This window comes from Dendropsophus ebraccatus, chromosome 11, assembly GCF_027789765.1.
Source record: "Dendropsophus ebraccatus isolate aDenEbr1 chromosome 11, aDenEbr1.pat, whole genome shotgun sequence".
Classification (NCBI taxonomy): Eukaryota; Metazoa; Chordata; class Amphibia; order Anura; family Hylidae; genus Dendropsophus; species Dendropsophus ebraccatus.
This window is the reverse complement of record NC_091464.1, coordinates 64,010,495-64,078,849: the sequence shown is the minus strand read 5'-3', so window position 1 is coordinate 64,078,849 and position 68,355 is coordinate 64,010,495. Positions and strand designations below refer to the sequence as shown.

Genomic DNA, 68,355 nt, shown 5'->3' with positions numbered 1-68,355 from the left:
GGCGCTCTCTATATAGAAGTCAATGAGTACCATTGACTTCTATATATAGTGCGCCCCTGCTGGACACTCCATTGGAATTACAATGGATGTGTGTATGTAATGTACTGTACTTTGCGATTGAATACATTTATGGAATACTTTGGGGAGCAAGTGTCCTTGCTCCCTTAAAGTATCCCATAAATGTAATCAATAAATACATTTGCTGGGCACCGAGCAGGGAGGGCGAGACGTGCTATCTACCTCCCCCCTCCTTGCTCAGTGCTGGGAACATATACAAAGTACTACTCCCCCATTATCTGCAGATAATGGGGGAGTAGTACCAGTGCTATCTTATCGCCGCCGGCTCCACCGCCGCCGCTCACAGAAGTGCCGCCCGCTCCGCCGCCGCTCACAGAAGTGCCGCCCGCTCCGCCGCTCACAGAAGTGCCCTCTCCTCCTCCGCTCCCCCTCCTCCTCGAAACACTATGGCCCCGCTGACTCCCCGCCGCCTGCCCGTGCCGCTCCTCACACTATCCGGCCGGCCGCCGCTCTCTGAACCTGCAGGCCGGCCGCGTCAGCCCTCACCCACCCCGGCCGGGAGCACAGTGCTCCCGGTGCTTCCTGGTGTCCCAGGCCGGGGTGGGTGAGGGCTGACGCGGCCGGCCTGCAGGATCAGAGAGCGGGGGCCGGCCGGATAGTGTGAGGAGCGGCACGGGCAGGCGGCGGGGAGTCAGCGGGGCCATAGTGTTTCGAGGAGGAGGGGGAGCGGAGGAGGAGGGGGCACTACTGTGAGCGGCAGCGGTGGAGCGGGCGGCACTTCTATGAGCGGCGGTGGCGTGGGCGGCGATAAGATAGCACAGGTACTACTCCCCCATTATCTGCAGATAGAGTAGTACTTTGTATATGTTCCCAGCACCGAGCAAGGAGGGGGGAGGTAGATGGCACTCCTCTCCCTCCCTGCTCGGTGCCCAGCAAATGTATTTATTGATTACATTTATGGGATACTTTAGGGAGCCAGGACACTTGCTCCCCAAAGTATTCCATAAATGTATTCAATCGCAAAGTACAGTACATTACATTACATACACACATCCATTGTAATTCCAATGGAGTGTCCAGCAGGGGCGCACTATATATAGAAGTCAATGCTACTCATTGATTTCTATATAGAGAGCGCCCCCTGCTGGACACTCCATAGGAATTACACCCTTCGTCGTGACGTCACTGGTTCTGAGAGAATTCTAACACTTCCTGATACACTAAATTAAGGGAAATAGCAGTATATGTGCATTTCCCATAATTAATGTACATTAGAAAATTGTATAACTTTCCATAAGTAATAACATATAAAAAAAAATGTTGGCCGGACTTCTCCTTTAAGAGATTCAGAGGCTGGCAGTAGTACACACAGGGAATCCCTTCACCTTACTTGTCTGGGCAATCACAGGACAGCAGTCAACATTGAGTTGCCTTTTAGGGACAGTGTGGATCCTGCACAAAGCACTTGATAAGCCCCACCCTCACTTTGCAGTCAGCATTGGTGTCTTTTATTACTAGAGATGGACAAAGCCTTATGGTGCATTTACACAGAGAGATTTATCTGACAGATCTTTAAAGGGGTAGTGTGGTCTAAAACATTTTTTCACAAGTTATAAAGCTATACAACATTGTAATGTGTGTCATGTGAATGGCCCCCTTCCCCATGTCCCCCCCCTCCCACATTACAATGTTTTATAACTTTGTAATGTGTGTTATTTAGTGAAAAAATGTTTTAGACCACAAGAGGAGTTCAGAGGGGGGCTGCGCTGCGACCCCACTCTGAACTGCCGCAATCCCGACTGCTATCTCCAGCACGGTACCGCGGCTATAAGCGCTAGAGGGCCATGACATGCTTCATCTAACAGTGTTAAATGCAGCCCATCCCTGGTGTCTAGTGCCGGGATCCCCCGTGATGCAATCGCGGAGGGGGGTCCCTTGGTCTTACCGGGCCGGGCCTCAGCGACATAATGGCGCTGATCCCGTCTCTGTATTCTATTGCAATGGTCTGCAGCAGACCAAAGCAATAGAGCACCGATCTCATGGATCGGTGCTGTATTATACAGCTACACTGATCTCTATGAGAGCTCAGTGTAGTTGTATTAGAAGTCCCCCAGGGGGAATAACCCTAACCCCAGGGGAACTTCTAATTACTGTATGAGTGAAAGAAAAAAAGTGTTTTCATTAATAAAAAGCCCCCTCCCCTAATAAAAGTCTGAGTCACCCCCCTTTTCCCATTTTATAAATAAAAATAAATAAACAAACATGTTTGGTATCGCCACGTGCGTAATCAGACTATTAATTTATTTAATGTACAGGGGAATTTAATAACAAGTACGAATTTACCTCCCCCCGTGCCCACGGTGAGTGTCAGGACCAGCCTCAGGACCCACGCGGGGCTCCGGCGCTGTACATGTCCCAACCCGGCTGATGGACTGGCTGCTCAGCCAGTCAGTGTCTAGGGCAGGACACCGCTCCAGTGACCATGTACAGTGGGGAAAAAAAGTATTTAGTCAGTCACCATAGTGCAAGTTCTCCCACTTAAAAAGATGAGAGGCGTCTGTAATTTACATCATAGGTAGACCTCAACTATGAGAGACAAAATGAGAACACAAATCCTGAAAATCACATTGTCTAATTTTGTAAGAATTTATTTGCAAATTATGGTGGAAAATAAGTATTTGGTCACCTACAAACAATCAAGATTTCTGGCTCTCACAGACCTGTAACTTCTTCTTTAAGAGCCTCCTCTTTCCTCCACTCATTACCTGTAGTAATGGCACCTGTTTAAACTTGTTATCAGTCTAAAAAGACACCTGTGCACACCCTCAAACAGTCAGACTCCAAACTCCACTATGGTGAAGACCAAAGAGCTGTCAAAGGACACCAGAAACAAAATTGTAGCCCTGTACCAGGCTGAGAAGACTGAATCTGCAATAGGCAACCAGCTTGGAGTGAAGAAATCAACTGTGGGAGCAATAATTAGAAAATGGAAGACATACAAGACCACTGATAATCTCCCTCGATCTGGGGCTCCACGCAAAATCTCACCCCGTGGGGTCAAAATGATCACAAGAACGGTGAGAAAAAATCCCAGAACCACGTGGGGGGACCTAGTGAATGAACTGCAGAGAGCAGGGACCAATGTAACAAAGCCTACCATCAGTAACACACTACGCCGCCAGGGACTCAGATCCTGAAGTGCCACACGTGTCCCACTGTTTTAGCCAGTACATGTCCGGGCCCGTCTGAAGTTTGCTAGAGAGCATTTGGATGATCCAGAAGAGTATTGGGAGAATGTCCTATGGTCTGATGAAACCAAAGTGGAACTGTTTGGTAGAAACACAACTTGTTGTGTTTGGAGGAAAAAGAATACTGAGTTGCATCCATCAAACACCATACCTACTGTAAAGCATGGGGGTGGAAACATCATGCTTTGGGGCTGTTTCTCTGCAAAGGGGCCAGGACGACTGATCCGGGTACATGAAAGAATGAATGGGGCCATGTATCGTGAGATTTTGAGTGCAAACCTCCTTTCATCAGCAAGGGCATTGAAGATGAAACGTGGCTGGGTCTTTCAACATGACAATGATCGAAAGCACACCGCCAGGGCAACGAAGGAGTGGCTTCGCAAGAAGCATTTCAAGGTCCTAGAGTGGCCTAGCCAGTCTCCAGATCTTAACCCTATAGAAAACCTTTGGAGGGAGTTGAAAGTCCGTGTTGCCAAGCGACAGCCCCAAAACATCACTGCTCTAGAGGAGATCTGCATGGAGGAATGGGCCAACATACCAACAACAGTGTGTGCCAACCTTGTGAAAACTTACAGAAAACATTTGACCTCTGTCATTGCCAACAAAGGATATATAACAAAGTATTGAGATGAAATTTTGTTACTGACCAAATACTTATTTTCCACCATAATTTGCAAATAAATTCTTACAAAATCAGACAATGTGATTTTCTGGATTTGTTTTCTAATTTTGTCTCCCATAGTTGAGGTCTACATATGGTGTCAATTACAGGTCTCTCTCATCTTTTTAAGTGGTGGAACTTGCACTATTGGTGACTGACTAAATACTTTTTTCCCCACTGTAGCTATACAGGCCATATCATCCCACTGGGTCATGCATGTGGAAAACATGAATCATGCACTTCCTGTAGGAAATAAAATATTGTAAGTGCTGTATTCAGGTTATTTCTTTTCCTTCCATAGCTGGCCCTGAAACCTTCATATAAGTCAGTTAAGTGCTTCTTTTTAGACAGCATAAAGATGGAGGTCTATGACCATTAACCTTCCCCTGTCAGGAGCTTAACTTTTAAAGCGGTTATTCAGGAACATGAAAAACACTACTTTCTTGCAAAAAACATAAAACAGTGCCACCCCTATCCTCACGTGGTATTACAATTAGGCTTCATTCACATCAATAGAACTCATCCTTCGCATTCTACTCTGATTCTCCAATCTTCCTTCTGGAGCAGATGTCATGTCACCTCTGTAGCCAATCAGTGACCCAAGCTGCGACAGTCATGGTTTGTCTGCTCTGCAAGAATGAGCAGGGCCTGAATGGAGCATCATAGTGGGATGGGAGTTTGTTATTAATAGTTTTAGACCCTTTTAAAACATGAAAACCCCTTTAAGTATCGTTTTGGTTGTAACTACCTTTGACCCACTTTCCCTGGTAGACAGAATATACAGACGTTATATAGGATTACTACAATGCTGCCTTTTAAAGGGGATATCCAGAATTATGAAAAGCACAATTTTCTTGCAAAACAGAGCCACCCGTGTCCTCAGGTTGTGTGTGGTATTACGATTCTGCTCCGTTCACTTCAATAGAGCTGAGCAGCATAACCCAAACCGAGGACAGGAGAGGTGCTAGTCATCAATGATACAGGGCCTCCCTTACATAACTGTTTGCCGTGGCTGCGGTACTCAGCACTTCCTGTGCCCTGACATCCTTTAGAGTAGGTACTATGCTCTCAGAGCTCCAGCCATACCCCTTCTTCATCCCACAAAACTAATTGCTTTATTATACAAAATAAATTCAGACTATATAAAAAGCAGACAATTTAAGAAAGACATTTATTCCTATTTCAAGCATTTTCAAAAAAATATACACAAGATCTGGTCAGTTGTTTAAAGCTCAGTCTGTGTACAAGAATGATGTTGGTATTAGCTGTACATAGTGTACTAGATGGAAATCCAGTGTCAGCGGACACGATCAGAGCCGACAAGGCAGCACCAGGGGACAGATCTGCCACCTACACAAATATTAGAGGCCAATCTACTATGAACAGACTTCAGATGACATTTTATTTGCAGGTGTTACCTCTGCAACTAAAGTTATTCTGCATCCTAAGGGTCCATTTACACAGAAAGATTATCTGCCAAAGATTTGAAGCCAAAGTCAGGAATGGATTTGAAAAGAGAAGAAATCTCAGGCTTTCCTTTATGACCTGATCTCTGTTTATAGCCCATTCCTGGCTTTGTCTTCAAATTTTTGTCAGATAATCTTTCTGTGTAAATGGACCCTTAGGATAGGGGATAACTAGCTGATTAATGGGGGTCTGACTACTAGATCTCCAATTGATCCCAAGAATGGAGGTTAGTAGCCCCCTGAATGGAGTGGAAGTATGCGCATGCTCAATTCTTTTGCTATAAGACTGTCTAACATTGCTGAACTCTGGTTCTTGGGACTGGTCGGGGTCCCTGTGGTCAGACCCCCTACCAATCAGGAGGGGGAATAACCCCATGAAATAAAGACGTCTGATCCTGTAATATTTCTATTGCACATTGCTTTGCAGTTCTCAGTAAAGTACATGGATATTTTTCCTCCGGCCAAGTCCAGGACATTTATAGATATCTACAGTAATTCATCTATTCTTTAGATTCTTTCATCTCATCCTCACAAGCTACCACAGGAAACATGTTTTGCTTTAGGACAGGGATGGCTAGCCTTGACACTCCAGCTGTTGCAAAACTACAATTCCCATCATACCTGGTTAGCCAAAGCTATATCTTTGGTTGTTCAGGCATGATGGGAATTGTAGTTCTGCAACAGCTGGAGTGTCAAGGCTAGCCATCACTGCTTTAGAAGAGAGATTTAGGGTCAATTTACACAGAAAGATTATCTGACAGATTACCTGCCAAAGATTTGAAGCCAAAGCCAGAAACAGACTATAAGCAGAACTCGGGTCATAAAGTAAAGCCTGAGATTTCTCCTCTTTTCAAATCCATTACTGGATTGGCTTCAAATCTTAGGCAGATAATCTGTCAGATAATCTTTGTGTAAATGGACCTTTAGTAAGGGTCATATTTGACGGCCTGATCATAAATTATAAACGCCGTTCTGCGCTTGTTTACTAAGCTATTACACAGGCCAACTATCGGGCAGCAAGGTCTCTGCACTGACAGGAAGCGGCCAGTGATTGGCTAAGCGGCCGTGGCCTGTCAGTGCAAGTACTGGAACAGAAGGCAGACAGCGGAGAAGGCCTCTGATGACAGCGGGGAACATGGTAAGATGAGTTAATATTTTATACTACAATGATCAATCGTTCATCGCTATTTCACATAGCGATAAGCGGCAGATGCCCGGTGTTAGGTGTGGACCTAAACGAAATGATCATTTCATCGGCTGACTGTTCTATTACATTGAGCGATAATACGTGTAATAGGGCCCTAACAGATGTGATGGGGAACATCATGACTCACGCAGAAGTCATTAAGCCAAATGTACCATAAGTCTGCCTGAGGGGGTCAGGTTTATTATGTGTTTAGAAAGTTCGGGAAAGGAGGCAGAGAACTATAAATGCACCCAAAGTTAGTGCTAAATACTGGTTTGAATTAACCCAACCAAAAGGTGTTAAAGTGTCTAACAAGCAACGCCACATCTATCATATTATCCGAAGGGGGACCCCGCTACAGCTACTGAGTGACTGGCTGAGCGGACCTGACACGTCACATCCCGGGCCACCAGCGCTGGAGCTGGGGAGGCGATTTCTTTTATCACTCCCCAGCAAAAAAAGTTCTGCCTGGACTTCTTTAAACCCTTCACATCAGCAATAAGTAGATATACATTCCTGCTGCACATACCAAGTGCACTTTCCTGACAATGACGATCTCGTGGCTGCATCTCATTAACCCCTTAAACTCTATAGCGATCGTGGCGTTAAAGGTACTCAGTGACAGAACAAGCACCTGTGGGGGTCCCGATCGCATGTACCGAAGGGTGGGGGTAAACCTCTTACCTCTGTCCTGTTGGTTCGGCAATCTGTGCATAAAGTCTGCTCTCAGGCAGGTTCTATACATAGATTGCTGATAACACTGATCTATGCTATGGCATAGCATAGATCAGTACATGCAATCTAATGATTGCATGTTTTACTGTGGAAAAAAAAAAGTGTAAAAAAACAAAACAATGTAGTAAAAACGTTTTCAAACTAGAAAAAACCCTTATTATAACCCGTCTATTATAAAAAGAAAAATATTTTAAAAAAATAAAACAAATATATCGTAGCGTGCAGAATTGTCCAATCTAATAAGACATTACATTTTTGTTCCCCCACGGTGAACCGCGCAAAAAAAAAAAAAAAAAAAAAAAACACACCATGATTGCTGATTAAAAAAAAAAAAAAAAAATTATAAAATCAGAAAAAAATAAAAAGCAATAAAAATTTTTCTGTTACACCAATATGATATAAATAAAAACTAGAGATCATGAAACAAAAATTGACACCCCAACCAGCCCTGTAGGTGGAAAAATAAAAGTGCTATGGCTCTGAGAAGGCAGAGAGGAACATTAAATTAATTTGACCCAGACTTTTGCGCTCAAAGGGCTCTGAAGGGGTTAAAGGGGTACTTCGGCCAGGGGTATTTTTAAACTATGGCCGGGGAGGGTGTGGTTATGGACTTACCTCCCCAGTTCCAGCGCCGGCTCCCGGATTGCGCCGCCCGGTACACACATCCCTGGAACTGGGGAGGTAAGTGACATCCTCCGTCCATAACCACCCCCTCCCGGCCATAGCTTAAAAATACCCCCGGGCTGGAGTACCCCTTTAAAATCTTTACTGTGTACACTGGATGTTGCATTTAGAGAACTGAAAAGCAATGCACAATGGAGAATTTGTGTTACAAACCTTTCATTAAAACACTGATTTTATTAGAAAAAAAAAAAAAAAATTATATATACACACAGTCACAACAGCTACATACAGATGTCAGGCACAAGGGAAATTAAAAAAAGAAAAACCCTGCTGTAAACGGATGGTGGCTGCAGAATGCACGTACTAGTTTGCATTGAATGAAGATACATTTAATAAATTACAGTCCTTACACAGCAGTACATAGTATGACCAGCGCTTCACCAATTTTGAGAACATACAAAACCTAGAGCATGTGACAGTCTGTTGTGTGAGGGGAAGCTGTGATTTAGACAAAGGGGCTCCATAGTATCTTACAGTCACACTTGCTACCATACTAAAATTCATGCATGCCAGCTGTTAAATTTTCTAACCTTCATGTTAAATGGGTTATCTAGATCTGAAAAAGCACAGCTATTTTCTTGCAAAAACAGGAGCACACCTGTCCTCAGGTTGTGTGCGGTATTAACGTTCATCTTCATTCACTTGAAAATGAGCTGCAAAAGCAACACCCAACATAAAGACAAGAGTGGTGCTGTTTCTGGAAGAAAGCCCCCTTTTAAACCTGCAATTTGTTTTAGTGACTGTTATGCAACCATGGAGTCCTAACCTTAAAAATACAGGAATCGAGAAATTGATAAAAAAAAAAAAAAAAAAAAACATCTTCGGGAAAGCCACTAACTGCTCAAAAAATCTCCAGACATAGAAGCGTCATGTCATCATGCCCCAGCAGCCAGTAGTTACATGTTATATACACAGGATCGAGCCAATATATTACAGTTCATTCATTTTATGTCGACTGTTATGTTAAAAACAAACACTTTATACAGCTTTAGAATTTTTACAGATTTTGTACAAAGCAAACAAGGAATGGTGAGTATCATTATTTTCCGTCCACTGGAGCTTTGACGTCCTTAACATTGTAATCATTCGCCACAGACACAGCATTTTCCAGGGAGTGGATACTTGCTAGCAATTTTACTATCTGTCGGATTTGGTCTCTGAGGAAGTAAAAATATAAAATAAATTATTTTCTCATAGAAGTAAAAAACTATGAGATTCAAATTAGAGACAGAAGACTTAAGAAGGGAAGATTAAAATAAATCTGACATTAAGACTTAATATAATGAGACTGAGACTACAATACACAAGCACAGACTTGTGTGGACCAGAGTGAACTTTCTACAGATTGACCAGGGTCAAACTAATTTTAAAGCGACTCTGTACCCACTTTGTGCCCCCCACAACTACTCAAACCTTCCTGTAGCTGATAAGTTCTTGCTGGTGGTATGTTTATCATCGCTGGTGTTGCTTTCCAGTGCCCGAAAATCATACTTTACTGTAGCTGGAACCGTGTCTAAGAGGCGTGGCCTAGAGCGATCGTGCCCTAGGCCAGCACCTCCTGTGTGGTGGTCTTCTTTGTCTCCCCCGCCTCCCACTGACCGCCCTCTGTCCGGCGCCCAGTCATCGCATGTGCCGCCTCGTAGCCCCCCCGACGCAATGACATGCTGGGGTCACCGCCGCCTCTCTGGTGTGGCCGCTCAGCGCCATCCCCACCCTGTGTTTCTTTAGTTCCTGGCCTTTCCCCGCCTCTCTTGCCTGTCACCGCCCCCGCCGCATTCCATGGTGGTGCGCACTGCCATCAGCTGGTCGCCTTCCTGGCCCATGCGCCATTGCGCTCCCAAGCCGCGCAGTGATGCTGCCGGCTTTCTCCGACTAGCTGCGTGCATCACTGCGTGTGCACGGGTTATGAGTGCAATGGCGCATGGGCTGGGAAGAAGACCAGCTGATGATGACAGCGGGCGGCACCATGGTATACGGGGGTGGGGGGGGTGGGGGGACAGGCAAGAGAGGTGGGGAAAGGCCAGGAACTTCAGAAACACAGGGCGGGGATGGCGCTGAGCGGCGCATTACAAGCTGGCGCATGCGCAATCACAGGCGGTGCTGCCCTAGGGCACGATCGCACTAGGCCACGCCTCTTAGACACGGTTCCAGCCACAGTAAAGTATGATTTTGGGGCACTGGAAAGCGACACCAGCGATGATAAACATACCACCAGCAAGAACTTATCAGCTACAGGAAGGTTTGAGTAGTTGTGGGGGGCACAAAGTGGGTACAGAGTTGCTTTAAGAAAGAAAGCTAAAAATGTAGACATCCCCCTTTTAAGAGGTATACATATCTAGGACACATGGCATACCCACAGAATATGTCCCTTTGATGTAGGTCTGGGACTTGCATCAATCTTCTTATTGAGGACTCCCTGGCTCCCCCCCTTGGGTCTATATGTGGCTGCTGGAGGTGGTTGGGAAGTCTAGAACGGCCAAAGTAACCCCAACTGACTTTAATGGGAGTTGAACTAATTGGGCAGCTTCAACTGGTATGGCTTCCCAACCACCTCCAGCAGCAGTGAACAGGCTGAAGGGGGCCAGGGAACCCTTGATAACACTTGTAAAACCAAAAGCAAGCCAAGAGCAGGATCATATATCACTTTCTATTCAACTTAGATCAAGAGGTGAGCAAATCAATTTGCTCCATATAGAACCATAGGCTTACTAATCTTGACAAGGTCAGACCCGCACCCTAATGAACGGTGAATAAGCCAACTGCATATCAAGAAAAAAAATTGCTCATACTGTAATATAAGTATAAGGGTAGCTTCACACGTACCGTATCGCAGCGTATCGCAACTGTCAAATCTGCAGCGGAACTGCAGCAGATTTAATGATGCAGATTTGATGCTGTGTTCATTCATTTAGTCAAATCTGCTGCGGATCTGCTGTGGACCCACAGCAGAAAATCCACTGCGGTGCAGTACGTGTGAGGCTACCCTAAGAAAGAATTCTAGCTGAAAAAAAATAGTGTGCCAGTGTCCCATCATTTATTGGAGGGTTATGGGTTCAAGCACCAATGACAATTTCTGAACTGACTTCAGCTTGACCTCCCCTAGATAGTTATCTTAGCTGATAGTTATGTCATAATACACTTACCTGGCATTTCGCTTCTCTATATCTGAACATCCTATATTCTGCCTATAGATGACACCAGCCAGATGTGTGAGATACCGGGCAAAGTTTTCTAGTTGTGGAATGGTTTTACCACCTTTAAGACTTGAGAACCATTGCTTTGGAAAACAAGCAATAACCTGGAAAAGCAAACAAAATTATTACCCAACCATATTCACATAAAAGTCTGATGAGGGATTAAGGCAAAGAAGAGACCAACAGAAAGGAATAGCATGGAGGGAGTGCTCTAATGAACTAATAACAAATCAGTTTAATCTGTAAAGAATCCCATGTGGTTTTGTACAGGTTTAACTGGTGTGAAGATGTAAGTCACTATGACACCTGGTCTGTTTATTTCCAAGTCTCACCAGATTGCACTGAGTTCACTTCTACAACATACATATTTGGGAGGTTGAAGCCACTAACAAAACGCTTTATTGGTTATGGTCTAAAGGCCCTTTTCACAGGCAAATAATAGCCCTCAGTTGACACTGTACAATACATGAGCAGGCTAGTATTGGAGGACGCTGTGCATGTCTACTGCCATAGGCACTTTTAGCAGTGACTTATCTCTAGGGCAGGCATGTCCAAACTTTTTTCGAAGAGTGCCAAATTTGATGAAGTGAACATGTGCAAGGGCCGACCATTTTACATGCTACATGCTATATGCTTTATAACACAGGCAGATAATAGCAAGCTGGATACCTGGGGGGCCGTAAAAGTTCGGAACGCGGGCCGCAAATGGCCCTCCGGCCGGACTTTGGACATGCCTGCTCTAGGGGAACAAAGGATCTATCAGATATGAATTCAATTTGATCAAACCTCCCTAAGAAAACTTTCCACATTAGTGTGATCCGCTGACAATGATCTGACATGTAAGCTTCCATATCTATACTACTCACACTCTGGGCTTTCTTAATACTGTCTTCTCCGTTCTCGTTATTCTGAAAAGCCATAAGGATGTATCTATTCAGCAGTCCGTCTATGGCCAATTCCTGCAAGCTCTTATTGGACAGGACACCGTACCACTTCAAGAAGTTTCCTAGTAACTGAGACATAAAAAGGGTTTAACTTTCTTTTAACTTTCACAAAGGAGCTTTTTCCCCTCGTACACACAGTGGCTCTCACCTTTACAGAAGACCAGAACTGTCGCTGGAAGAAAACACAGGGTCCAGAGTTCTTATTCTCTATCACACTAGAAATAAATACAAAGGATATAAACATTACATTGTAAACATGACTGAAACATTTAAAATGTTAGAAAGGATGGGTATTCCCAGTACAATATCCCGGGTATTTGGGATGGGTAACTACCCTCGCATGAATGCACCTGGACATAAAGAGATACAACTAACACTTACTTTTTGGGATAAAGAGGCATAAAAACATCATCGTCCAATGTTCTTCTCATTCTCATTAACAGCGCTTTAAGCAGTGCCTAAGAAAAACAGAACCACACATTATTTGCTTCACAGCTCTGTGCATAAAAACACTTACAGCTGTAACTAAGATTGAGAGTATGTTCACACAAATACAACTTTAAATCATGCTCTTTATTTACAGCTGTAACAGTAAAAATATGACCTTATTTTGGACTCAAAAAACCTTGTTTTTAATGGAGTCAAAGTTAGGTGGAAACCTTGGAATCTTTAACCCCTTCACGTCAGCAATATGTAGAGATAGGTTCCTGCTGCATATACCCTGTGCAGCAAAAACGTATATGTACGTTCCTGACTGTGAGGGATTTGATGTGTGCGGGACCACTGCAGTGAGAGCGGTCCTGCACACATCAGTGTCCTGGGAGCCCAGCGTAACGCAGTCATTAACCCCTTAAACGCTGCGATCATGGCACAAAAAAATGACACCCCAAGCAGCCCTGTAGGTGGAAAACTAAAAGCGCTATGGCTCTTAGAAGGTGAGGAGGAACATCACATTAATTTGACCCGGACATCCTTGCATCAATGTGCTCAGTCTTGAAGGGGTTAAAAACAATATTACAAAGAAGAAAACAGTTTTTTTTTTCCAAAAGGTAAACAAATATTGAATAGAGACTGTAAATACATTTACAGTTCCATATGTCTGCCATTGCTTATTATTAAAACAAAATAAAGAGTAATTTTTTCATATGTTTTACCAGTAAAATCAATGGGCACGTCAGCATAGACTACCGGTAGGGACACATGTGAAATATACGGGATACACAAAGAAGCTGACCTTGATAACACATAAAGCCTTTACATAACTGGAATGTAATCACACTTATAAATGTCCGGCCTGGAGGTAATCGCTCTTTGAGCCATACCTTTAAGCAGGCAAATGACATCTTGCTTTATTTCTCTGCACTGAGCTAGAAGACAGCATAATGTTCTAGAACAGTGGATGAATTATACCTCTGTGTTTTTGTTGTCTGAATTTACGACTGTCGGGTATCCATTTATTAGTTTCTGAAACACTGCTACCAGCCTGTTTGTCTGGGTTGTGGAAAAAGGGTCCCATACATTCTCTGCGATAACTGCGGAAACAAGAGGCGAGAGAAAATGAACAACCTAAAAGACTTAAAGCTAAGTTCAAATTTTGTTATGTGAACACATATGGCACATGCTGCAGTAAAGCTCTTTCTATACAGTATGAAAGGACAGTCTGCTGCACTATAAAGTGATAGAAAACCTATATGTCATGCTATTTTTCTTTTACAATGTCAAGGGGTAATGTATGCCATTGTGTGGCTATACTGTGGAGAGTCACATTGCAGGTATACATCAGTGAATACTCTAGACGTGTGCCGAGGAATTTAACATGAACAGAGCCTTGAAGACCGCTCTCGCTCCATGTTTCCCTGAGCACTTATCTTCAGAAAGGTTTATGTTGGTTACAATAAATGGAAGCCGTTTATGAAAGAGACAAGTAAGAAAATCAGCAAGTCCTACCTGCTAGTCTGGGAAGGATAACCTTTTCCACTAATGAAGGCAAGAGAAGAATATCTGCATCTTCACTGTCAAATTCTTTCTCTTCGCAGCCATAAAAGAGCAGAGATTCAAACCAGACCATGCTTTCAAAGTCACAACATTTGGGCTGAAAAGGGAAAAAAAGGCAATTACATTTTGTATGAGCCTTGTTTATATGGTCCACTACACTGGCATCACTTTTAGTAAATACTTTGCCCCATGCCGGTCCTGTAACAGGCTCTCCTTTAAAGAGGTATCGAGGCTTATAAAAACATGGCAGCATTCCAGAAAAAGAACCATTCTTCTCCTCAGTTTGGGTGTGGTATTGCAACTCGGTTCCAGTGAAATAAATAGAGCTAAATTGTAATATCATACATGACCTGAGGAGAAGAGAACAGCTGTTTTCGCTAGAAAACAGCAGGGCTTTTCTCAGTCTAACATTATCCCACCAAAACATTCTTCCAAGTATATATCCCAATGTTCGTAACCTACCTCCAGTGGGTTCCAAGTTAAAAGTTGGAGACGTACAAGAGGATTTAAAAGTTTTGGTAAACAAAGCCCAATGTATGCATCTTTATACGTATTATAATAGGTCGACCGCCAGGTCTCAAACTGAAATTTAATACAGTCAATAGAATGGAAATTCTCCAGGGTGTCTTCAAATACTTTGCTGGATTCTTTTAAAATTCGATCTGTAAGAAAAGAACCAAAGTAAATTCTTACCCCATCAACTGTAGTCCCAAAGCAAAATGTTACAGCCACTACCACTAAATAATGAAGAGATATATGTAATGCCCATAATGAAGTGATGAATACTTGCCTTTCTCCATGTTGAAATTGGTGATGTCTGTAGAAGTCTCTTCATCATCACTAGAAAGACCTTCTAGGTGCTCGGCCATCTTGCCAGAAACTTCACGAGCTTGTCGCCGTCGTGCTCTGAAAGAGGGAGGAATCACTAGTGGTTACCCAAGAAATTATAAACCTTTGTGTTTGGCATCTTAAATAACTTTTGCAAAATCACAACTAACACATTAAGTCTTCAACCTATAGCTATAACCTATATGTATAACTTGGACTCAAGGGGTACAGGGTCTTTGTTTTAGATCACTTGGTACCCTTTCCCTTGAGCATTAGGTGCTGATAGCATCACCCATGGTTTGTATGCATAATTTGGGCCCTTACCTTCTGGCTTCTCTCTCCGCTATCCTCCGCTGCTTTGCATGTTCCTGATAAGCTGCTCGATCTCGCCCAAAAGAATCTAGATTTGGTGCCATAACAGCTTTACCTGAGAAGTCATATAACAAAACAATTGTTCAGACACAAATCTGAAAATGTGACACCATATAACTTATATGGTACAGACTCTAAAGAGATTATAAATGATCAGATATTTCCTACAAACTAACCAGACTTTAACAGGTGACAGACAACAGGTAATGTTAGGATCCTGCAAAATCTTCAGAATAATTAAACAGTGTAATTGTATTCTTTAGTCCAATCTTACAGCTTACAAGGTAACAATGTGATGCCTACAAGTAGTAGTTATTCAGGCGTAGAATATCATGGCTGCTTTCCTCCAGAAACAGCACCACTCTTGTCCTCAGTTTGGGTGTGTTTTGCAGCTCAGTTCCACTGAAGTCAATGGAGCTGAATTGTAATACCACAAACAACCTGAGGACAGGGGTAGTGCTGTTTTTGAAAGAAAGTAGCTTTTTTTGGACCCCTACAAATCTCTGGTAACTACACCAACCCGCTTGAAGTGAAGTGGATACAAAAGTACACTGTTGTGGTAGCTCCTTTATTCTCAATAATGGGAATCCCAGAGGTGGGACTGTCACCAGTAATACAGAGATGACATTTCCCAGCAGCCATCACTGTAAAACACCACTGTACCCCTAATCAGAAGCCAGTGTGATACTTGTGTCTCTTATTAGGGGAATGCAATTATATGAGCACTTTATCATAAAAGAGGTAAAATTGTTTCCCGTGTAGCGGGAGCTTTAAATTCTTGTCATTGCTGCAGATTTTGTTATCAATGTGACAATGGCAAAAGTCAATCATAGTGACATCATCTTGCAGCAATGCCAACAAGCAGCTGGAACCCAGTGATCAGAAGAGTGGGAGGCTTAGACTGTGTAAGACAAAACAGAGCAATAGCCACAGCATAGATGTTTTGCATACAGTAGACTAGCGATAACTTCTTGCCGGTCCTGCTGACTCCATAAAGTTACCGATTTCTGTGTGAGTTCCTGTAAGTCAAAGTCTGGCTACCACAACAGATATAACATTTCTTTACAGAGACCTAACCTTGAAAGTCAGTAGTAAGGCGACATTTACATATGTGCAATATATACGGTCTGTATACTGCTTACCAGACCTCAGAACTCCTGGCATCATTATTCAGTATGATGCCGGGAGCTCCAAAGCTCTTTAAATCCTAATGCTACTGTGTGGACACACTGTAAACAGTTTTGGAGCTCCTGGCAGGATGAATGATGGTGATGCTGGGAGTTCTGAGGTCTGGTCAGCGGTATACAATCCATGCACAGACTGTATATTGCAGACATGTAAATGGCCTCTAAAGGGCAACAGGGCAAAAAATCAATTTGTGTGTTAACAATCAGAGAAATTTTACAGAATTAGCAGCTGAAGACAGATAATAGTTGCGAGATGTCCGGTCCTCACTAAACACATTATAGAGGATCTTCCACTGTAAAAAATTTTATATATCTTGTAGACAATGCAAAACTAAGCAATTTTGTCAAGGCTTTCTGTTAGCAAAATTGCTTAGTTTAGCATTTTGACCCTCTTTCTCCTACTATAGAGTTGACAGCTCGTGGTCTCCCATCCACCACTCTGTAAGAGCAATGGCAAGGCTGATGTGTCCCTCGGACAGTCGGGACCTGGTAAGTATGTTTTTACTTCTTCTATGTCTCCTATGTGTCTCCATGGTTTAGATTGTCCCTGGAGGCCTATGTAATATCAGAGTGAGACACAGCAATGCCGAGCTCAATCAGCTCAGCACTGCAGCATCCTGCCCTCACTCATCATGTGACAAACCCCTTCACTGAACCGGGAAGTGAGAGGGAAAAAATACCGAAAATAATATCCAGGTACGCTCACACTTACCGGATCTGCAGCTTATTTTCTGCAGCAGATCCGCAGCAGATTTCATTTAAATAACTGAACACAGCATCAAATCTGCACCATCAAATCTTCTGCAGATCTGCTGCGGATCCTGTAGGTGTGAACGCACCCTAATGCTGAAAACAAACAGCTGTTTTTGAAAACTGCCACAGCAGTTTTTGTGCCAAAACCAGAAGTGGATCCAACAAAAATGAGATGTACAAGTCCTCCCTTTATATATTTCATCCCATTTGAATCCACTTCTGGTTTAGCACAAAATCTGCAGTGGTAGTAATCCAAAAAAGACCTGCAGTGTGTGATTCCAGCCGGGTATACCAAACTCCCTAAACATAATTAACAGCCCAAGTTCATAAAGGTGCAAGGAGACACCCCCTGAAAGCACCCATAATACAGAAATGAAAGTCACACTTTGTGCATTGAAAGCTACTGGCACAAAAGAGACTCATGGCACAGCATGTACTTTTACAAATAAAACCCATCTGCAATTGGTTTTCAATTAAAGCTTTTGGGTGTATACATGCACTACAATGCAAGCTGCTGGCTCTTTCCATCAGACAGCAGATTCAGTCAGTAGTTCCTTTTCTGAACACACTAAGCTGAAATCTAAAAAGCTAATGAAATAAACATCATTCAGACAAGATCTGTGCTTAACCTGTCATGGTTATTTAAATTTTTTTGCAGAACTCAATAGTACAGGCGATTTTAAGAAACTTTGTAATTGGGTTTATAAGCCGAAAAATGCATTTTTATCATGAAAAAGCAGTTTAAAAGCTCTCCCCCCCCGTCTTCATTGTTCTCTATGGAGAGGGGAGGGGTGGAGTGAGAGGAGGCACCAAAACAGGACAACAAAGATGCTACATCCCTCGCTATCTCCTCTGATTACCTCTGAATACTGGCTTTCACACAGGTCCCGCTGTGTAATCCTTTGTTCTCTGCTGCCGACTAATCTCCCTTCTCCCTCCTCCCCTCTCCATAAGTTACACAGGGCCCAACTGATGTAAAAGAGTTGAGATTTCCTGATAATGAGCAGTGAATAAGAGAGAAGAGGGGGGGGGGACCTGGGGAAAGTCTTTTTGAGTGCAGATAATGGCATATTTGCTTAATAAACCCAATTAAAAAATTTTAAAAAAAAAACACCTGGACTATTGATTTCTGCAAAAAAAAATGAAACAGTGACATTCCAAGATTCTATTATATGAGATGTTTATATGCCAAACCAGGCACATATCGCCCTGTGTAATAGTGCCTGCGATCAACTGATCAACAATTAAATGCTCATCTGCTTATCACTCAATTCTAACCTGCCAAAAATAGCCGATTAACACTAGGGCCGCATGATTATCAAGCCGTGTAATTGCTGTAAACAGATACTGCAAAAGAGCAGCAAAGTTCACCTGATCACCCTTAGAAATGCTATGACCAACACTGCTGAATACATTCTCTCCACGTGCATATAATACACATTACAGGGATCTACTAACAAGGTTTTTTAATGAATAATAAAAACCTTCAAGATGGACTGACTTGAATGGCTCGAAAACTCCGAAGATTCATCTTTTATATCATCTTGTCGTCTTTGGACAAGGCGGGCTGCTTGCTGTTTGTACAGCTGGTGCATCGCCGATTCAAGCTCATTTATCAGAGGAACCTGAAAAAATACAACAACATCCATAATAACGTAGTCTACACGCAGAAGGAAACGGGGCGGTTTTCCGAGAAGTGACTAACAAGTTTCTGCCGACTAAAACAAAGCAGAATGTAGTCTTAAGAAACGGCATATGTATTTACAGGTGACTGAAACCTAACATTATGGAGATTGCACAATATCCCAGCCAGTCTGTTCTTCATAATTTAACTATAATAACCTATTCTTAGGACTGTCCATAGAAGTGTGATCAGTAGAAGTCTAACCCTCTCTGGCCCCATCACTGAAGTACTCAATACAGCATATAGTTTGTCCATGTAGTTTTGCACGGTAATTCTAGCTGCTTGTGTAGCAGCAGTACCAGGCACTGCCACACACATGGATGGCGCTGTATCAGTTACTGCAGCTCCAGGGCTCTGATACCAACTGATCACATATGGTTAAGGTCATCAATGTCAAAACCTGGAAGACCCAGCTAAGTCTTATATCCATCAGCCATCACTTACCTGATTCTAAGAATAGAAATCATGACTTTTCTAATGACTCGCTGCTTCCAGCCAGGCATCTCAGGAAGAGCAAGTCACAGAACATAATACGAGACGATGAATGGTATTGTCAAGGATGCCGTGATACTGAGCAGGTAAATGGTTCCACAAACAACTTCTCATATTAAAAGGGGTTTCCGGGCTTAGAAAAACATGGCCTATTTTTTGCATAAACCGCACCTCTCCTCAGTTTGGCTGTGTAGCTTAGTTCCTTTGAAGTAAATGAGACTATTGTAATGCCACACACATCCAGAGGACTGGGGTGGTGCAATTTTTGCAAGTAATTAGCTTTTTCTACTCCTGGATAACCCATTTAAGGCTATATTGACACACTACCTTTGAGCTGCAGTTTTCTGTAATCACTGCTAACTTAAAGCATTTTGCTTTCAGTACAGAAAGTAGATCAAAAACTGCAACATTACTGCAATGTGTGAACAAAGCCTAATGGGGAAACAGTGTTTATATATAATAAAACCAAAGAAAATTTTTATATATATATATATATATATATATATATATATATATATATATGTGTGTATGTATGTATATATAATCACTGACACGTCTTTAAAGGCTGATGGCTCTCTGAATCTTTTATTAATCTTTGAAACAATAATTGCAACATATGCAAAAATGTCAGACACACAAAGCAACTGGTGGAAAACCTCTGCGGCAGTCAATGAAATAATTTTTTTACTGTTACCTGTGGGCAACAGGAGCTAATGTATTTACATATATTAGCCCATGCTTGGACATACATTACTACAAGGGTCTCCTTGAGGCACAAGGGAACACTGGTGGTAGCCCAACATGGATGTTCCCATAGGTGACCTATGTTAGTTATGTAAACCATGGCAGTGGACCTACAAAAACATGCCTAACAAATTTTGTCACAAGGGTTCCTGATGCACAAGGAGAGTAAAGAAACCCCAGCACCTGACTCCCACACAGGACTCCATGCCAGGTGATGATGTAACATGGAATCAACCATTGCCATCCATAATACAAGCAAAACAAGCAGAGACATTAAGACACCCCCAGCTGATACCAGCGGACCACATGGGTCACTACATCAGATGGAAACGTTATAATGGGAAGGTAGGATAACTCCTAAACAACTTTTTATTTGGGACAGGGAAAGGCACCATTAAGACACAGGAGGAAATGGGTGAAACATACACATCCATGTTCTACAACAGCATCTACTTTCTCAATATGGGCGGTAAGAACATGGCAAATTTTTGGCTTAGGCAGAGAGAAGAAATGATTGCATTCTTACCTTTTCACGGAAACACTCAAGCAAGTCTTGGACATACCCTCGCATTTCTTGCAAAAACTTATACCGTTCACCGTTCCCCCCTGAGCACCCTTCTAATCGGATTATCGCATTGTTGGAGTCTTCCCGGCTTTTCTCGTGCTTGTCATAAAGTTCTAGGTTTGCTTTGTGCACTTGCTCCATTGCGCTGAGCCTGTATGTGGTACAAAGTATAGTTACAAGTGGTTATATACCATGGTGTGAGAGGAGCACAGGTGACATTCAACAGCACCAGAAGGATAGCAGAAACATGCTCATTCTATGCTAGGGAATGCAGGGGGTGGGCTGCAAGCAGTACTTGCTAACTAGGACTGTCCACTGGACTCCTAAGCATAGGATGAGAAGGAAATGTCAATCAAAAAATGAGAAGTATACTGACTCTTTTTCCTAACTTGATCTACCCTGCTCACCCTCATCTATAAGATGCCCCTTGCAGATCAGATTGTAGGTTTACATCCATATTAAGGCCACAAGTCCTGGCCTGACAGCACTTATGATGACCCAAACCACCAGCTGTCAGTCTGGGTCATCACAAAAGCATATGTTGTGGTGAAAACCCATGAGCTGAATTCCCCTTTTTTTCACAATCTCTACTAGATTAGAAGATACGATAACGACAGATCAAAATTTTCATATAAGTTAAATATTAGGGTAAAACCTTTAGACCAGTTTGTTGCATGGTAAGGATTCTGTGCATATACAGCTTATGAACCTGTATACCTTCTGTGAACTCAGTCATCTCTCTCCTTCTTACATACACAGCTTCAATGTGCAACTGTCCACAAAGCTGCACAGACACAGCTCTGAGTTTCTGGCCCATATGGCAATATCACTTCACTAGGCTTTAATTGTTTTCCAAGGCATTTGCTCAATTCGTGCTTCCATCCGCGTTCTTCAAGCAGTTCACTGTTGTTACACATGAGCTCGGCGTTCCCTGGCCCCATGCAACATGAGTCAGGGACACCAAAGTAGTTCCCAAAAATGGAAGGATAGTCTGCCCTACCTGTCTTTAAGCTGTTTCTTTACCAAATCAATAGTAACAGGAGTCATCTCATTATTGGGAGTTTTGTAAGTGACAGAATTATCTGGTTTCTGAGATTTTGTCTCAGCAGCTCCATAAGCAGCATAAGTATAAGGGATGTTGTAGGCAGAACCGTAGGGCATTCCTTGGTAGGTGCTGGGGTAGAACAAATTATTGGCTTCTGCAGGCTGTGGTGCTTGAACCTAAAGACAAAGCAGAAACACAGATCGGTTATACCGCAAAACAGGCAAATCAATATGCTTCCATTTATAGAAAAAATTATATTGATGTTGAATGCATATGGAGGACAACAGTTCTTGAGCCACTAAATTTTATTTGCAATCAAATGCAACAGATAGAGTATGTAGAGCAGGGATGTCAAACCTGTGGCCCTCCAGCTCTTGCTAAACTACAAGTCCCATCATGCCTGGACAGCCAAAGCTTTAGCTGGAGAGCTGCAGGTTTGACAAGTTTGATGTAGAACATTGCCTCAAAGCGCCCGCTTCATTAATGACCACTCACAGCTCCATACTTTTGGCAGTGGATGTGTCTGGTATTACAACTTTTAAGTAAATAGGCAACTCATCTAAGCATCTGACAAGCCTTCTGACTGTTTCCAACCAAAATTACTTGCCAAGTGAATGCACCCCTAGACTATAATTCAGGATGCAACTAGGGATGACATATTAAAGTATTTACAAAGTCACTAAACTTTACGTATATACGTACAGCAAAGTAACCATACCCTTTACCGAAAAACCTTAACATAGATGAGACACAATTCACTCTCTTGAAGCCCTTCAATATTCCTTATCTGCCAAAGAGCTGAAAGTGTTGTGGCACTCTGATCTGTACCATTATATCAAAGCGACTCTGTACCCACAATCTGCCCTCCCCCAAATCACTTGTACATTCGGATAGCAGCTTTTAATCCAAGATCTGCCTTGGGGTCCGTTCGGCAGGTGATGCAGTTACTGTCTTAAAAAAACAACTTTTAAACTTTCTGTCCCCTGCCAAACGGGAGTATCTGTGCCCTAACTTTGCACCCCTCCTCTGTCCCTGCTCCCCACCCTCTTCATCATTAGGAATGCCACTGAAACATTTACTCCTGTCTGAACATTGCACAGCTGCTTAGCGATCCAGCCCATGTGCCGTGCTAACACAGCTGATGAATAGGAAGGCAATCTGCCTGGAGCATTCCTATTGATGAGGAGGGCGGGGAGGAGAGACAGAGAGGGTGTGCCAGCCTAATGCAAACACAATCTAGGCCACACCCGTTGGGCTCTGGGCTGCCAGTTTAAAAGTTGTTTTTTTAGGACAATGACTGCATCACCTGCCGAACGGACTCCAGGACAGATCTTGGATTAAAAGCAGCTATCCGAAGGTACAACCATTTTGGAGGGGGTCAGACTGTGGGTACAGTTGCTTTAAGGTTACCCACCAAGGCAGAGTCTCTAAGTAACCCACTTAATCCTTTTATCCAGAATTTCATCTGGTCCTAGATCAAGCAATATCTGCCCTGCCTATATAACTGGAATAACAGTTCTGCAGATTACGGACATCACTATAATGTGCATTCATCTTGGTATCACTTCTTTCCTGTATGTGTTTCTGGAGGGGTTGAAGATGTATACAGATCAACAACAATAGTATATACCTGTGGTATGCTAATGCCCTTCCTTATCTGTTCTTGTTCCCAACGGCTGAGCTCTTCATCCTGCTCCCCTGTTGCTAGAGCCTCGTCGTCACTACCCTCAATACCTGGCAGAGAAACAAGAAACATAGTTAATGAAAAGGGCAAAGGCAAATACCTTATTCCAGATATAAAAATGAATTCTCTCAGAACACATACAAATCATGGATTATGCTGCAAAAGAAAGCCGATTTTCCTAGTAAAACATATATAACCCTTAAAGGGGTACTCCAACAAAAAGCTTTTTCCCAGTACAGTAATTGAAACTCATTACAAAGTTATATAACTCTGTAATATGCTTCAATCACCTATCTTCCCCCCTTCCCCATCATATCCCCCCTCGAACCCCCACCAGGAAGTGAAGTAAACTCATTCTTACCTAATAACTGTTGACCCCTGGCTGCTCTGTGGCAGCCATTTTGCGACAATGACATAATCAAGAGGGAAACTGGTCTAAGCCCTGTTAAGCCAGCCCCTCAGATGACTCAGGTTGCTCAGCTCTGATTGGCTGAAAAAGCTGTAAGCCATCTAACAGTTCTACAGAGTCAGTTAGAAATGACAGGAGACAAAGTGCATCATGGGAAAGCCCAAACCAGGAAGTAAAGAAAAAATGAAGCCACCAACTGGAGCTTCAGGCACCTGCAAACAGCGAGAAATTCAAACGGAGACAGACTGAGGAGGAATAGTAAATGTAAAAACAGGAGTACCCCTTTAAGGTACTAGTCCTCTTTGCAGGGCTCTAGCAAGTCAACAGTGTTCTTTACAATAGCTCCCTGAGACAAAAGCAAACAAAATAGCATACATCCAGTCCTATTGACTGTTTCTTTCTTTGATAGAAGGGCCATTTGAAGAAAAGTATTAATGTTAAACTAAGAGGTTTGTCAAGTGCTTCAAAGTTTCATGCAGGGTTTCATTTATATTGTGCAACATAAGGGAGATTGTATAAGTTATCTGATTTGTTCATACCAGGAACTACCAGACAATAGGTGCAGGGAAGTCGGACATTCAGTTCTACAAAGCTTCCTATTAAGTGTGTTTGCAGGTAAAGGTAAAATGTATGTGTTAGATGCAGGTTCACCATGGCTTTCGTTCCTGCTTCAGTGCAAATAGTGAAATCCATAATGAAATTCTACAACTGTATGAGGTTGCCATAGATTTTGTGTGTGGATTTAAAGCAGACAAGTGAATGAGATTTTACATGACATCCCTATGCTGCAGGGGGCTCGAAACTGCAGCTTGTTATGTTGCAGAATTGTCACAGATTCTCTGTATGAATTTCATCCCCTTTAGTGTAGCAAGAGTGAAATCCATAGTGAAAAGAAATGTAACAAGTGCTACACTCAGTAAGTGTATTACTGCAGGGGTCAAGGACTAGAAAAAGCACAGCTATTTATTTTTGCAAAAACAGCACCATCCCTTGTGTGGTATTACAATTCAGCTCCGTTTACTTCAATGGAATGTAGTTGTAAAAACCCCACAAACTGAGGACAAGAGTAGTGCTGTTTTTGGAAGAAAACTGCTATGTTTTTCTTAGCCTGGATAACCCTCACAAAAAGAGAACAATGCAAAAAAATGTTAATTCACTAAAATCCTTCTCTTCTCATTTATATATATATTTAACATGAGTGAAAGCACATACCAATTTCCTCAGCAATTTTCTGCCTTTGCGATTTCTCTCGGACAGAGAAGACTATACGACGCTTTTCATCATCATCTTCGTCATCACTGGCATCATTTTCATCTTCTCGGACCAGTCTGCTTTTCCCGCCATCCAAATCGATGGATGGGACATCTCCAAGCTCCCGAGCCATTTGCCTCTTCTTTCGAGCAGCATGGATAAAAGCTGCATCTGGAATCTCCCCTTAAAGTGAAAAGAGAGGTAGATTGGTACATGACAGAAAACGTAGAGAGACTGTGCAGCATCTAATGTGCTCTCACATTTACTTGTAATACACGTCTGCTCAGAAAGACCCTTATCTGTGACGGTCTAGCCATATGTCTTGCTGAGAAACATAGTAAGGTGCTGCACTGAACAAACAACCCTTTGGAAGGGGTTTATGCCAAGTTTATAACTGTTAAAGGGTTAAGGAGGTGTTACAGCCTGCTGCACTTCAGGAGCTCAGGAAAGCTTTTGACTCCTTGTACTATAGAAAAAAAGGATTTTTCCATGTTATAAAAGCACAGACTGATATATGAAAGGCACCAAGTGTCTCCTTGCCCTAATATCTATTTAACAGTGTCAGCAGTTTGAAACATAAATTACAGCTGTTTCCCTTCACCACATCCACATTTGATCAATGGAGGTCCAGCCACTGAGACCCCCACTGATCATGAGAACAGGGGTCTCCTGACCAGCTCCACTAACCCACTATGGAACTACAGAAGACAGCTGAGTACAGAACTGCCACTCCAAATGATGCTTTAACTCAGCTATGTTCAGAAGTCCCACAAGCAGCAAATAGGGTGGTGACCAAGCTTGTGTGCTGCCAATAGCTAAGGTGACAAGGGAACCACTTCTTGTGAATAGTGGGGGTCCCAAAAGTAAGCCAAACACCCTTCCAACTTTCAGATACTGATAACTTATCCTGACGATAAAAGGAAAACTTTTAACTTTGGGATAAACCCTTTAACATAAATTGTCTGGTACATCACCGATACATATTTTGAAAAGGAATTTGCAAGCAATATTTCATGCAACACAAAAAACATAAAAAGAACAGAGTATGTGGAAATGGTCCAGACTTAAAGTGTGATCCTTATGGGCCAGGTGATAAGATAATCACAAAACAACAACAGAGAAGTTCCAGCAACAGATCTCCTAGAACAGAGGTGTCAAACTAGAGAACCTCCGGCTGTTGCAAAACTACAATTTCCATGAAGCCTTAACTGCCAAATCTTTGGCTGTCTAGCTATGATAGGAATTGTAGTTTTGCAACAGCTGTAGGGCCACAGCCCAAAATGCTCCAGGGATTTCCATAAATCACTAAACGTAAATGTGGCCTCCAGGTTTTCACTGGTGCTTTTCATACCTGGACGTAATACATTTAGGGAAGACAGAGAGTTGGCGAAAGAGCCTGCTTTGGGCTTCTCGTCTTCCTTTTCACTTTCTACTTCCATCTCCTCCTCGCCCAGGTCACTGCCAGCAGTCGCCTCTTCTGGGATATCTTTGCTGGTTGCATTCCTGATGGACGGTAGATCACCTGCTGAAAATAAAACCAAGATAAAAAAAATGATTTACAGTGGAACGGGCTGCAAAGAGACAACTACTTCTGAATAACAACTGTGGGGAGCAGCTGTCATGTCCATTACCTCACTCACCCTCCCGGTCGGCTCTGGTCATCAAAAGTAAAAATGAAAATGAGGGTAAGTATGTTGCTGCAATTGCAAGAATGAAAAAATGTGGGCCCCATCCTCATACTGCATGAAGGAAAGAGATGTAGTTTTGCAACAACTGAAGTGTCACAGGGTGAAGGCCGAAAGCTACATCACAGCCTGTAATAGCCAAAGCCTTGTGTAACAAATATCGAGACTGTACTTCAGCTTTATTGCTCCATGGTTTTAGGGACTGAATGTTCCACATGTGTTAAGGATGAAGCAAAAACACTGCCAGGAGGTGGACGCTGAGCTCCCTAAACTCGCCATGTAGACCTCAGCTAAGAGAAAGAAGAATTGATCCAGAATTGATTCGTAAAACTTCTACTTTGCTTTATTCATAATTCAGTAAAAACAGCATGCAACAACAACATCGAACAACATATATTGTAATATATCAAAAACGCACAACATTATAGGTGGTGCGTTATCGGTATATTACAATATATGTTGTTTGAGCTCATCGTTCCATATAACTTGCAACAGTTGTACCATATTTTTAGCCTTTATATAATTTTATATGTATTGTATTTGGTATTTTTGTATTTCACGTGGAAAGTTAACTCCTTAGGGTTATGCAATTAGTGAATATACCTGTATTGCATGCATTTAAACCCTGTATGGGCTTGTGTCTGTGAGTAAGGGCGCATGCGTCCGAAACACATCAGAGACTAAGAGGCATCTTGCACAATGGTGTAATTTGTCCTGGTTTTACTGAATTTTGAATAAAGCAAAGTTGAAATTTTACGAAAATATGCTGGATCAATTCTTCTTTCTCTTGGATGTTCAAGCACTTCACCGAAGGTGGATCCGGGCAGAAAAGTAAAACAGTGGGTGAGCTGCCACTTTTGAATTTTGAGACCTCAGCTAAGCCCTGCTGCTATTTATCAAGCCTCTGTGGGTGTACATTCCATACTGCGCATATGTGATCTGAGCGTACAATTAACAATGGAGACCATTACAGAAAAAATGTGAATATCCCACCCAGCTGACTACATATCAACGGCACAGGCTGGTGCTGGGTGAATATATATGGTGATAGGAGGACATTAGGATTTGTTATGTATACAACCCTTTGAAATACCAGTCTATAAGCTCTTTTTCTTAAAGGGGTTCCCCAGGCTTAGAAAAAAATGGCCACTTTCTTCTCGAAACAGAACCACTTTAGTCCTCAGTTTGGGAGTGGGTATTGCAGCTCAGTTCCATTGAAGTGAATGGAGCTGAATTGTAATACCACACACAGCCTGCAGACAGTGGTGGCACAGTTTTTGCAAAAGAGTAGCTGTGCTTTATTTAACCCTTGATAACCATTTAAATAATGAATTTCTGCACAAATGAAACAGAAACGCAGACCCCCTTCTCCCTCTTACCATCTAGTGCAGAGTTCACATCAGATCGGGGCCGGACTTTTTCCAGGTCTTCTTTATATTCTTTTTTAAGCAGTTTCACAATTTTCTTGCTGTGATTTGATTTCTTCACTTTAAAAACCTCACCGTCCACTAAGGGGGAGAAAAAAAAAAAGTTAGAAGACATTCACTAAACTGATGTAATTCTACGAGTCTGCAAAGAAGCCCACACAGCACTTACCACACCCCTGCGAAGCTAAAAGGCCGCTTACCTACACAACAGTGCGGCCAATATTCATCTTAAAAACTGTACCGAATGGCTATATCTGAATTGCAGATTCAGAAACCCCACTGGCAGAGCTCCATTAGTTAGTAGAATATTTGAATTGTCCTTGTCATTTCAAAAAAACTTGACATGTCAAAGTTTGGATTTGGAGTGCTCAGACCCCACTGTTTGTTAGAACAAGGTGGAAAGCATTGGGCTGAGCGCTTCTATCCCTGTCCCGCTAGTATGACTAGAGTAGGGGGTGTCAAACCTGCAGACCTCCAGCTGTAGCAAAACTACAATATCCATCATGCCTGGACAGCCAAAGCATTGTAGTTTTGCAACAGCTGGAGGGCCGAAGGTTCCCCATCTCTGTGCTAAATGATCAAAACAGTAACATGTCTGTGTGATGTGTGAATAGTTTTTTCAAACGACAAGGTCACTATACCCTCTGTATATACCCCTTCAACCTCAACAATCAGCTTGTTCTTCATTATACTGTGGATAGGGGGATCACTTTTAATGGTAAGACCGCCTCTTTAGGTCATGACAGCACAGCAACTATAGGGCATGTTCGCACTAATGGGTGAGTACAATTCTAATTCTTGATGTGGCCTCAGGTTCTTCACAGAGTAGTAGATGCTTGGAACAATCTTCCAGCAGAGGTAGGTAAGTCCAACAATACAATACGAAGCATTGCAGCAGCAGATGGAAAGACTCTACTTTCTCACCTTCCACAAGATGACAGCTGCTCAGATGGGAGCTAAAAGCACTTTATTTTCCTCATACAGCATCTGGACTTCATGAGCACCTTTTTGAGTGAATATACCTTGTGCATTGGGTAGTAGGTAAATCTACAGTAAAGGCCGTATTACATGGTCCGATCACTAATGTAAGCGAGCGCCAATCTGCGCAGCACTCGCTTACTGGTCCGATTACAATGCTCGATATTCGTGCAGGGCTGTGTTTGTGTATATATATATATATATATATATATATATATATATATATATATATATGCTGTTAGTAATGTCCGTACAGCCCTTGCTTTAAAGCGTACCTATCATTTTAACAAACTTCTGACATGTCATAGCGACATGTCAGAGGTCTGTATCGGTCAGGGTCCGGGTGCTAAGAACCCTCACCAATGTGTAGAACAGAGAGGTAGATGTGCGCAATGTCGCATCCTCTGTCTCTTCATTTCTGTCTTACTGCTAAAGCAGCGGTGGATGGAATTATAATGCGGACTACGGAACCTCCGGTAGATGTGTTTACCGGGAGAACCATTATAATTCCGTCCACCGCTACATTAGTAGTAAGACAGAAATGAAAAGACAAGAGGATGCAAGTCTGCTTACATCTACCTCTTCGTTCTACAGATCGGCGGGGGTCCCTTAGCATCCAGACCGCCACTGATACAAACCGCTGACATGTTGCTACGTTTGTTAAATTATAGGTACCCTTTAAGGGTGCGTTCACACATACAGGATCCGCAGCAGATCTGCAGCAGATTTGATGGTGCAGATTTGATGCTCTGTTCAGTTAATTAAATGAAATCTGCTGCGGATCTGCAGCAGAAAGTCAGCTGCGGATCCGCTAAGTGTGAACATACTTTAAAAATGTAAAATAGTAAATAAAAAAGGTGGAAGTGTTCTCCTAGCATCTGCCTGCTGCCGCAGCTTCAGAGCCATCTCGCCAATCACTGACCGAGACGGGGAGAAGCCAGGAGAACACTGAGGAGCATGAATAGGTATAACCTTTATTATTCTTTCTACACAGTCATCAGCCGCACATCACTATTACACATGCGCCCAATGATTTTTAGGTTGAAATAAACAACAATGATCGGCCGAAGATAATGTTTTATCAGCTGATGGTTGTCTTTATCACAGAGAGCGATAACCGGCTGCATCGCCCTGATTTGGCAGATTATAGCTCCGTGTAATAATAGGGCCCTAAGTGACTGTAAACCTGCCTGGGATAAACATCTATTCTAAAGGTCCTATTACATGGAGCGATTTTTAACGACTAACGGTAAACGATCACAAACGAGATTATCATTAAACTGAAATCGTTCACCATATTACACAGAACGATGGTCGTTAGATACGATCGTGACTATGATCGTTTATTCCTTCTGATCTCAGGAAAAGAATGGGCAATTACACTGAACGATTAGTGAAAAAATGTGGAACTTGAGCGAACGAACGTGGAATTACAGCGAACGATTAGCGAACAATAAACAATAATTTTAGGTTAAGATCTAAATCAACGATCAACGACATACGAACGATTTTATGATCGTTGCCTGCTATTACACAAAACGATTATCGTTTAAATTCCAACAATATAACGATTTTTAGCACAATAATCGTCACGTGTAATAGGGCCTTAAAAGAATAAAGGAAATAATAAGGGCGGACTAGATGAGGCAGGGGGGATTCTGCTAACCACAATCTACGCTTCTTAAGGCCCTATTACACAGAACGATTAGAGTTTAAAAATTCGCTAAAACGATCGAAATGTTTCTGTCGGTGTAATAACACCCAACGATGAAACGACAACGAAAAATCATTCATTTTGGTCTTTCAACATGTTGAAGAATTATCGTTGGTAATTCGCCGATCGTTCAGATATCTGTTCATGTAATAAGTTGTTCGCAGATAAAACACGATGTGGGGGTCATCCTGAGGTACGATTAGCGACCAAATAACAATGTAAAAACAATCGTTCATAACAGTAATCAGTGAACGTAATAATCTCCGAACAGTTTGCTAAAAAAAAAAATCACTAGTTATCGCTAGCGAACGATCGTTATAGCGAATCTGTGAACAATAATCGCCATGTGTAATTCGAGCTTTAGGATCCTATTACACAGACAGATTACCTGACTTCAATGAAGCCAAAGCCAGGAACAGATGATAAACAGAGTCATAAAGGAAAGACTGATATTTCTCCTCTTTTCAAATCCATTCCTGGCTTTGGCTTCAATACTCTGTCATAAATCTGTTTGTGTAAAAGGACTCTAAGGGTGGTATTACACGAAGCGATTATCGTTCGAATAATCGTTCAATCGGTCGTATTTGAACGATTATCTTTAAGTGTAATAGTAGACAACGATTAAACGACGAACGATTGGTCGTTGGTCGTTTAATAGGTTTTGGATCTATTTTTATCGTTTGTCTTTTACACATCGTTCGCACATCGTTCGTTTGAATAAGATGTCGTTAGCCGTTCCCTGTTCATTCGCAAATTGAAAGGGGAGTGTTCTTGAATTTTGTTGCTCCAATATAACCGATAATCTTTCCGTGTAGTAAAACGAACGATTATTAGGCAACCGCTATTGCGATCGTTGGAGATCGTTTATCGTTAATTGAAAAAAATCGCTTAGTGTAATACCACCCTAAGGGCCCTATTCCACCAACAGATCTGACGACAGATTATCTGCCAGTCTTTCCTTTATGACCTGATCTCTGACTATAGTCTGTTCCTGGGTTTGGCTTCAAATCTTTGGCAGATAATCTGTGGTCAGATCTGTTGGTGGGGCCCTTAGGTATGTCCTCACTATGAAATCCCGGCCGTGCGCATCTCCGCTGATCGCATAGGCTTCATTCTATGGCTTGCCACATTCCGCCCGAGGAAAGAACCCGCTCATCCTTCGGGCGGACGGTGGAATCTGGCAAACCATAAGGTGAAGCCTATGGGACCATCGGAGACGCGGCCGCCAGCGTTCTGCATAGAATCCTCTGCATAGTGTGGACATACCCTAAGGCTGCGGTCACACGGCCATAGCACAGCGCCCCCATCAGATCACCACTGGCCATGGATTATAGTTATTGTAGTTTGGGCTGCATCATCCAGCATGGTCATGTGATCACAGCCTTGCAGGGAGCAGCAGTCACCCATAGCAACCACCATGAGGGCCGTCTCCGTTGCTAGGGGTAACAGCCCCCGGGTATGCGCCTTACCTTCCTCCTCGTCCTGGAAGCTGAGCAGGCTCACAGGCTTGGTTCCACCCGGCCCCGGTTCCCTGGCTGCTTTCCGTGGCTTCAGGCCGCCATCGTGCTGTAGGAGGGCCGGAATGGCGGGCGGCTCGGCGGTAACGCTCTCCGTCTGCTCCACCGCCATGGGCTCGTCATGTTCCCGCTCCTCTTCCTCTGAATCATTCCGTTTTCTCACATTCACCCGCCGCACTTTCCGGAACATGGCGGACACCGAGCGGCACACAGCACCGCGGCCCGGAGATCTGCCCGCCCGGAGCACAGCTAGTACGGAGCTCACTGCGGATCGTCGCAGCGACCCCTGCTGCACGGAGGTGTTCATAGCAGGGGAGGAGGCGTACAGAAAGAGAGAGGTACAGGCGACACCTAGAGGACGGGAGAGGGGATGGAGACAGTAACATAACCAACAAGTTATAGCGGCATCTAGTGACTGATGGTGGCATTGCAGCATAGGCATTTCTCCTCAGAGAGAGGGACAGCGCCCTCTAGTGACCAAGTAAGAGCAGTGTTTCCTTTTTTTATTTTTGCACTCGGACAGAAGATGCCAGATGCTCCAGGTGCCCGGCAAAGTCCCCTTCCTGCAGTTGGGTCATGTGATCTCATTGTGACTCCCCTCTGGAAATTACAGGTGTCCCTGTGTTCTCAATGGGGTCCCCATCTCAGCTGGCAGAAAGATCAAGCTTCATGGACTGTTCCACACGTGTTCTCCCCAGGGGAGGGGGGGAGGCACACACTCCCTACAGATGATGATTATACAGCTCTTACTGCACAGGTACAATGGATATTATCCCTGACTACTTATAAGACTCTTTGAGACTCTTATTTAGAGATATATAGATATGAGAATTATTACATTGTCCTCCCAACAGGTAGAGGTGGTACTGGCTCTGGCTGACCATGTGATGTTGTGCTGATGCATCATGGGATTGATAACACGTTTAAAAGGAAGAGGATGCAGTTTGAAATCTGACAGTAAAAATGGCGGCTGATAATAGGTCACATGACCCAGATAGAGTAATGTATGGATGCAGCAGAGCTGGGAGGAAACAGATGACACTGCAAGAATAATGGTGGTGAGTGTGGATTATATGGGTAAAGAAAAACAATTGTGGGAGTGTTTCTTTAACCCCTTCGTGACCCAGTGGACCACAACAATTGTCAATTTTGCATTTTCGTTTTTTTCCTCCTTCACTTCTCACAGCTCTAGCACTTTCATATTTCTATCTACAGGGCCATGTAAGGGTTTGTTTGTTAAAGGGGTAGTGCGGCGGTAAAAAATTATTCACAGAATAACACACATTACAAAGTTATACAACTTTGTAATGCATGTTATGTCTGTGAACGGCCCCCTTCCCGTGTCCCACCACCCCCACCCGTGTACCCGGAAGTGTAGTGCATTATACATTACCTGATTCGTGTCGCGCCTGTCTGCCATCTTGTGCCAAACGCCATCTTCGGCCGGCTGGCCATATGCAGGTTTACACAGATTCTATACTGCTTTATTTTATTTATTTATTTATTTTTTGCAATTATTAGCAAAATGGGCCTATTGGGACTCTTATAACGGTTTCAGTTTTTCACCTACAGGGCTGGTTAGGGTGTCATTTTTTGCCCCATGATCTCTAGTTTTTATTAATATCCTAATTGTGTAAATCGGACGTTTTGATCACTTTCTATAATTTTTTTTATATATATAATATAACTAAATCAGCAATCCTTTTTTCCCTTATTTCAATAACGCCGTTCGCCGTACGGGATGACTATCATTATATTTTTATAGACCGGACTATTACGCCAGCTACGGTATATATGTTTATTTATTTTTATATGTTTTATTTGTATATTGGGATGGGGGTGTGATTTAAATTTTTTATTGGGGGAGGAGCTTTGGGGTATTTTTATAAACAATTTCTAAACACTTTTACATAAGGATTGCATACACTGATCATTGCTATGCATAGCATTGATCAGTGTTATCAGCGTTCTACATATGTGGCAGACCCTATGAGCAGAACGCCAGCCAGACCGCACAGAGAAAACTCCGGTGGTCCATGAAAGCGATCTGGACCCCCGAAGTCACATTGCGAGGGTCATGATCAGTAAGTGACTTGAGCTGCTCCTGTCACTTACACTTAAAGGAGAAGTCCGGCCAAAATAATTTTTTGATATGTTATTACTTATAGAGAGTTATACAAATTTCTAATGTACATTAATTAACAGTGACGTCATGAAAAACGGTGTAATTCCTATGGAGTGTCCAGCAGGGGGCACTCTATATGTAGAAGTCTATAGGACTTTGTGTCTATGGATGTCTATGTAAACTAATGTAATGTTATGTACAGTGTGCTTTATTGAATGAATACATTTATGGAATACTATGGGGAACAAGTGTCCTTGCTCCCCAAAGTATTCCATATATGTATTCAATCAGTACATTTGCAGGGCACTGAGCAGGGAGGGAGAGATGTGCCTATACATCTACCTCCCCCTCCCTCCATGCTCGGTGCTGCCGCCGCCACATATATATGCAGTACTATTCCCCCATCATCTGCTCATAGTATGAGCAGATGATGGGGGAATAGTACCAGGGCCGATCTCCATCATTGGTAAGCCCGCTGATCCGCCGCCGCCCGCTGATCCGCCGCACTGAACTATATACACTGAACTACTGATGGGAGCAGGTGATGGGAGCAGTAGCTGGGTTATGCCTTTCACTTGCCTGCCGCTCTTCCCTCCTCCTTTTTCCAGGCAAACTTCCCCCTATCCCGGCTGACTCCCCGCCTAACCGCAGCTCTCACATACCGGCTCCCAGTGCTTCCTGGTGTCCTTGGCCGGCACGCATGGGAGAGGACGGTCAGTGCAGACACCAGGATAGGGGGAAGTTTGCCTGGAAGAAGGAGGAGGGGGGAGCGGAGGGGGCATGATCGCTCCTGTGTGATGAGCTTCTCCCCCCTGCGCCCGGCGGCAGGCAAGTGATAGGCATAACCCAGCTACTACTCCCATTACCTGCTCATACTATGAGCAGGTGATGGGAGTAGTAGTTCAGTGTATATAGTTCAGTGCGGCGGGCGACGGCGGGAGTGCGGCGGTTGGCGGGCTTACCAATGATGGAGATCGGCCCTGGTACTATTCCCCCATCATCTGCTCATATTATGAGCAGATGATGGGGGAATAGTACTGCGTATAGGTGGCGGCAGCACCGAGCATGGAGGGATGGGGGAGGTAGATGCATAAGCACATCTCTCCCTCCCTGCTCGGTGCCGTGCAAATGTACTGATTGAATACATATATGGAATACTTTGGGGAGCAAGGACACTTGTTCCCCATAGTATTCCATAAATGTATTCATTCAATAAAGCACACTGTACATTACATTAGTTTACATATACATCCATAGACACAATAAAGTCCCATAGACTTCTACATATAAAGCGCCCCTGCTGGACACTCCATAGGAATTACACCGTTCGTCGTGACGTCACTATTTCTGAGAGAATTCTAACACTCCATGATCTACTAAATTAAGGGAAATAGCAGTATATGTGCATTTCCCATAATTAATGTACATTAGAAATTTGTATAACTTTCCATAAGTAATAACATATCAAAAAATTATTTTGGCCGGACTTCTCCTTTAACCCCTTAAGGACCGTGCTAACTTTCGTTTTTGCGTTTTAGTTTTTTCCTCCATGTGCTTAAAAGGCCATAGTACTTGCATTTTACACCTACAGACCCACATGAGCCCTTATTTTTTGCGTCACTAATTGTACTTCGCAATGACAGGCTTAATTTTGCCATAAAATATGCTGCGAAACCAGAAAAAAATTATATGCGCAGTGAAATTGAAAAAAAAACGCAATTATTTTTCTTTGGGGGGGCTTCATTTTTACGCCGTGTGTGCTATGGAAAAACTTAGTTGTTATATATGTTCCTCAAGTCATTACGATTACAACGATATATAACATGTATAACTTTTATTGTATCTGATGGCCTGTAAAAAATTAAAACCATTGTTAACAAATATACGTTCCTTAAAATTGCTCCATTCCCAGGCTTATAGCGCTTTTATCCTTTGGTTTATGGGGCTGTGTCAGGTGTCATTTTTTGCGCCATGACGTGTTCTTTCTATCGGTACCTTGTCCTCTAAATGGAGGACAAGCCACTGTGCACTTCCTGTGTAAGGGCGGGTTCAGACTGAGGAACTCTCGCGGAAAATGTCAGCGGAATTCCGTCAGCTGTCCGCCCGCACGGGCACACGCTTTTCCGCCGGCTCCATAGACACCATTTTATGGGCCGGCGTATTCCGCGATCCGCTAAAAAAATTTCAGCGTATAGCGGAATACGCCGGCCCATAGAATGGTGTCTATGGGGCCGGCGGAAAGGCGCCCAGATGTGCCGGCGGACAGCTAATGGAATTCCGCAGACATTTTCTGTGAGAATTCCTCAGTCTGAACCCGCCCTAATGCAGAGCAGTGCCAATAACTCTCCCTGCACTGCAAAGCATCCAGACCTGACCACAAGACAGCAGCACAGATGGAGCCTGGACAGGTGAGCATTACCAGGGGGCAGATTAATATAAGCTGTGTTCCCCAAACTGTGGCTTTTCAGGTTGCAGAACTACAACCCCCATTATGTCATCTAAGAGTTCATGATGGGAGTTGTAGTTTTGCAACAGCTGGAGAGCGACAAATTGGGAAACATTGATTAGAGGGGACAGTGTCATAGCACAGTACAGGGCCGCTGGCATAGTACATTAGAGGGGACAGTGACACAGCACATAAGGTAGGGAAGTGGCACAGTACACATTAGGGAAGTTGACACAGCACATTAGCATACTGTTTCAGAACTGTCGGAACATTCATAATTTGGGGGTGATGTCCCAGGATGGCATTCATGTTTCCCACTCCCCTTTCCCTGGCTTTAGTACCAAGAGTTGGGCCACCAGGTGCTGTGAGCGCTCCTGATTAGCGCTTGCAGTTAAATGCAGCACTGAGTGTTACTGACAGAACAAGGGGCTATTGGCTTCCCACTCTGTCAATTACCCTTGTGGCTGCAGGCAGCATTAATCTCCAGCCACAGAAGGCTGCTCCATCCCCCAGTGCACGAGTGACATTAACCAGTGCAGGGACAGGAGCTACTGGATGTGTGCCGCACTGCTGCTAGGTGAGTATGGGGTTTTTGGTTTTGTTATTTTTTTTTACACAGGGGGATGTCTACCAGGGGGGATGCCTGCATAGAGGGGAAAGGGGGGCTTATTACCAGGGGTATGCCTACATAAAGAGAAGGGGGATGTCATATGTGGAAGGGGGCTAACAGGAGGATGGCTACATGGGGGGGGGGGGAGGCTTACTACCAGGGGAGATGCCTACATAGGGGGAAGGGGTTAACTGGCAGGGGAGATGTTTAACATGGGGATGCTATCTGCTGGATGAGGTGGGGGGGGAGGGTAACTAATAGGCATTACCTACAGTGGGATGCCTACTGCATTGGGGGATACTACGAGCAGGATTACCTACAGGGGGTACTTAAATTGGGGGATACTATCTACTTAGTACTTAGGGCTTAGTACTAGGGCAATTGTCTACAGGGTGTTCCTACACAGGGAATACTACATATTGGTGGGCTTACTATTGGGGGTTACTTACAGGGGGATTAGCTACATGGGAGAATACTACCTACAGGGGGAGCTACCTGCAATGAGAGACCTAACTGTTCTATAGGTGCAAATTGGGGTGCCTAACTTCTATATAGAAACAGAAGCTGCAGAAAACGGCCGCAGAAAACCCTGTCAGTTCACACAATGGAGCATTGTGTGCTGTGGTGAGTTGTGATGCGGGCACACACTGATGAGCCCGCATCAGAACTTAGCGGCGCTAAAGGGATGATCTTTTCTGAGATCGGCCGTTCCGTGACCCGGCCGGTCTCATACTATGTGTGACCATAGCCTAAGAATGGAGGATGAAAATGATAACTTGATTTCTTCCAAAAGGTTTTTTATTATTTATCAATGTAGCACCAACATATTCCACAGCACTGAGAATAAATGTATTTATTCACTCTCTTCTCACTTCTACACCACACACTCAATAAGGTCAAGTTATCAGGACCATTACCCCCCATATAGTCATATTACACTGACACTCTGATAATCAGTATATTAGCGTCACTATGTAGCTCTTGTTTGTGGCTGATATCCAGCTGGTATATGGCAGATTCGGGAACTGTTCCTTTATGCTCGAAACATTCTCCACACTGTACGACTTTAACAAGGGAAGTCCATTAAACAGTGATGTATCCAGGTAGGAGATTTGAAACGGGGGGGTTGTAGGCACTAGGCATGGTCTGTCCTTGACACTGCAATGGGTTATTGTCAGGCTTTGTTCTTGGATGCTGTCGGCTTGGACACGAAGGTACTTGAGCCCCAGGATGGCCAGATACTCCGTCGGGAGAGTAGTTGCTCCACACAATGATAGTTTTAGGTTATGCACAAAGGTGAAGTTAACCAATCTCCCCAGGGTGGTTGTGTCGGAGAACCAGATGGTCAGGTCACCATTGTAGCTCAGCCTGGATCCCGTCTTGTTCTTTGGAAGAACGATTGACTTACAGTTACACATCAGGTTGGCCAGACTGAAGTCACAGCTCGGGATGTCAAAGGAGCAACTGCAGTTCCGGATGTTGTTGTCCTTGGAGAATATCAGTGTATGGTTCTGGCTGTGTACAAGGTCCTTAACAATACAAAGGTTCAAGAAGCCTAGGAGGAAGAACTGGTATTTATGGGAGGACATTGATATCCTGATATCATAGGCGTCAGGCTTTAACTGGCGAAACTCCATCCATTGGGGGAACACAGGGGGCAAGTCTAATCTAGACAAGAAAAAAAGAGTTATCAATATTCTAAACAATAATGGGTTAAATATCTGTATGCTCTTATTCTATCCTATCTATCTATCTATCTATCTATCTATCTGCCATGTGCTGGGATAGCTATGCAGTGTTGTGGCTGCTGCATGGGTGTAGGGTCACTTGGGCACTTGCCACGGTGGCCAGGAGTGGTATTGGAACCCACCCCCAGACAAACAGAACAGGTGTAGAGGTGCAGGTGCAAGAGATAATTTACCAGACTCCAGTGACTTATCCAGGATAACTTGGTATACTTGTAGAAACTTCAGTGCAATACACAATGAATACACTTTTGGTAACTTCGGGTGCAGGCAGGAGGTAGTAGCAATAGACTTTGTGAAGTGAAAGTAGAGTGAAGTAGAGGAGCATCTTGAGGGCCCTGTCCAATGTAGTAGTGTACTCTGACGGGATGATGTAGTTGGGAGGAGAAGTAACAAAAGAACAAGATACTCGTACTCGCGTATAGATACTTTAGATTTGATCGCCTTTTGCACTATAGTGTCAGGTTACCCGTCCTGCTAGGGTAGTATGAGGTCCCAGGTCCCTGCACTGGGTTGAGTAGACTTTTCAAGACTTCCCAGAATATTTGTGCATTACAGTAGGATACGTAGGCTTATATGCTGCTTTGTCCTACTGGGGTCAGTAACTCCAGGTGACTGCCCTGTGTGTTGCAGAAGGTATCCCTGGCGTGGACAAGGTTTTCCTCAGAGGACGTTTCTAGCACTGCATGCTAGCGGTACTAACTTGCATAGTTAAATAGGTCTCTAGGTCCTGGCCTAAGGCAAGCCCTGGCTTTACTGCAGCAGGAACTGTGCTATTTGTGTGTGTCCCATTACTACTGACCCCAAAAAGCCATTACTACTGACCTCAAAAAGCCCTCCCAGCAGGAACTAGCTCCTTTTTGTACCTTAGCTGGTGTGTGATTGGTGGAGCTGTGTGTGGGTAAGAGAGAATAAAGAGGATAGGCAGAAAAGTCAGGGAAACAAGCCCGCACCTGTGATTGGAGAAAACATAACATGTGACAAACAGTATTTAAAGGGGTTGGCCACTGTATAGTAAAATTGCTCAGTGTACAGTAATAGTAAGTGTGCTCACTGTATATACTGACAGCAGCTCCCTGTGTACCCCGTTGAGCTAAAATCAGACTCCCCTCCTCCAGGCTATGCTGTCCTGCTCTGTGGTGTTTCTGTCCATAAGATGGCCGACATGGAGTAGCATGTGACTGTGCCATGTCCCCAGTGTCCACCACTGAGCCTGTATATGTCTATGGAGGACACTGGGGGCAGGGCATGGTCACATGCTCCTCCATGCTGGTTACCTTATGGATAGAAACAGCACAGAGTACGGCATCCTAACGTGAAGGAGGGGAATCTGATTTCAGCTGTGAGGTACACAGGGAGCTGCTGTCAGTAAGTGCAGTGAGTACAGTTACTAATACAGTATCTATCTATCTATCTATCTATCTATCTATCTATCTATCTATCTATCTATCTATCTATCTATCATCCATGTTACCTGCGGCCTGTAGGGCACACTAGCAGTTCTGGATATGGCAGTTCAGTTGTTCTTTTTTTGTGTCTCTAGTATATAGCACATGTATATATCCTCACTTTCTCAGGTATATATCATATATATATCCTCACACACTCTGGTATATATCATATATATATATATATATATATATATCCTCACACACTCTGGTATATACCACATGTATATATCCTCACCCTCTCTGGTATACACTACATGCACATATCCTCACCCTCTCTGGTATACGCTACATGCGCATATCCTCACCCTCTCTGGTATACGCTACATGCACATATCCTCACCCTCTCTGGTATACGCTACATGCGCATATCCTCACCCTCTCTGGTATACGCTACATGCACATATCCTCACCCTCTCTGGTATACGCTACATGCACATATCCTCACCCTCTCTGGTATATACCACATGTATACATGTATATCCTCACCCTATCAGGTTACACTGTGGAGGTGCGGATGCTGCGGCGCTCCTGGCTCGCTCTCCCCTGCTGAACCCTGTTGCATTCTAGGATCTTATTCTCGTCTTTTCCTGTATTTCTCTAGATGTTTTTCTCTTGATCTATCTTTGGTTCCTCTGCCACGCAGCAGCAGCACCAGTAGCAGGAAATGAGTCTCAGAAGTTTCTGGCTAAATATCATGTGTTAGTTAAAGGAGCAATGACTGCAGACGGCACAGATTATGTGGTAATACTGTGTGGATCCCCTTCTGGTATGAGAGAAACAACTAGAAATAAAATGACTCACACAGGATGCTGGGAATTGTTACGTAATAGTCAACCATAATAATTAATGTAATGTTTCATAAATGGGAACAACAAATTCTATCTCCATATAGACATAATAAAGCTTTTATTTGTATAGCGCACACAGATTCAGCAGCACTTTACGTAGTTTTGCCAATTATTGCTCCCTGTCATACAAACTCTTTGCAGATGTTGTCCTTGGTGGGATTTGTTCCCAGGACCACAGCGCTGCAAGGATACAGTGCTAACCACTGAGCCACCATGAGCCACATCACAAAACAATGACTACATAGCTATATTCTCCAATGCAGACACTAGGGGTATAGCTGTAAGAGAAAAAGAAGTGGCACCATAATGCATGAAGGGTCCAAATGACTCTCTGCCACATAAGAAGATGCCATAGACAGGCCATTGTGGGCAATGATTATCGGAGGCTCTGATACTACATCTCTAGGGGGCACACTAATGGTGTTCTTAATGGGATCAAACTGAGGATTTCCTAATAGAGGCATTTTGCTGGCATGGTTCATGGAGACACAAAAGGTTTTACATGTTCTATGCATTATGTGTTTATTCAAGGGGCAATTTCATGGTCTTTACCACCCATTTGCGCCCTTTTTAACTGTATGGGCATCCAAAGAACACTTAGTAGGTACCTGGTTAGGGCACCAGCGCCACCCTGGCCAAGGGGGCTCAAATGCTGGTAGTTTCTAACAGGGGAATATCTGAGAGAGCACCACTTTCAGCTCTAAATGCAGCCTTAGGACGTTAATGCAATTGAAAACTGTGATAAAGCGAAGAGCCTGTGGCTCCTTGCCATGTTCCCTAGATGGTGAAGTTTGACTCCACTATAGTAGTGGTTGGTCAGGGAATAGCTCAGCCAGATGTTAAGTTGTTGTGACACCAGTGGCGGTTGGGCACACAGGTATGGTGGCACACCTGCTTTTATTTTAGAGAGGCTGGCTATACCCTTTCCCCTATTGTGAGGGGGTCCCTTGAGCACTTATCACGGTGGTCCGGAGTGGAGTTGTGACCCACCCAGACTATCTGTACCGCCACCCACAGAAAGGGGAGATGACCCAAAGAAGGTGTCATTACTGTGTAGGTGTTTGGATAAGAATCACTGACTCCTGTTACAATAAATAAACTCTTCTTTACTGCAGGAATACCTGATACAGGAATATACCATAGACGTCTGACTTGATAATAAACTTTGGACTTGACTGACAAGACATGTACTGAGAGCTTGAGAGGTAGAATAGCTGTGCGAATTTGGTTGCGGGTGGAGAAGTAAAGAAGGTTCAGAGAAGTAGAGACGAGGATGTCGAGAGAGTCCCAACCCAATGTAGTACTGGGCTCTGCCGGAACTTTAGAAGTAGAATACTTGAGAGTAGAAAGAATACTTGTGCCCGTGTTTTGATTTTTTTTGGTCTTTGCACCAACCATTGCCCACCAGTGTCGGGCAACCCGTCCAAGAGGGTGACACAAGCTCCAGACCTTGTTACCTGGGTTGAGCAGAGTGGTCAGAATTTTCTGATTACACCCGCACTGCAAAATAGAGTATATAGGCTTCTAGCAACTTTGCTCTATCCGGATCAGTTCCTCTGTTATAGGATACCGTCCTGCACCATTAGACTTTTTCACGGCATGGGGTGGAATGATCCCTGACTTGTCCTCTCCGAGAGTGTTTAACACTGCATAGTGTGTAGAAGAGTTGCTTTCGAGAAACAGGTGTCCGTACCTCCCATGTGTGTCTGTTCTGCTTAATGGCTAGACTAAAGGTGCGTTTACACGTAATGATTATCGTGCGAATTTGCGCGATAACGATCGAATTCGAACGATCGTACGTGTAAACGCAGCGAACGATCAAACGACGAACGAGAAATCGTTCATTTTGATCTTTCAACATGTTATCAAATCGTTGTTCGCAAAAATTCGCAGATCGTTCCGTGTGAACAGTCGTTCGCCGATTTAACCAATGTGCGAGATAGGCTTAGGCATTCGCAAAACGATTTTCCGTACAATATATCGTACCGTCTAAACGCTGATCGTTATGAAAAAAAAAATCGTTACCCAAACATCGTTAATCGTACGATCGGGCCAATTATCGTTTCGTGTAAACGCACCTTAAGACTCACTGGACTTGTCCTCTCACAGGGGACCTGGCATAAGCAAGGGCCCAACTTGGCTGCTGTAGGGACCGTGCTGGCTTGCATCCGCTCTGCTCAGCAATGTGACTAAGACTCACTAACACTTCCTTTCCCCATGTGACTACCTCCTACAGGGTATGTAATACCTGCTGTGAGTGGGTGAGAAGAGAAGAAAGGAGAAAAGAGATAGGTCGAGGAGAAGAAGAAAGAGCTCTCATTGGTGCACAAGTTAAAAACAACAATAACCCCTTGAGTACTACAGCTGTGCAAGACCTGGGCACAAGATATACATACTAGCGACATCTAGTTTCAAAACTTAAGTACGACTACATCACCACTTACACTTGGAGTACAGGCTTTTGAGAAAGGTGTATCTACTAGCAACACCCGTGGTGTGACATCACATGAGTCTTTTTTGTCCTTTTTTTTTTATTTAGGCGGGGGCGATTGACCTAAATACTGAGACCACCTACCTAAATACTGGAGCACCTACTTACATACTGGGAGCACCTACCTACATACTGGGAGCCCCTACATATATGCTACGGGACCTACCTACATACTGAATGAATCTACCTACATGCTAGTGGACCTACCTACATACTGGTAGCACCTACCTACATACTGGGGACCTACTTACATACTGGGAGCACCTACCTACATACTGGAAGACCTAGCTACAAACTGGGGGGGAACCTACCTACATACTGACACCATCTACCTACATACTGGGAGCACCTACATACATACTAGGGGACCTACCTACATACTGGGGGACCTACCTACATACTGACAGCATCTACCTACATACTGGGAGCACCTACATACTGGGAGCACCTATCTACATACTGAAAGACCTACCTACGTACTAGGGGCAACTACCTACATACTAGGGGCAACTACCTACATACTGGGGTACCTACATATATACTAGGGGACCTACCTATATACTGGATGAATCTACCTCCATACTGGGAGCACCTACCTGCATACTTGGGTGCCAACCCACATACTAGGACCACCTACCTTCCTACTAGAGGAGCTGCTGAGCCATATTTTATATGGTTAATTTTTTATGGGTACAGTGTAATTTTTTACATTCAGGTATATGAACGCTTATTACAGACTGGCTATAATGTCCCTGGGCAGACAGGTTGCACACTGATGCTGTTCCGCATTCATTCTATCCATGCTTCCTTGTTCCTATAATTGTACATTATTGTTCCATACAGGTTGTGTCGCTTTCTGCCCATTTATTGGGGGAGAGTGACAGAAAGAAGCTTTCTCGGGCTTTAGTGCTCAAACATAAGAAGGATTAAAGATTAATCGCCTTAGTTACTAAGAAAGAAAATCTCAGCAGGGAATGAAAACATAAAGGTAATTAAGGACTTAATTCAGCTTCAGGCGCCTGAATCGGAGCTGAGAGTCCCCTCTGCGGGCCGCCATGGTTATTTCTCATCTCACTGCCGATTCCTTACTCTGCACTCACAGATATGGCTAAGTAAATATCTATACAATGACATTAATATTCATATTGACTGGCTGAAAACCACTGCGCACGAGGCAAATTACGGGAAAATAACAGGCTGCGCGCTATTAGGGAGTGTTCACACTTAGTAATTTTAATGTAGGAAATCCGTGAGTGAAAATCATTCCCATTCATCTGAAGGAGGTTGTTTCAGCAGAACATGCATCGATCTCTGCAACCCCTGTTCAGATGAATGGGACAAATCTCCAGCAAAACTTTAGACGCCATCTTGTACTATATTTAAAGGGGTATTCCCATCTCAACCGCTAAGGCCTTATTAACACAGTCCGTGAAGATGTCTGTGATCACGGGCAATTTTATAGCCCATTGCTTTCTATTAGGCTATTCACACGCTCCGTTTTTATATGGATCCGTAATCTGCTCCGTTAAAAAAAAATAGGATATGAAATTAACCACACCTGAACTGGAGACAACAGTAGGGGGGAAAGTGGCCATGTTTTTGTAGTGCTGGATATTCCCTTTAAAAAGCTTTAAACAGATCTGTGAAAAACATGAACACTGATAAAAACAACGGATGCAATCAAGGATGGTTTTTCATGGATCACGTAGGTAGATAATCGACTTTATCCACGGACCTTGAAAATCACTGATCCTGGGAATCAGACCTTATACTCAACTTGTTATAATATGGAGATAACAAGCACTGAGCATGAGGACCTGAGCAGGGGTGTAGTTATAAGGGGGTATGTCTATCTATCTAAATCACCGTTGACTATATTTTGGAGTTCTGTCGTCATTGGATTACTATATACCTACACCGTGGACCCGGTGTGTTGGTTGGCAACCCTGACTTCACTGAGTGCTGTGGAACTTTTTTGGGCATCTATCTATCAATCTACCTTGGTTTACAAGTAACTTGGTCTGAGAGCATTTTGTACGACAAGCTCTCAGTTTTAGGGTAGCTTTACACATACCGTATCGCAGCAGATTTGATGGTGCGGATCCTGTACGTGTGAACGTTATACAAGCCCCCTGTGTCCCCGTCCTGATACTGGGTAGAAAGCCCTCTCATGTTAACCTCCTGCTACCTGTTCAACTCTGCCAGTGATTGAATGTCTTCCGGCTCTCATCCGGTGCCCGTCCATATCAGGGACTGTGTAGAACTGCAGAGATCCTCCTGTGGAAGCGAAAAGCCCGGCTGCTGGAGGACTGAAAATTTGTGAGGCTCCGGTGCTTTCCTACTCCAGTGTTCCGGCAGCCTAGATCCTGTATGCACATGCGTAACCCAAGTGGTGAGTGCTTCAACTCCACAGGGCCTCGTCTGGACATCTTCCGCCATTGGTCGTGTGTGTGTTGCCACCATCTTGCCAACACATGGCGCTTGATGGTGTATGACTGCTGCTTCCTTCTGACCCCCGATTTATCCCCTTCAATGATATCAGCTCCAGACAGCCGGCACTAGTACCAGCACTAACTAGGTTAACCGATTAACCCCTTCTTTACTGATAAAGTGTTCTTTATTGATACAGAACACCTTACCTACCTTATGTTTGGGTTATGGAATAGATTGTCTGCATATTTATTTTGTATGGCAAAATCTGCTTTGATATACAAGTGAATTGGATTACAAGCATGTTCCCGGGACAAATTATGCTCATAATCCAAGGTTTCGCTATATAAAGATAGATAGATTTTACATATAAAGATAGATAGATTTTTTTGCATAAAGCTGCAGTAAACCATGATATGGTACCAAATTTATTATTGTTATATTTATCTAAATGAAGGGAAATTATTGAAATCTAAGGGTCTGGTGACAATGTGACCCTGACCTAGTTCCCAGCTGGTAACTGTGTAGTCATATGAGCAAATAAACTGACATCAATGGCCGCTGCTCTCTGGCTGTTGTGAAACTACAACCCCCAGCTTTAAAGGAGAACAGCCCTCGCCTGATATCCCCATCATATTAAAGAATTAGTCTGAAAATAGTATCACAGCTATGCCAAAATATTTAATCTCAACAAAATTCTGATAAGTTGGTGAATACCAGGTGTGGTTCACATGAATTCTGATAGGTTGGTGAATATTAGGTGTGGTTCACATAACCCTCAGCTGGTAAGTGATGCTGTATTTGCAAAAAAAAAAAAACTTAATTGTTTAGGAGTGGAAGTTTACCTATAATGTAATTCTATTTAAAGCTTACCTGTTACTACAAATACAAAGAAGTAAAACAGCGCTCCATAGCACAGGTCAGACAGTAAAACAGGTAAGAGCACAATATTAGAAGCTCTCACCTGATGTGGTTGTGCAAGGAGAGGCACAACACTCAAAGATAGCTTGTAACAGGACTGCAGCCTCTCCCCAAATGAATCCAACCAGGATCATATGCCAATGTAAAAACACCTCCTCTCCAATTAGGGGAGTCCAAGGGCGCAGGTCCAAGGAAGGGACAATGTGGTCACAAATAATTATTTATTGATAAAAATTCCATGAAAATAGTATTAAAAAGCGACATAACGCGTTTCTAAACCGGACTGGTTTCTTTCTCAAGTGTCATCTGATGACACAACGCGTTTCTAAACCAGACTGGTTTCTTTCTCAAGTGTCATCTGATGACACTTGAGAAAGAAACCAACCCAGTTTGGAAACGTGTTGTATCGCTTGTTAATACTATTTTCATGGAACTTTTATTAATAAATAATTATTTGTGACCACATTGTCCCTTCCTTGGACCTGCGCCCTTGGACTCCCCTAATTGGAGAGGAGGTGTTTCTGCATTGTCACTACAAATAATTTTTTACATGTCATCAGACATGTCAAAAGTTATTAATCACAGTGGGTCTCTGATCAGAATACATCACACTCCGTTTGTCAATATTTTTTAAGGTAAGTCTATGAGAAAATATTGACAGAATCGGCATACGGTCAGGGAGTGGATGGGCTGCTGCCATGATCTTTCCACAGCTATATCTTCTGATCAGAGCGGGTTTCAGCAGTGAGACCCAATGTGATCAATAAGTTTTGACATGTCTGATGACCTGTCAAAAGGCATTTGTAATGACTCATGCTCATTTGTGCTCATTAAATTCAAATAAGGTCCAACATTCTCTTGAAATCCTTTGCTCCATCCCAGCATCATGGAGTCACATGATGAAATTCTATTAAATTTCAATAGAGAAAAAGAAACCACCAGAAAATCATTCCATAGAGATCAGTTTCAAGTATGTTTGAATCTGCAGGAAAATTCTGGATATGATGTTTTCCTTGCAGATTTACTAACCTATTTGTAACTGACTGTATTTACCAAAAATTAACATTAAAGGCTTGACCACTAGGTGTCTCCCTTTACTGCAATCTGCTGTTCACTACCTGTTGTAATCTGTTTTTAGTAACAGCTAGATTGGGACAGAGTACAGGAAGGCTGGGTTTAACATGTGTTATGTGCAAGGAGAGGGACAGATGATCTGTGCCTCTGCAAGTTGAGACCCTTGCTATAACTGAAAGGTAAATCAAGGCTTCCCTCTCATCTCATTCTACTTATAAAGTACAGCGCAGCTGTCCCTTGTGTAACTATCAATGTACCTACAGCTGTATGTCCAGTGTAAAGCTGATGCAGCAGTAATGCCCTTCTGCCTCCACATGTCATCTATAGTACTCAGTTTTGTAAATCATCCCCTAGTACAGTCCCAGCCTCATCCGTCCAGTGCACTTTCCCCAGCACTATGGTATGACATAGTGGAAAGGAGTATGCTGTGCCGTGGCCACAGAAGGGAGGAAATCCCTGTGTAAGTACTACTGGCAAATAGCCCAACTCTGGTCCCAATCCCTGAAATGGAGGGAATAGGAAATAGCTGTGCACCATTCAGGGATTCAACAACAGCAGTGAGAGAGAGCCCTAATAGCACCTTGTCACCACGCTAAAGGGTTATTCTAGGCAGATGTTAAACTTTTTTCAGGGCATCACTACTAAACTTGCCTCCTTCTCTACATTTCTCTCCACCATTAACCTCATTTCACCTCTGCAGTATGCTTCTGCCCACTGGCATATTCCCATATTGCATAACGTCATAAGGTCATGTAAGCAGCCTGTTCCGGACCACCCAAAAGTCAGTCCAATCCTAATGATGACTCCAAACACACAGAGAAGGATGTAATGTCCGGCCGTTGCGATGCCTCCACCGCCGTGGTGCAGCATGCTGTGCAGGGTCAGGGCGTTGATAGTAAGAATCCTGCAGCACATTGCTCATTTATCACCCATGCTTTATGTCAACACACAGAGACATTAATGGGAGTCGTGGAGCTCGGTTAGTGTAAGTGCCAGGAGTGTAACATTGCCTGAGTAATCTCTGTTTATGTTGTGATTCCTGTTCACACTCCAGATAGGGCTCTTCTCAGGATAGGTTTTAGTAAAATTCTTAAGACATTTTGCGCTGGAATTAACCCAACAGAAACTGTGTGTGTAAGGCCGAACATTGCATTTTATTCTGGAATCATTTAAAGGGGTACTCTGGGGACAAAAAATGTTGAACTAGTGGCAGAAAGTTATATAGGTTTGTAAATGACTTTTGTTTGAAAATACTAATCCAATACTTATCAGCTGCTGTATGTCCTGCAGGAAGTGGTGTATTATTTGCAGTGACAGAGTGCTCTCTGCTGCCACTTCTGACAGGAACTGTCCAGATCAGAAGCAAATCCCCATAGAAAACCACTCCTGTTCTGGACAGTTCCTGTCATGGACAGAGGTGGCAGCAGCAGAAAGCACTGTGTCCAAGAATACAGCACTTCCTACAGAATATATCCTAAAAGGTTTTTTCTTCAGAGTACCCCATTAAAGGGACAGATTAAGTTGTGTATATAGCTGGGCAGTGTGAGATAACCCACAATTAAAGGGGTTATCCAGCGCTACAAAAACATGGCCACTTTCCCCCTACTGTTGTCTCCAGATGGGTGGGGTTTTGAAACTCCATTTCCAGTTCCATTGAAGTAAATGGAGCTTAATTGCAAACTGCACCTAAACTGGAGACAACAGTAGGGGGAAAAGTGGCCATGTTTTTGTAGCACTGGATAACCCCTTTAAGATCTCAAGCAGTAAAGCAGGGGTGGGGAACCTCCGGCCCGCGGGCCGCATCCGGCCCCTGACACCTCCGGATGTGGCCCGCGGCTCCCCTGTGACATGCGCCGCTCTGGAGGAGAAGGAGCCGACACACACGGCATCCTCCTGTGTCTGTGACAGCTGCCAGGAGGATGCTGTGAGTGCCGGCTCCTTCCCCTCAGAGCGGTGCACATCTTCTGACTCCTGCCCTCCTGTGACGTGCGCCGCGCTGGTGAGGCAGGAGCTGGCACAGACACAGGAAGATGTGTTGTATGCCGGCTCCTGCCTCACCAGCGCGGCGCAGAGCGGCGCACGTCTTCTGACTCCTGCGGGCCGCGCGCGATGACGTTATTTCATCGCGCGCCGCCTGCAGGAGAAGACCGGCACAGAAGAGAGGAGGGAGAAGAGGACCTGGACAGCGTGGGAGCGGAGGAAAGGTGAGTGGGATGTTTATTTTTTTCATTTGGGGCAGGCACTGGGGGTTAACTAGGCCACCAGGGACATGACTGGGGGGGGGGGGGGGGTAAATAGGCTACCAGGGACAAGACTGGGGGGTTAACTAGGCTACCAGGGACAAGACTGGGGGGTTAACTAGGCTACCAGGGACATGACTGGGGGGGTTAACTAGGCCACCAGGGACATGACTGAGGAGTTAACTAGGCTACCAGGGACATGGCTGAGGAGTTAACTAGGCCACCAGGGACATGACTGAGGAGTTAACTAGGCTACCAGGGACATGACTGAGGAGTTAACTAGGCCACCAGGGACATGACTGAGGAGTTAACTAGGCCACCAGGGACATGACTGAGGAGTTAACTAGGCTACCAGGGACATGACTGAGGAGTTAACTAGGCCACCAGGGACATGACTGAGGGGGTTAACTAGGCTACCAGGGACATGACTGGGGGGTTAACTAGGCTACCAGGGACATGACTGGGGGGGTTAACTAGGCCACCAGGGACATGACTGAGGAGTTAACTAGGCTACCAGGGACATGACTGAGGAGTTAACTAGGCCACCAGGGACATGACTGAGGAGTTAACTAGGCTACCAGGGACATGACGGGGGGCTGACTAGGCTACCAGGGACATGACTGGGGGGGTTAACTAGGCCACCAGGGACATGGCTGGGGGGTTAACTAGGCTACCAGGGGCATCACTAAGGATTCAAATCAGGTACAAGGGGCATCACAGAGGGTTAACTACAATAGCAGGGGCATTAGGGGAACAATACTTTGCCTTGTTCGGGTGCTGCAAACCCACGCTACTAACTGCTGCGCACAGTATAACATTGAGTGCGGCCCTCGAATGATTTTATTAAGGCTCGACCGGCCCTCGACATGGAAAAGGTTCCCCACCCCTGCAGTAAAGTAAGCAGAGACTTATTGTAAGGTATTTTTTTATACATGGCAAAACGCTATTTAAAAATGTATCTTTTATGTGTAAATCATGAAGAGGAGGAGGGGGATGCAGCTGAAGCTGCACAGAAACTGAGTAGTAGTGTTGAGTGGACTTGCCAAACTGTTCGGCAATGTTCTCCAAACCAGAGAGCTCAGCATTTGATTCCTGGTGGCTGATGAAATTGGATGCTTCGGCCGCACGCTGCATAGTGTGCAGTGGGGAATTCTAATGCAGGCGCGCACGGATGCGCCCACATCAGATTTCAGCGGTGCTAAAGATCATCCGGCCAGTACTGCAGTACTGGCCAGGATGATCTTATCTGACACCAGACGTTCTGTGACCCAGCCGGGTCACAGAACGGCCGGTGTCATACAGCGTCTGAACATAGCCATAGGCTGTATCCATGTTTTACTGGCAGGCATCCAATGGTGGCATCCAACTTCTCAAGGCACCAGGAGTCAAATGCCGAGCGCTCTGGTCAGTATGGAACCTACCTTGTTTAATCACAATGAGGAATCCTTTTCCGGAATTCCAATGTAACTCTGAAAGGAAAGTAGATATTGGAGAAAATGTTATTACATTGGTCCTCTTGATATAATTTACCCAACATACTCTTTATGGCTATCTTCATATAACGTCAAAAATAGAGAAAAGGTGGGTGCTTTTGCTATTTAAAAAAAGGCCAGTATTGCCACAATTTGACTGACTGCAGTGCAATGCATTGAAGTCAATAGTAAGACGGACGGCACACAGTGAATTGGGTAACCAACGTTTTTTTACCGCGGACGTCAAAATAATGATCATTACAATTATTTTCGGACATCTTTTGCAAACATCGGCCGTTTTCTATTAGTTGTTCACACACAGTTTTCTTTTGTCACCGTTCTTTCTCAGTTTTTATTATTAAACCCAAAGGCCAAATAGTCCACCTAAACTAGAATAATGTACCAGCAGCTGTTATTGCATGACGGGGAGGCCAGGCAGCTAAATGACGTCAAATTATTTTAGACTCAAAATTAAGGACGCCATTTTAAACTGAGCTGAAAAAAACGTGTGAAAATAGCTTATAGGTGACACTATATAGTCTATACACTACCATCATTGGGCACTGTTGCAGCTTCTGATTGATCAGAATAGAATTTAAAAGGGGTATTCCACTCAAAAATAACTTTGAATATGTTGCTGTCCATGGTGAGACTAACAATTCCTACTATACTTATTATTTATTCAGTCTCCTTTCGCCAGTTCTGAGCTGCTGCTTTTTGCTGAAAACACAAAAATCTGTGTGCAAGCTTTTCTCTCCATCTCCTCCTCCTCCTCCTCCCCCATCCCTTCCGAGATGACTGATGTACACAAGTCCCTATCTGCAACTTTGTAATGCCAGGTGGATTTATCACAGTGAATTTATCAGCAACTTGACCTCAGATTAACCCTCCCAGCATTACAAATAAGCTACAAAGTTGCAGATACAGCTGGCCAGGGACTTGTTTACATCAGCCCTCTTGGAAGGGAGGGAGGAGGAGGAGAAAGAGAGAAAAGCTCACACAGTTTTTTTGTCTTCAGCAGAAAGCAGCAGCTCAGAACTGGGGGAAGGAAACCAAACAGATAATAACACGTATGGAATAAATTGTTAGTCTCACCATGGGCAACAACATATGAAAAGTTATGTTTGAGCAGAATACCCCTTTAAAGGGCTACACAACAGGAAGGATTTCTGGGGGATATTCTTGGCTTAAATTTCTCAAACTTGGCATTCTTAATGTCTTGAACATAGGCTCACAGTACTCTAGCATTGATACCCTTTGACTACAGATGGTGTCACTAGCGGTCACGGTGGATCGGCGGTATGTTACAGATTTTGTCATCGGCCTCACTCGAAGACAGAGAATGTGGGGGAGCTGAATAGAGGGTGTGCAAAAGGCTAGTGTCCTACAGAAATGAGACCCTCTCCTTTATGTATCTTCCCTTCAGGACCACTATTACCATCTTGTTTTCATGTTCTGACTGGTCAGAAGTGTTCAAAGCTGCCAAGAACATTGCTTGCACATCACATTCTATTTCTAGGTCTTTTGCCTATAAAGTAAGGGCCGAGGCTGATTTGCTCCGCTCTTCTCTTGGCCTTATAGGAGTAAATCTCCAGCATGTATATGGGCAAGATGTCTGTACATATACCGCTATATATCCATGCTTCTTTAAAAGCTTGAATGAAAATATATAGTGCATTTATAGAAAGGACCCAAGTATGAACCACATGGGGCTCCTAGAGATAAACCAGGACGACCCCCTTTAAACATGACAAACAATAAGACAAGTGATTAAACAAATGCATAAGGGTATTGCCACTTTAACTCCTAGATATAAGACATTGCAACATGGCACTTGTAGCCCCACACCTGCTGCTCAGGTCTCAGGCTGCAGGTCTACAGCAGAGTTGTGCTGTTTAGATCCATTAACTTAGATTGTACAACCTGGTCTGCTCATTCTATTCTATGGTTTATTGATTGGTGCAATATTATGTATCATCAAAGCATAAGTACATATCTTATTATACAGTGTCTGTATACACCCTGTAGCTGGCTAGCCATTATAAAGACTACAACTCCCCCTAGTCTGATGTTGTCAGGGCATGCTGGGGGTTGCAGTTGTACATGTCATATACTCTACATATAGATAGACCAAAGTATACTTATACTGAACATTGGACATACCTTGATTCAGCGTGGAGCTGCAGTCATTGAGAATCCCTTCCCATCCCAGAGGCGGCAGGCTTATGAGAGCACATGGCATAGGGGAATGGGCAGTGCTGATCGCCCAGGCGAACCTTCCAATGTTTTCCCTGATAAATGGCCGTGTTTAGATTCGATTTGTACTTTGCATTCCTGGGAAACACTCCCTTTAGGAGCTGGGAAAGTTTACCAATCTCTGAAATGCCTGACTGACAAATGATGTGGAGGGATTAATGATTACTAGGCGCTGCAGCGGGGGGCACACTGGATGCTGGGAAGCCCTGGCTGTATGATAGTGGTCTGGTATATAGATATAGGAGAATGATTAGAGCAAGCTGTTAGATAGATAGATAGATAGATAGATAGATAGATAGATAGATAGATAGATAGAGAACACAGCCATACATTCCAGGTATATGAGCAGCTATAACTTGTATCTTATATTCATCATAAGCTTTTATTCATTTCATAGTGTTCTCCATATTATTCTGGTCCCAGTAACTATAATATCCCCCTCTCTAATTCCTATGGTAATGTGGCGATTGATTCTCCAGTACATATTTGGGAGGCAGAGTTGCCCCCGTGTCGCTGGCAGCACAGGGGTTGTGGACTGGGTATTGTGTCCGATGTGGAAACTTCTAGAACCAGGCAATAAGACAAGTCTGTGGGAAAATGCAGCAAGACAAAGAGCTAATCCTGTCTAGTGGATTTCACTCTCTCTAAACAAAGGACGGCTAATTACAAATTTTCTTAACCCAGTGAAGGATTGGGGCGGCGCGGGCCTGTCTGCGAGTCATGTGAAAAGCTGCATTTATAAGCAGCAAAATGTTCAATAGTTAACTATATAGTAATGTAAGACGCATAATATAACACTAAAAGTACCACCAGATTATGGATTAGGACTGTAGTATGTAAGTAAAGAAATTACTTACTGGGCAATTACTATGGGGCTAGATCATTGGGGACCATCAAAAAGATAAGAACCTGTCTGAGAAGCCCTGTTTAAAGGGATTTTCCCATAATTGACTTTTTATGACCCTTCATCCCGGTTACCAGACCCCCATCTGAAGAATCATTATCTGAAGAATTACAGGTCCCTGATTGCCTGTTGTGGAACATGAATGAAAGAGATTGTATAGGATTAAAAAAAAATGTCTGCTTTCCATAAAGAATGCCATAGCTATCTGGCTATTCCGGCTCAGTCCCATTAACCTCAAGTGTAATACTGGACACATCCCATCTACAACTGTTGTAAATACATTACATTACTTCTCCTGCGTTGTACTCCAGTTGGATGCTCACATACCTACATGGGACAGGTGGAGGAATACCTACAGAGGGATATGCTTTACTGGGCAGGGGGCTACTATATAGAAGCAGAGGGGTCTAACTACCTAATGGGAGCACCAAGGGGGCCTAACTACTATATGGGAGCACAGAGGAGGCCTAACTACTGTAAAGGAGCACAGAGGGGGGCTAACTACTGTATAAGAGCACCAAGGGGGCCTAACTACTATATGGGAGCACAGAGGAGGCCTAACTACTATATGGGAGCACAGAGGAGGCCTAACTACTGTATAAGAGCACCAAGGGGGCCTAACTACTATATGGGATCACAGAGGAGGCCTAACTACTGTATAAGAGCACCAAGGGGGCCTAACTACTATATGGGAGCACAGAGGAGGCCTAACTACTGTATAAGAGCACCAAGGGGGCCTAACTACTATATGGGAGCACAGAGGAGGCCTAACTACTGTAAAGGAGCACAGAGGGGGCCTAACTACTGTATAAGAGCACAGATGGGATCTAATTATTGATAATCGTAAAGAGAGTTGTAAAGAAAGATTTACATGGTTGTGCCTTTATTAGTGCACAATGAGTATGTATATATCATGTGATTCACTTTTATTACATGTCCTATCGTAGCAGACGCTACCATAGGATTGATGTGATGTCATCACGTTTTGGTTGTTTTTGATATAAATGAATAGCTAGCAGTGACTATGTTAGGCAGTAGCAAAAAAGGCGCTAGCCTAAACGCTTCCTGCATCGTTTGCATTAACACATGGACATGCAATAAAACTTCAGCAAACATTGGTGAGTGCCGAGATTTTGCCTTTTACAATTTATGGGACTATTGCTCTTCTCTACAAGCACCACCAGATACAGAAGGCTGAACCCTTTCTGAGCATAATACTATATTGGGCATGCTTACTATATGTGCTGGAGCAAAGAACATCTGTCAGACGGCCATATTTACCACTAGGCACCCATGGTCCAGTGCCTGGGGCAAAACCAGGGAGCAGGGGGAAGGAAACAACTTTTTTTTTTTTTTTAGTTTTTTAGTCTCCCACCTCCAGTTTAGACTTGCCAGTATATCTGGTGTCTTTTCAAGGGGGGGGGGGGGGGGGGGGGGGTTGGCTGGTGTATGGTGGTATTAGTAAGGTCTGCTATAGCGATGTATGGCCTAACACTGATCAGATATCAATATGATGTTCAGAAACTAGAAAATCCTGATGCTGATTGGTGAGTGAAGATGGGGCGTCTCTAGGTTTAGTGCCTAGGGCAGCAGCAGCTGGTAATACGGCCCTGCTGGCAGATATTGAAAGGGGCTCAGACTGGATGGAAAATAAAAATAAAAGTGAGTGTCCTGTGAGTCATTGGATATAAGTCACTGTCATTATTTGTATAGTCTGCAGTGAAGGTGTAGCACTGGTATTTACAAATGCATGGTAAATGTATAGGGGGATATTGGGGGAACTGGACCATAACCATACTATATGGTGGTACTTATTGGAGAGCAAATATGTCATTATCATTATATAATTTATGTTTATCTTGTATTTTTTTGTGTCTTTTGGTAGTTTTTCCATGTGGCATGTTTACTTCAACATCATCTGTACCATGAAATGCTCGTATGTATTTCATACATGCTCTTATTCAGACTCTGATTCAGACTGCGTTTTTCGGTACAAACTAATCACTTTGTTCTTTAAAATATGTTTATAATTAGAGATGAACCTGATCGTTCGGTATTTGATTAGCGGGGGCTGCTGAACTTGGATAAGGCTGTAAAACATGTCTGGAAAACATGGATACAGCCAATGACTATATCCATGTTTTCCACATAGCCTTAGGGCTTTATCCAACTTCAGCAGCCACCACTAATCAAATGCTGAAAGTTCGGTTTCGGATCGACTCGAGCATGCTCCAGGTTCGCTCATCTCTAGTTATAGTACCATGTAATACACTAATGTGTATAAGAGCTTAGATTAGCATATGTATTTACTCTTTTCTATTTGGAGTGTTTATGGTACAAATTTGCATTCCATGTCTATCTTTTTGATGCCTTTATTCTACATAGCATGCAACAATAATAACAAGTATTTTTTAGCCTTTATATGGTTTTTAAATTATTGTAACTTGTATGTTTGTATTACACAAGAGATATGGCTCTGAAAAGTTTTGCACTTGTAATGTAATCAGTGAATTCACCTGCATTGTGTGCATTTATACCTAGTAGGAGGAATGGGCTATTGTCTAGCAAGGGCGCATGCGTCCGAAACGTGTTATCAAAGACTAATGCTGTCTTTACACAGACAGATTTATCTGACAGATTTTGGAAGCCAAAGCCAGGAATGGATTTGAAAAGAGGATAGATCCCAGTCTTTCCTTTATGACCTGTTCCCTGTTTATCGTCTGTTCCTGGTTTGGGCTTCAAAGATCTGTCAGATAAATCTGTCTGTGTAAACGCACCATAAGGGTTGTATTGCACAATGGTGTGAATTGTCCTGTTTTTATTGGAAACTGAAATAAAGCAAAAGCAGAAGTTTTACTGACACATGCTGGATCAAGTTGTCTTTCTTATGGATAGGGGGATATTGTCTGCATATAATATAGGTTTTCAACATATTTTAATTTCCATTGTCTTCCATTATAAAAAAAAAAAAAAAACGGATCAAGACGGATGCGTTTTTTTTTCTTCTTAGCGTACACAAAAACGCGGTGGACCAGATTTTGTGTATGTTAAAAGTAACCATGTAAAAATGGATACATTAAACGGACTGCAAAAATGTGAACCCAGCTTTAACTTATAGTGTGTATCAGATAACTCTGCTCATTTTGTCCCAGTCTACACAGCAAAGCTGACAAGTGAGCTACAGAAAACAGAAAGCATTAGTCTATGGTAACTGCTGTATTGACACATTTTTGATGAGAAATTCTTATTATTTTTCAGTAGAATAGACTTTATATAAGAAATGTGACATTTCTTTTTTGTCTGGTTTGTCACAATCCAGCAATGTTATCCCATGAGGAGCGCTCTACCATACTAGGCATGCCCCACAGTAACAACTAGTGCAGTGTATAGAGCTCCCAGACTGACTTGGCTCCTGTTCAAGCATTATCTGATCTCCTCTGTAGGAGTACAGTCCAGTAATTTCTAGTAGCTGAAGGAATCACTAAAGAGTAAATCATTATTTGAATAAGATAACAACAAAAGAGCTTCAGAGAGGAAAAACCTTCATCTTTTTTTCTTAGTGCAAGAATGAGGCATATCCCACATATCAAACCTGTTCATCCAGGGTGCCCATAAGTATTGTACTCCAGCTCCCTCCTCTTTCATCGATTGTATGACACATTTGCTGTACAAGCTAGACAATGCTCCAGGTTCTAATATATATATATATATATATATATATATATATATATATATATATATATGTATGTATGTTCTGACTGGTTACCCTTTCTTGAATGTGTTTTTATAGGCCAATGTACTAGCAGGTACATTGCTTTAAGATCTTTACATCAATAGACTGGTCACCGGCCCGGACTGAAAGACTGGAGGCCAGCCCGCCCGCCACCGGTGTGACAAACCCCCCCTCCCCTCTGTGATGCAGCTCTATTGTTTCTAATGGAGCCGCATCACAGAGAGGAGGGCAGTTTGGAACTGACCATTGAACCATACATACAGCCACGGCGCAAGACTCCCAAAATAACTCCAAGGACCTCACAAGTGTCTTTCTTGGGCATTTATTCACACTAGGCTTTAAAATGAGTGACGCATTTCGGTTTTTGACTGACACCTTTTATTAGGATCCTCCTCACTGCAAAACGCCAAGTCCTCAGAGGGGAGGGCAGAACGTCACACTGGGGCGGAAGGGCCTGCCTCCAGTGCTTCAGGCCGGGCTGGTTACTGGGAATAGACGGGGCCGCGGGCACCAGTCTATTAATGAAAAAATCTTAACGTGATGTACATTCGCTTTAAAGGGATACTCTTAAGAGTCATTTTTATACATTGCTTAAATAAATTTATATTACACTTTGTAGTAAAACTTTAATAAAAAATATATAGTTTTTGTTTATACACTTTTATCTCTAAAATCTGCTGTTAGGGAAAATCTGTCTCTAGTAATAACTAGATCAGGACAAAACACTGGAAATGGAGGGCAGGACTGAGACAGAGCCTGGGCAGTATATCTGTAGGAAGTCTGCTGAAGATGATCCACACTGTTCCTGAAAGGTAAATCTCTCACCACCCATAAAGTTCTGGGCAGCTTTCCTCTGTGTAAAATTTGCATACCTACTACTGCATATTTGTTCTATATTGCAGTCGTACTTCATCAGTATTTTCATTCATGTTATCATGTTTTTAAAAGTTTTTCAATTTCCTGTCTTTAAGACAGCCCATCAGTATTCACTGTAGTGTGAATACAATACTGAGGCCATACTGATGAAATACCGATGACATACTGATGGTATTTAATCTGTAATATGTCCATAATTTCCAATATTCTCATGTGAAACTTATCTTTCAGGTAGAGGAATAGTGTAACAAACAATAACTGATAGGTCCACCAGACTAGACTAAAATTCCAAACCCTTACCCTTAAAATATCAGATCCCAGACCAAAACCATATATGATTATGCGGTAAGGCACAGGGACTGTTTGTTTTAGTGGTCTCCCTGCTGGGTCAGCTGATACAGTGGTGTGTAGCTGAGTGGGTCTAGGGTCACTTGGGTACGATAGCTTGGAGGACCCACCCCAACAACTTGGCACTTCACCAGCACCCAAAAAGAGATTAACCCAAGTGTACAGATGTGTTTGCAGGTGCGAAAATGATAAGCCAGAGTCCAACAGTGGAACAGTTTACGTAGGACAAACATAGTGCAATACAAGAACAGTCCAGTGCAATACAACAGTTGCTATCTTCCAAGAGACTCAGGTGCTTGTAGTTGAGGTAGAGACCAGGTGCTTTGCAGAAGAGAGAGAGAGAGGAGAGGAATTGCCAGAGAGGCCTTGTTCAAGGTAGAAGTGTTCTCTGCCAGAACAGTAGAGGTGTGTAGAAGAATAGAATAGAGAATACTCGTACTCATAGATGACTTCTAGTCTTGACCGCTTTTACCCCCTAGTTGCAAGCTACCCGTCCTAAGTGGGTAATACGAGCCCCAGGCCTTGTTAGCTGGGTTGAGAAGACTCCCGAGACTTCCCAGTTGTCCTGGGCTGCGCAGTGGAATACGTAGACGTTCCGTAACTTTGTTTCACTGGAGTCAGTTCTTATGACTCCTAAGGTAACTGCCCTGCACCTTGTAGAAAAGTTCCTGGCGTGGATAAGGTGTTCCCTGTTTGGCTTCTCTTCCCTTGTAAAGGTTTAGCACTGCATAACTGTTCTAGTGCTCACCAGAGGAAACTGGCTCCAGTATGTAGGGCACACTATTCAACCCCTGCAGTATAGACTGAATGGTCACTGTAGCAAAATAATGGGTTATCCCGACATTTTTTAGAGGAACACAACATGAATTTTACATCTTTTACTATTATGCCCATTGATATAATATTAGAAACTGTCTCTAATAGGTTTGAAGTGCTAAAAACCTGTGAAGTTTACTGGATGTATGTCCTAAACACTTTTGCCCCCAAAGGATTGAATGAAATCATGGATGGAATTCTGAACGTTACTTCCAGGTAAAATTTCATTCAAACTACGCGGTATTACTGTACTTCAAGACTGGGTGCCCGAAAAGTGTTTGAGAACCGAGCAAGAGTTTGAGAACCAAAGCAAACTTTCCTTGAAAATACTGTTTAAATTCCGAGCAGTTTGAGCACTGAGGTATCTCTGTATTTTATGTAATTTATATGTGTATTAATTTAAAAATGTATTTTAAAATATTCCGCCCACACTGTGTATGATGTCACTTCTGTGGTCTTTTTACAACATTGTCATGTCTACATTGATATAAAGCATTATTAGCGTGCTTAACCCCTTAAAGTCAAAGCCAATTTTCGTTTTTGCACTTTTGCTTTTTCCACTTTATGTTTAAAAGGCTATAGCGCTTGAATTTTTTCACCTAGAGACTTATATGAGCGCTTATTTTTTGCTAAACCAATTGTACTTTACAATGACAGGCATTATTTTTCCATAACATATGCTGCGAAACCGGAAAAAAAATCATTGGCGCTGTCAAATTGAAAAAAAAAAAGGAATTTGTTTTGATTTCGGGGAGTTTTGCATTTACACCATTCGCCCTATGGTAAAACTGACTTGTTATGCATGTTCCTCAAGTTGTTACAATTACAACTATATATAACATGTATAACTTTTATATTATCTGATGGCTTGTAAAAAATTCAAACCATTGTTAACAGATATATGTTCCTTAAAATCGCTCTATTCCCAGGCTTACAGCGCTTTTATCCTTTGGTCTATGGGGCTGTGTCAGGTGTCATTTTTTGCGCCATGATTTGTTCTTTCTATCGGTACCTTGATTGCGCATATTCGACTTTTTGATCACTTTTTATTACATTTTTTCTGGATTTGATGCGACCAAAAATGCACAATTTTGCACTTTGGAATTTTTGTTGCGCTGACGCCATTTACCGTGCGAGATCAGGAATGTGATTAATTAATAGTTCGGGCGATTACACGTGCGGCGATACCAAATATGTTTATTTATTTATCTTTATAAAATGGGAAAAGGGGTGATTTGGACTTTGGGGAGGGGATTTTTTATTAATAAAAAAACATTTTTACTTATTTTTACTGTAACTAGAAGCTCCCCTGGGGGACTTGTATATAAACAGCACTGATCTCTCATAGAGATCAATGCTGTGTATATACACAGCAAAGATCGATGAGATCGGTCATAGATTGGGGCATAGATGGGCTACTGCAGGCCATAGCAATCTATTGCCGAGCCGGGATCAGCATCACTCCGACGCTGAGGCCCGCCACGGGCAGAAGAATGGATCTCCCCCCCCCCCCCGCGATCGCATCGCAGGGGGGGAGATCCGTCCCACTAGACACGAGGGACATTTGGATCAAAGCCTCTAAGTGCAGCTGTCAGGTTTGACAGCTGCACTTAGAGGCTTAATTAGCCGGCGCGGACCCGCGCCGGCTAATAGAGGCACTGCCCAGCTGCACATGTCAGCCAGGATCAGCACCGTTGAACACCCCCCGCAGCACCATGACGTATCAGATACGTCATGGGTCGCTAAGAGGTTAAGGAACCGTTATGGTTCAGAAACGCCTTGCTTGCTATGCTTGAACAAATCTGGTTTTACTATACCAGCGCCATTCCTGATTATGATTTTTCTTTATATTTCTACTGGCTATTTTTATAGTGGTTCATCGAACAGGACCAGATTGGATCAGAGGCTGCAGCTATCCCAGTGGATTATTCCTCATAATGGCAAGGAGGGATAGTATGAGATCGACTTTAACCCCTAGACGACCCAGGGCGTATAGTTACGCCATGGAAGTCTGTCCCCAGACTACCTAGGGCGTAACTGTACGCCCTGGGTGTTTCTCCCGCTATGAAGCGTGCTCCGGAGCGGAGCGCGCTTCATAGCAGGTGGGGGCCGGCTGCAATCAGCAATCAGCGGCGTTTAAGTGTAAGTGACAGGGGGAGTCCCCTGTCACTTACCGATCGGGACCCCCGCAGTGTGACTGCGGGGGTCCCGATCGGTAAAACGGGCCGCCGGAGTTCTCTTACCTGCCTCCGTGCGGTCCGATCGGCGATCTGCTACTCTAAGCCTGCACAGGCAGGCTCAATGAGCAGATCGCCGATAACACTGATCAATGCTATGCCTATGGCATAGCATTCATCAGTGTAGAAATCAAACTAATCTATGTAAAAGTCCCCCAAAGGGACTTCAAATGTGTAAAAAAAAAAAAGTTAAAAACACTAACACACTACCCCAAAACCCCTCCCCCAATAAAAGTTGAAATCACCCCCCTTTCCCATTATATAAATAAAACATATAAAAATAAATAAATAGATAAACATATAATATACCGTAGCGTGCGTAATTGTTTGATCTATTAAAATATAACAAGCGTCATTGCGAACGGTAAACGGCGTGCACGAAAAGAGGGAAAAAAGTGCGCGGATTACCGATTTTATGTTACATTATATATATATATATATATAAAAAAATTAATAAAGTGATCAAAAAGTCCGATCTTCACAAATATGGTATTAATAAAAACTAGAGATCATGGCGGAAAAAATGACACCCCATACAGCCCCGTAGGTGAAAAATAAAACCGTTATAAGTGTCACAATATGCCCATTTTATTTATAATTAATTGCCAAAAAAAAGGATTTCATTTAAAAAAAATATATAACATTAGAGAATCTGTGTAACCTGCATATGGTTGTGTTCGTACTGACCTATAGAGTAATGGTATCGTGTCGCTGTTACCATATAGTGCATTACGTAGACACAGGAACCCCCCAAACGTTACCATATTGCATTCTTTTTTGCGATTTCACCAATTTATATCTTCATAAATAATATATTTGGAATTCCATCATACATGTTATGGTAAAATGAAAGACGCCATTACAAAGTACAACTATTCCTGTAAAAAACAAGCACTTACATGGCTTGTAGATAGAAAACTTAAAGTGCTGGAGCTCTTAGAAGGGGAGGAGGGAAAAACGGAAACACTAAGATCAAAATTTGCGCGGTCCACTGGGTCATTTTGGGCCTGGTCCTCAAAGGGTTAAATGTAGAAATGTCTAACAAGGTTAACTCTGGGATCTCCAATACCCCAAGGAGTGGAAAAGCTATAGACTAATTCTGCTACTGACTTTTATACTGTTTGTAGACTAAAACCTTCTAGTGGGCAGCGTGTAGTGGAGAAGCACAGCCTTAACAGATACAATGTTTCAACATTAGTCTGCCATAGACTTGTATTGAGTGTCAATACAAGTCTATGGGAATGACACAGCAGTTTCTTTCTAGTTGTTCACAACGCTGAAAACGTAGCATGTATGTTTTTTGCCTCTGGGGCTGGGCAGCAGTGGTGGAGAGGATGAGACTTCAGCGGTGGCGAGCTGGTACATATAAATGGCCCCATTATTCTCCTCATCTACAATATAGATAATTCCTATAAAGTCGCTAATGTAAGACAATCGCTTATAATGTAATTCCCTATGATACTATTAAACATGGCTTTAATTATTTACAATATTTTGCTGGAATGTCCGAGCTTTTTACTGTTCTAATCTCGTTCCTGACAGATCTGCAGAGCATTGCGTTAATGCATTTATTCATTGACAGATATACTCTGCAGATGTTTTGCTAGGCTGGATTTATGTGGAGTAGAGTGATTTGCAAAACACGTGCCTGTGATAACAGTGAAGGATTGAGACATGTTTTCTGTACCTGGCCTGGCTGGCAGTCAGATCAGGCCCATGATCCACCCTGTGACCCGTGTCCTGATGGGTCGGTCTGAGCTAGCTTCAGCCTGCACTGGGTGGTTCTGTACCTTCAGAACTGACTGAAACCGGATGGAAGGGAAGAGACTTGTGGGTAGTGACATGCCAGCCGGCTTCTTATCAAGATAAACTTCTACTCCCAATCCTGAACTCTGTATACTAGAATTTGCAATCCTACTAAGTACTCAAATAGCTAACAGAGGTATTCACACGGGTGCCAAACCTTACTCACTTGTAGAAGGAATGAGGAGTCTGCTACCTGCCATAGAATAACTCCACACATTTATGTAACCTTACTTAAAGGGAACCAATCAGCAGAAAAACACATATAAAGCTTTTGAAATGTGCTCTTAGACCACACAACACACTTGCCACACATGTTTTCATAGCCTCCTTGCCTCCCCCATGTAAGCCGCAAAGTAACTTTATAAAACTGGGGCCCTGTATGCAAATTACCTGAGGTAGTCATCAGGGCAGTGTGCCAGTAGCAGGTAGTCACAGTCCCCTGGGCGTTCTACCGCTGTAATCACACCCCTGTGATTCAAATGGCCGAGTAGCTGTGACGTCACTAAGGAGTGCGCCGTGCCAGACGTCGGCGCCCCTACGTTCTGACGCCGCTGTGCATGTGCAGTACAGCCGCTTCCATTCCGGCTGTACTGCGCCTGTGCAGAATAGCCTCGAACTCAGTAAGAGCCGGAGTTCTAAGCTATTCTGCACAGGCGCAGTACAGCTGGAATGGAAGCGGCTGTACTGCGCATGCGTGGCGGCGTCCGGCATCAGAACTTGCCGCGCCGGCGTTGGGGACGGCACGCTCCCAAGTGACGTCACAGCTACTCGTCCATTTGAATCACGCCCAGAAGGGCGTGATTACAGCGGAAGAACGCCCAGGGGACCGTGACTACCTGCTACAGGCACACCACCCTGATGACTACCTCAGGGGATTTGTATACAGGGCGCCAGTTTTATAAAGTTACTTTGCGGCTTACATGGGGGAGGCAAGGAGGCTATGAAAACATGTGTGGCAAGTGTGCTGTGTGGTCTAACAGCACATTTCAAAAGCTTTATATGCGTTTTTCTGGTGATTGGTTCCCTTTAAAGGGATAAGAAACCTAAAGCTTAAAGGGGTGCTCCAGAGAATTTTCTATTTAAATTAACTGATTTCAGAAATGTATACAGATTTAGTTTACTTATATTTAAAAATCTCAAGTCTTCAAGTACTTAGCTGCTGTATGTCCCGCAGGAAGTGGTCTGACACAGGGCTCTCTGCTGCCACCTCTGTCCATGTCAGGAACTGTCCAGAGCAGGAGAGGTTTTCTACTGGGATTTTCTATTGCTCTGAACAGTTCCTGCCATGGACAGACCATATGTAAATGAAAAACTACCTTTGCGCAGACTCTCACTGGCCCTTAAACCAATAAATGTGTCTACAGTAAAAGTCTGAGGCTGTTTTCCATTTACATATGATGTGCCCTGCCTCTTTTTTCTCCTTTTATCTCTCTTATTTTACATGGACAGATATGACAGCAGAGAGCACTGTGTCAGACTGTAAAGAATACACCAGCAGGACATACAGCAGCTGATAGTTACTGAAAGACTTGATGTTAGGGTAGGGACAGGGAAACACGAGGACAGGTGAGCCCTGAAGCTGGCACCCGCCCCGCTGTCCCTACCTGCTTGCCTCAGAAGCTCTAATAGCAATGGACAACTGGACGGCAATCCCTGATCTCACTGAGTGGAACACAGAATAAAACAAGACAATACACAACACAATAAAGGGAAAGTCAGGAGTCCAAGTCAAAACCAACCGAGCAGCAAAGTACAAAAATCGTGTCCAGAGGGGAAGTCAAAGGGCTAATAGCCAAAGTCAGGTAACCAGAGAATAAATGCAGGAACCACTAGGTCAAGTAAACTAGGAGCTAGATACTATCACCGGCGCTGAATCTGGGCAGAATGGAAATACTTATAGGACCTGGAGTACCAGCCCAGATACTAACAGCTAACTGGAAGAGCCAGCTGTCAGTCCAATTACCATGATATCAAACACCAGTGCTGATTCAGCCAGGGAGAGCAAACTTGCTACTGCTACAACATGGAGCAGCAGAGCTGAGTATAGCAAAAAACATTAAAGTGTTCAAGTTGCTATGGACGCTGAGCCGAGCGCATGGCCCGAGTCCTAACACTTGAGCTTTTTAAATAGAAGTAAATTACCAACCTGTATAACTTTCTGACTCCAGTTCATACCTCCCAACCGTCCCGGATCCAGCGGGACAGTCCCGGTTTTGGGGTGATGTCCCGCTGTCCCGGGACGGCCCCTATGTGTCCCGCTGTTCCCCACTCCGGCCCCAGCGTTCGCACCGGCAGCTGCGGCTCTTACACTGTGAGCGCTCCTAATGAACGCTCACAGCGACACCTACTGGCCGAGCGTATGCCGCTCCCGACGCTGAGGAGGCCAAGGAGATGATGCACAGGCTTCTGGTGCAGGCTTCCTCTTCCAGCCCCGCGGCGCCCGCACTCCTCTCCTGCCTGGCACAGATGATGTGAGAAGAGTGCAGGCGCCGTGGAGCTGGAAAAGGAAGCCCATAGTTGCCAACAGGTATGACCCGGTAGGCCCCGCCCCCATCGCGGTAAGCCCCGCCCCCTGCGCCCACAGTGGAGCTAACTAACCAGCAGAGTACACAGGGCCAGGGGAGGAGAGATGCCATGAACAACAGGAAATATGGTAAGTATAATGGGTCAGTCTCTTACCATATTTCTAGTTGTCCATGGCGTCTCTCCTCCTCTGGTCCTGTGTACTCTGCTGGTTAGTTAACCCCGCGGTGGGCGGGGCTTACCGGGTCATACTGTTGGCAACTATGGAAGCCTGCACCAGAAGCTCCACGAGATTGAGTATTAAGGGGCATGCTAAGGGGGTATTAAGGGGCATACTAAGGGGGTACTAAGGGGCATACTAAGGGGGTACTAAAGGGCATACTAAGGGGGGTACTAAGGGGCATACTAAGGGGGTACTAAGGGGATACTAAGGGGGTACTAAGAGGATACTAAGAGGCATACTAAGGGGCATACTAAGGGGGTACTAAGAAGGTACTAAGGGGGTATTAAGGGGCATACTAAGGGGGTACTAAGGGG

General features: G+C 43.6%; 2 protein-coding genes across 6 annotated transcripts; both read right to left on the bottom strand.

Moving 5' to 3' along the window:
• Window positions 1-7,693: 7,693 nt before the first annotated feature.
• On the bottom strand, window positions 7,694-32,816 carry PAXBP1 (PAX3 and PAX7 binding protein 1). 2 transcript variants are annotated; one of them, XM_069944815.1, is made up of 18 exons: window positions 32,419-32,816; window positions 28,210-28,338; window positions 26,497-26,667; window positions 25,107-25,328; window positions 23,432-23,535; window positions 21,757-21,977; window positions 20,718-20,907; window positions 18,773-18,896; window positions 15,284-15,386; window positions 14,922-15,037; window positions 14,594-14,793; window positions 14,084-14,228; window positions 13,547-13,668; window positions 12,518-12,594; window positions 12,285-12,351; window positions 12,059-12,205; window positions 11,142-11,296; window positions 7,694-9,155 (listed from the first exon to the last, which is right to left on the bottom strand). In XM_069944815.1, the coding sequence occupies exons 1-18, from the start codon at window positions 32,771-32,773 to the stop codon at window positions 9,038-9,040; spliced, it is 2,766 nt and encodes a 921-aa protein (XP_069800916.1). In that variant the 5' UTR covers window positions 32,774-32,816; the 3' UTR covers window positions 7,694-9,037. The 2 variants fall into 2 exon arrangements, with proteins under 2 accessions (XP_069800916.1, XP_069800915.1); XM_069944814.1 differs by having other exon boundaries at window positions 26,497-26,670; window positions 32,419-32,815.
• Window positions 32,817-38,427: 5,611 nt separating this feature from the next.
• On the bottom strand, window positions 38,428-54,684 carry EPCIP (exosomal polycystin 1 interacting protein). 4 transcript variants are annotated; one of them, XM_069945611.1, is made up of 3 exons: window positions 54,483-54,684; window positions 52,269-52,316; window positions 38,428-39,310 (listed from the first exon to the last, which is right to left on the bottom strand). In XM_069945611.1, exons 1-3 carry the CDS (start codon window positions 54,559-54,561, stop codon window positions 38,601-38,603), a joined length of 837 nt encoding a protein of 278 aa, XP_069801712.1. In that variant the 5' UTR covers window positions 54,562-54,684; the 3' UTR covers window positions 38,428-38,600. The 4 variants fall into 4 exon arrangements, with proteins under 4 accessions (XP_069801712.1, XP_069801713.1, XP_069801714.1 ...); XM_069945612.1 differs by having other exon boundaries at window positions 38,428-39,315; window positions 54,483-54,525; XM_069945613.1 differs by lacking the exons at window positions 52,269-52,316; window positions 54,483-54,684 and adding an exon at window positions 41,330-41,835 and having other exon boundaries at window positions 38,428-39,315.
• Window positions 54,685-68,355: the final 13,671 nt, after the last annotated feature.

Excerpts from the sequence above, each read along its gene's own strand:
- PAXBP1 (XM_069944814.1), bottom strand. The coding sequence starts at position 32,773 with ATGAACACCTCCGTGCAGCAGGGGTCGCTGCGACGATCCGCAGTGAGC. Across the intron at positions 21,978-23,431 it reads AGGGCATTAGCATACCACAG|GTTCAAGCACCACAGCCTGC; the intron begins GTATATACTATT and ends CTTTGTCTTTAG. Across the intron at positions 20,908-21,756 it reads AAGAAACAGCTTAAAGACAG|GCTCAGCGCAATGGAGCAAG; the intron begins GTAGGGCAGACT and ends TACCACATACAG.
- EPCIP (XM_069945611.1), bottom strand. The coding sequence starts at position 54,561 with ATGCCATGTGCTCTCATAAGCCTGCCGCCTCTGGGATGGGAAGGGATT. Across the intron at positions 52,317-54,482 it reads CAGCTCCACGCTGAATCAAG|AGTTACATTGGAATTCCGGA; the intron begins GTATGTCCAATG and ends CTTTCCTTTCAG. Across the intron at positions 39,311-52,268 it reads CCTCATTGTGATTAAACAAG|ACTTGCCCCCTGTGTTCCCC; the intron begins GTAGGTTCCATA and ends TGTCTAGATTAG.